This window comes from Mercurialis annua, linkage group LG3 (assembly GCF_937616625.2).
Source record: "Mercurialis annua linkage group LG3, ddMerAnnu1.2, whole genome shotgun sequence".
Classification (NCBI taxonomy): Eukaryota; Viridiplantae; Streptophyta; class Magnoliopsida; order Malpighiales; family Euphorbiaceae; genus Mercurialis; species Mercurialis annua.
The window spans coordinates 53,234,900-53,306,988 of NC_065572.1; the positions used below are offsets into that span (position 1 = coordinate 53,234,900).

A 72,089-nucleotide genomic window follows, 5' to 3' on the forward strand; every position below is an offset into this window, starting at 1 on the left:
GTTGTGAAAATGGAAAAGAGGTCCCGTGAAACGGTTGACCGAATGTTAATGTTTCGGAATTGAAAATGTATGATTTTATTCCGCGAAAAATTTATAGTGAATTTCGAAACAAATTAATATGAGATAACTTTTTCAAGAAAAGTTAAATTGTTTTTAATGGGAAAAAATGGATTTTATTTTAAGGCTTGCTGTCACGACCCAAATTATTGAGCCGAGACCGGCGCTAGGGAATGGGAGTGGTTGCTCCGAAACCCGTAGCAAGCCTAAAACCGTTATAAATTTTTCGCGATTAAAACATATTACTATATACAATACGTTTTCAGAAATCTTCTTTAAATAATATAATTCAATTATTAAAACATCGTATTTCTTTTCTGAAAACATTCGCGAACAAATTCTTAGAAACCAGGGTCTTACCGAGCGATATCTCATATCCAGCACCGCCCTGTTTCTGATCACAAACATAACCAATTCCTCTTAAGGCAATTGGTACACAATTCAAACGGATAAAACGCCATCTTTATAAACAACTTACTTATATAATTATATCAGAGTTTACTTTTCAAATACCGTTTGAAATTAAATCATAAATCTTATTTTGACACCTACTGACTACTGCAGCTCTATAAAACTCGTACTTTGTGTAAGCCAAAAGGCTGCCGACACAAAGGAGATGGTCTGTCTGATCCGACTCCGGTCACCTGAAAGGAAACACTGTGAGGGGGTTAGTATTTTAGGAAATACTGAGTGAGCTTGCAAGTTACTAACGATATTAATATAAAAATATAACATCGCATCTCAAGAAAACAATAATATAAAACATATAAACAGGTATTTGATCCGTACGAAACTAATATCCTAGCATGCGAAACATCTCTCGAATAATCATATATCATTTAACCCAATCGTAAATATCAATTGCGAGTCCAACTCGCCGGTGGCCCAGCCACTAGATACGGGGACTCCAGACTACACCGTAGCCGAGTGCTCACTCGTATCAAAATCATATACCCAATCGTAAATTTCATAATCATCATCAGCTCCCAGCTGTGTCACATCATTTCTCAAATGCAAACACACTAGACTGACTCAATACTGGTGATCACACAGCCTATTGACACCCAATAGGTAGCTAGTTTCTTCGGATCGCATACTAGTTCTCGTATATAGAAACTAATAAAACATATGATATTTCAATCAATTGTATATAATGCGATGCGTGTAAACAGTATATATATTTATATAAAATAATTTTAATATATAATACGCGAAAGTAAAGTGCAACTCACAGTGACCGCTATCCCAAAACCGCATTATTATAATCCCGTAAACGTAAGCTCCATGCGTCGTTCTCGTAGCTATTCCAGCTCGGTAGCCTGGTAGCTCGTCGGTACGTCACTCACCTATTCACGTTACTCGTACGTTTAATTCATAAACGTAAACTGAATACTAAAATCCTAAGTTATAAACTTAGGTTAACACGATCCTATTCTATATATGTCTTTTAACTTTGATCGTGTTCTAATACTTAGTCGAGATACTTGTTATATCTCTTATCCATCGATTTCTAATCATAGGTTTCTTATATCTCGAAACCCTAATCGAATACGTCGTGTTCGATATCCAAATTTCTCGTTTTCGGGGTCCGTGTTTTCTTTTTGATGTCCGACACTCTTAAAGTCGGAAAACGGGGTCATAGCGGGGTGAAAATACCGTATAGGTGCTTCACATAAACTATGCGCCCGCATAGTCTTGTTGCGCGCCCGCGCAAAGTACTTGCGCGCCCGCGCAAGTTTGTTACGCGCCCGCGTAACATAGTTACGCGCCCGCGTAACATAGTTACGCGCCCGCGTAACATTGTTACGCGCCCGCGTAACATAGTTACGCGCCCGCGTAACTTAGTTACGCGCCCGCGTAGGATTCGTCCGCGGCCATTCCGACGTGCTACTAGCATAAAAACGCTCCAAACACATCCGAAATGCTTAATCTAAGCTCAAAACACTATAATCCAATTCTAATATCGATTAAAACGATATAATCGTTTCGTGGCCTAAAACTTCGAATCGATATAATTTAAAATATATCTGTTTAAACGGTAAAACGACAAGCTTACCGTGATTCGCCTCTGGAATACGATCAATTCGAGCTATTAAACGTCGGAAACGGACAAGAAACGGCGAAGCGGCGACGGATCGTAACGATCGTCATTTTTCTTTTATTTTCTCCTTTTGGAGACTTCATGCGCCTCTGCTCCTTCTTTCCTTATTCATAAGGAAATGTGTATATAAGCTTTGGCCAATTTATCTCTTTAACCCTTCATTTCTTTAACTTAACCCATTTTTCTTTTAAATTTTCTAATTTAACCAAATGGTTAAATTATTCTTTTAACTCGATTGCTTACGTATTATTTATATTCATATAAATAATACTAACTTAATATTATTATTTTCCGTCAAAATCTTTTAATTACTATTCTCGAGACTTAATTGGCTAATTTACACTTTAGCCCTTAAACTTCTCAAAAGTTGCAATTTAGCCCAAAACGCATCCGCGTCCAAATTTTAAAAGGTCTCCGATTGACCCGAAACTTTTACCAAAAATATTATAAAACATTTCGCGGACCTTGGCGAAATAATATCCCTTCGGGTTTTATATGGTTAAATTACCATTTTAGTCCATGTACTTTATTTTGCGACTTTCTTAACATTTTTCTTTTCTAATTCCAATTCCAATTTTAGAATTGGAATATAATATTAAATTCCTCGCAATAATCTTTTTCAAAACCGTCCTGCTAAAATTTTATACTTATCTTAATTTCTCGGAAATCCTTCCGATATCGCTACTCCGGCGATGCAACACTGGACACGTGGTCCAATTAAATACTTAAATATTTTGGGGTATTACATTCTTCCCCACTTATAAAAATTCGTCCTCGAATTTTCATATAACTCCTTGACTTGACTTAAACCTTTAACCTTTTGAACTTCATTCATCACTCCATTTATGTACTCTTTGTAGATTAATGTTAATCGTCATTGATGACCTTTCATATCGTCTCCGTCTTTCATAGTGTTTTTTAGCCATTTTCCCATGTACTATAACTTCTTACCTTTGATTGCTTCTCTTAATTTTACAACACAATCGTTGTGTTTGTCCTTTGTTTGACATTCAATACTATGAGCTTTTATCTTTGTAATTGAATTTTCAGTTTAATACTGATATTCAATACTAATTTGTCCTAATAATGTCTGATTATTACTAACGATAATCTCCACTCTTAAGCTTGATCATTCGTATTCGAATGATGTAGATGATCCATTAGTTCGTACTTTTAGATTCTTTTGCTTTGTTTAATCGTGGTTACGACTTGATCTTGATCTCCAAGTCTTCTTTCTATAACGATTTTAGTCGTACCCTCATGCATTTTCGTTATCGATCCTTTTCTTTTTGTCCAACATATTTAATCCTTTCATCATTCCTTGTTGAGTGATATGGACACTCAAACAACTCGTGCTTCACTACTTACGTAGTCTCTGTTGTCGTCTTCTGATTGTTATTTATTGTCGTGCTAAAAGCTTATTCCACTATCTGTTATCCTCTTTTGTCTCATTACTTCATTTCTCGTAGGAAGATTCTTTCGCTAACATTACTTATCATGGTTATCCATGAGGTAAATCCTCAGGACGTATCCTTATGAGGTCTTCACTTTTCTTGTAGGGCTTACTTAACCTTCTTCTTGCATCTTAATATCTCGTATACCTCTATATTCATTTGTATATCCATTGGTCTATTTCCTCTTCTTAAGCATGACGTACTATTCTTTGAAGCTTCCTATCTCCTCTTATTTCACATCAGTCTGTTTCATCTTTCATCCTTTATAATCTTGGATAACTATCTTTGTTATCCTATCCTTTACTCCCATTTACGATCATTGTTATTGTTAGTCTCACCTTATGTTTCTTTATACCACATTTCGTACTAGAGGGACAACAATTGTTGCCGCGTTGGAGTTTTACTCCCGATTTATTCGATGTACCTTGTTTACTCATTTCAGTGAGGATCCTTGATTCTTTCAACTTTTGTCGTCATATATTGCCTTTAACGGTGTCGTCACTGTTACCTTCGTCACGTATCGCGTATATCTCTCACTAATCTTTTAATTAGTTGATCCTTCCTTCTTTTAGTGAGTATGTCATTATCCGCCTCATGGTAGTCCATCTTTTGAAACTTAAATGTTGACCTTAGTATTAGCCCTTAGGTTATATTTATCCTTAACTTCTTATTTATTTTTAATTTCATTTTACCTAAGTTCTTCTTTCTTTCGTCGTCTTCTTAACGCTGATCGTCTTACGACTCTTAAGGATGCTTTTAGCATTCATCTTCACGATTCACTATTCTATTCCATTCTTCTTTTCTAATATCGTATCTTAGTTTGACTCTTAATTTCCAAACTATTTTTCTTTTCCATAGCGTGGTGTGAGGTTTATTCCTTATTATCTATAGTCTTGTTATTTTCACTTGTTACTTCACTCTTCTACCTATAACGTAGGTATATTCCTTCATGTCTCTTCCTTGACTTCTTGTTCCTAATCAACCAATAGGATTAATAGTCGTAATGTTATAACCCTATGGTACCTTTCTTGTGTTCCGTATTCATGTTCTTATCATACGCCTCGATTGTCTTTTATTGCATTCTTGTTATTCTTCTTCATTATACCTTGTATCTCTTGTATTCTTGTTTTAACATCTTTAACCTCAACTATCAATAGAGGATTGCGATCTATTCCGTTCAACTTATTCGATATGTTACGCTCTCGACCACTCACATATCCACTTATTGTACTCTTACTGACAACTTAACTGTCAGTGGATCCAATCCTATATCTCTGTCCTCTTCATCCTTCTTTGTTTCTATGTGTCTGCGACTACATAGAATTCCATTTCTCTAATCTCCTTGTCAACTCTCCACGTAACTTTTCTCTTTTCTTTTCCTCGATCACTCTTATCGAGTTCCTTGTGACATACGTTGGTTATCCGTACTTTCTTAATACTTATTACCTTAACTGGTCTCTTATTATCCATGACATGCGTTTAAATCCTCATATCTTATTATACATACCTCATCCTTCCTTCATTATTCGAGTTTGAAGCTTAAGACTCTACACTTCACATACGTTCGTTACGTTTATACCTTTCTTGATTTACTAATCCGCTTCATAATTGCAATCTTGTGATGAAAGTTCCAACTCCTAATTCACTTATTGCAGCACTTATCGTTTATCTCTCGATCTTTCTTATCATGCTTTTCAAATCACTACATTCTATGCGGACTTGATGTTAGCTATACTTTATTGATCCAATTCCATGCTCCGTACTTCATATTCTTGTCACTCGTCTACTTGGCTCGTCACTTTATCGACATATATCCATTATCGATATTCTTATGAAATCTACTTCACGTTCTCGGTTTGCCGATCGTAATGGTTAACACTTAGGTCACCGTCTTAGGGACATCGTGTTCCAGTGACAACTTGATCCAACGGTTCAATAAAGAGTTGTCACAGTTTTACTAACCTTTATGATTCGCTAATCATATCTATAGCTTATCACGTCGATGCATAGTAAACTATGCATGTTCCTTGCACTTTAATATGCACACGTCAATCTTTCAATTATATCTTCTTATATACTTCTTCTCTTATATCGCTGTTTAACATCTTTGACATCTCGTCAAAGAGATACTAACTTTCCAGCCTACCACTAATCAGGTATGCATCATTTTCCAACACATTCACGATTTTAGCTATACTCTAGCGCGTTAACTCGAAACTAAGTTCATATTCTAAAGGCATAACCTCTATGCTCTCGCAATTACACGTATTCATTTGCCTCATGGCCTTGATCGCAACTTGCTCGCGAGCATTTCACTTCTGTCACAGAGTTCTGGTCTAAGTATACTTACATAAAAACAAAACTCTTTCAAATAAAGCGTCTCGTTTCAAAATTTAAATCAAAATTACATTTAAATCTTAGCAAAATTGTGCACTAGGGTGATGACGTCTCTCATCCCCAAAGAGTTGCCACAGCTCACCTTTTTGTCTGAGCATAATGCATATGATGCATGTACTATTAATGCATGTATTCGTTTATTGTTCTTTTCATTAGCAATGTATGTAGTGATGCACTTCTATCAATGTCGTGGCATTTATCAATGACTATTACGGGTCTAGGCACAATTATGCTTTCAAAATCGTTTAAACAAAACAACTTTAGAAAGTTATAAAGTTTGAGTTTTGTAAGCCCTCTAGACCTTTAAACTCTGTATCCGGAAAGTTCTCTCACCTCTGAAGCTTTATACTTCTTCGTTATCCGCCTTCTGGCGTTTCAATCGATCCTCTCGATAGTATCCAGCCTAAATGTACCAAAACATGAACTGCCTCATCGTAGAATTTCATCTCCTCGAGGTTCCATCTAGATATGCATATCACGTATGCATATCTTATCGAAAACGAAATACGCGCGTGTATCTCATATACGTAAGTCACAACAACAAACAAGCACTTCACAAACCAATCAATTATAGTTATCATAATACATCAACGCAAACTACTTGGATCAGACAGAACTCAACTCGATAGCTGCAGTAGTTCCTAGGTCACTTAACTGACAAAATACATATTAGCAGAGGTAACTGGACCAACTGCTCTGATACCACAATTGTCACGACCCAAATTATTGAGCCGAGACCGGCGCTAGGGAATGGGAGTGGTTGCTCCGAAACCCGTAGCAAGCCTAAAACCGTTATAAATTTTTCGCGATTAAAACATATTACTATATACAATACGTTTTCAGAAATCTTCTTTAAATAATATAATTCAATTATTAAAACATCGTATTTCTTTTCTGAAAACATTCGCGAACAAATTCTTAGAAACCAGGGTCTTACCGAGCGATATCTCATATCCAGCACCGCCCTGTTTCTGATCACAAACATAACCAATTCCTCTTAAGGCAATTGGTACACAATTCAAACGGATAAAACGCCATCTTTATAAACAACTTACTTATATAATTATATCAGAGTTTACTTTTCAAATACCGTTTGAAATTAAATCATAAATCTTATTTTGACACCTACTGACTACTGCAGCTCTATAAAACTCGTACTTTGTGTAAGCCAAAAGGCTGCCGACACAAAGGAGATGGTCTGTCTGATCCGACTCCGGTCACCTGAAAGGAAACACTGTGAGGGGGTTAGTATTTTAGGAAATACTGAGTGAGCTTGCAAGTTACTAACGATATTAATATAAAAATATAACATCGCATCTCAAGAAAACAATAATATAAAACATATAAACAGGTATTTGATCCGTACGAAACTAATATCCTAGCATGCGAAACATCTCTCGAATAATCATATATCATTTAACCCAATCGTAAATATCAATTGCGAGTCCAACTCGCCGGTGGCCCAGCCACTAGATACGGGGACTCCAGACTACACCGTAGCCGAGTGCTCACTCGTATCAAAATCATATACCCAATCGTAAATTTCATAATCATCATCAGCTCCCAGCTGTGTCACATCATTTCTCAAATGCAAACACACTAGACTGACTCAATACTGGTGATCACACAGCCTATTGACACCCAATAGGTAGCTAGTTTCTTCGGATCGCATACTAGTTCTCGTATATAGAAACTAATAAAACATATGATATTTCAATCAATTGTATATAATGCGATGCGTGTAAACAGTATATATATTTATATAAAATAATTTTAATATATAATACGCGAAAGTAAAGTGCAACTCACAGTGACCGCTATCCCAAAACCGCATTATTATAATCCCGTAAACGTAAGCTCCATGCGTCGTTCTCGTAGCTATTCCAGCTCGGTAGCCTGGTAGCTCGTCGGTACGTCACTCACCTATTCACGTTACTCGTACGTTTAATTCATAAACGTAAACTGAATACTAAAATCCTAAGTTATAAACTTAGGTTAACACGATCCTATTCTATATATGTCTTTTAACTTTGATCGTGTTCTAATACTTAGTCGAGATACTTGTTATATCTCTTATCCATCAATTTCTAATCATAGGTTTCTTATATCTCGAAACCCTAATCGAATACGTCGTGTTCGATATCCAAATTTCTCGTTTTCGGGGTCCGTGTTTTCTTTTTGATGTCCGACACTCTTAAAGTCGGAAAACGGGGTCATAGCGGGGTGAAAATACCGTATAGGTGCTTCACATAAACTATGCGCCCGCATAGTCTTGTTGCGCGCCCGCGCAAAGTACTTGCGCGCCCGCGCAAGTTTGTTACGCGCCCGCGCAAGTTTGTTACGCGCCCGCGTAACATAGTTACGCGCCCGCGTAACATAGTTACGCGCCCGCGTAACATAGTTACGCGCCCGCGTAACATTGTTACGCGCCCGCGTAACATAGTTACGCGCCCGCGTAACATAGTTACGCGCCCGCGTAACTTAGTTACGCGCCCGCGTAGGATTCGTCCGCGGCCATTCCGACGTGCTACTAGCATAAAAACGCTCCAAACACATCCGAAATGCTTAATCTAAGCTCAAAACACTATAATCCAATTCTAATATCGATTAAAACGATATAATCGTTTCGTGGCCTAAAACTTCGAATCGATATAATTTAAAATATATCTGTTTAAACGGTAAAACGACAAGCTTACCGTGATTCGCCTCTGGAATACGATCAATTCGAGCTATTAAACGTCGGAAACGGACGAGAAACGGCGAAGCGGCGACGGATCGTAACGATCGTCATTTTTCTTTTATTTTCTCCTTTTGGAGACTTCATGCGCCTCTGCTCCTTCTTTCCTTATTCATAAGGAAATGTGTATATAAGCTTTGGCCAATTTATCTCTTTAACCCTTCATTTCTTTAACTTAACCCATTTCTCTTTTAAATTTTCTAATTTAACCAAATGGTTAAATTATTCTTTTAACTCGATTGCTTACGTATTATTTATATTCATATAAATAATACTAACTTAATATTATTATTTTCCGTCAAAATCTTTTAATTACTATTCTCGAGACTTAATTGGCTAATTTACACTTTAGCCCTTAAACTTCTCAAAAGTTGCAATTTAGCCCAAAACGCATCCGCGTCCAAATTTTAAAAGGTCTCCGATTGACCCGAAACTTTTACCAAAAATACTATAAAACATTTCGCGGACCTTGGCGAAATAATATCCCTTCGGGTTTTATATGGTTAAATTACCATTTTAGTCCATGTACTTTATTTTGCGACTTTCTTAACATTTTTCTTTTCTAATTCCAATTCCAATTTTAGAATTGGAATATAATATTAAATTCCTCGCAATAATCTTTTTCAAAACCGTCCTGCTAAAATTTTATACTTATCTTAATTTCTCGGAAATCCTTCCGATATCGCTACTCCGGCGATGCAACACTGGACACGTGGTCCAATTAAATACTTAAATATTTTGGGGTATTACACTTGCTACGGGTTTCGGAGCAACCACTCCCATTCCCTAGCGCCGGTCTCGATCCGGGAATCGGGCCGTGACAAAGGTGGTATCAGAGCAATGGTCGATTAATTGGGCCATTGCGTGAAAAAGTGATTTTTATTTTCGAAAAGAGAATCGAAAACTTTTGCAAAATGAAAAAAAATGTGATTTTATTTCGATGTGCGAATCGAAATTTTTAATGATGTGGCGTGATGTGAAAAGTTGAGTTGTTTATCGAGTTCCTATGAAGAAATGAATATCCCTAGGAAATCTACTGCAGCAAAATAGGAAATCGATGTCATGTCTTGACTAAGTTATCGTTTTTCAAAATTCCATTCCGTAGCATTCCCTAGGAATTGAATTTGTGATGTTGTGATTAAACGATAATGTGATTTTGTGATTGATTGCAATTATCTGAATTAATACTTGAGAATGTGATTTGGTGATTAATTGCAATTGTATGATGTGTTAATTGGGAATGTGATTTTGTGAATATTTGCAATTACGTGATTGATAATTGAGATTTGATTGGGTTATTGAAACCGAAAATTAATGGTGTAATTGCTATGTGAAAAATGTGCAAAGTGAGTATGTGATTTGATTTTTGCGCGGTGTATTGGTTGAACCGAGATGTGTTCGGTGATGGTGTGCAAATTGTGATTATGTGTGTTTAATGTGCACGGGATTTACATGGGTTTTATTTTGTGACAGTATGTCTAGATTTTCGGATAACATGTCACAAGGGAATCGGTATGTTGCGGATGCCGGATCGGTCAACGTGAATGTAGAGCAATTTTTAAGAAGCGTGACCCCGAAAACCGCAAATGCTGAAGTTGGTAGCAATGCTAATGGAAATGGCTTTCAATCGGAATCGGTTGGGTTGCAACCACCGAACCCTAGCTTTAGAGCCGATTGGTTCACCAAGGGAGTGGACAAATTTAAAGAGGCTAAGATGAATGCTATTGAGGCTAAGGAAAGGGTTGCCGAAGCTTTAGATGAGGTGGCTAGAACCGAGAGCCGTGAGAGGTATAGGTTTGTGTTGTTGGGAGGTTATCTCGATACTTTGACTAGGGGAAGCAAATCGGTTCAAGAGTACATGGAGGAATTCATGAGGTTTAATTCGGCGGTACCGGATTTGATGATGAATACGGATGATGTTCATTCCCGTTTTATCTATGGTTTAGGTGATGAGTTTTACGGATTGTTGAATGAGAGGGCAAGGACACTTCCGTACCTATACGGACGTGCGTTAGCATTAGAGGAGTATATGTTAGCCCGAGGAACACCACCGCAAGCGTATTTTTATCCCTATACCGAGAATCCTATTTTTGGAGCAATGATACCCGATGATGAGGAGCAAGAGGAGGATTCGGAAGAAGACCCGGAGGAGGATCCCGAGGAGTATGTTCCGTTGGATTAGGAGTGAGATTTAGATCTCGGGAGTAGCGACAGGTATTCTTTAAGATTAAGTTTCGTTTTAAGTTTAAAAGTTAGATAATTGGTAAATGAAAAATGATAGTATGATAAAATGAGTAGAAAATAGAAAAAAAAAATGAAGCATGAATGAAAAGATAAAATGAAAGTAGTAAAATATATTTACTCAACAAATTAGTAGTTGGAGTAATATAATATATATAAAAAAATATGGAGTATAAATCGGTGGTAGAGTGGAATGTGAAATTTTGTGGTAAATAAATAAAATAATGGAATAAGATATAGAGAAAAGGGCACTAGAAATCATAAGAGAAATTTGGGATTAAGAAAATCTTAATTATTCTCGGAGTACAAATCCAAAAGTAACTTACGAAAATTTTTCTATGAAATTTTAAAGTTTGTTTTAAAAACGGTATAGCAAGCTCGGACCCAACATAAAAGTATTTGGCATGCATGAAAAATTTTGAAAATGCATAAAGGTAATATTTACATTCATCATAAAAATAAATTTAAAAGAAAAAAAAAATGCAACTCCTTGATAGTGAGAGCCGTCATTATCCCGAGCTACGGTTATATTAGAAGTTATGAACGAAAATTTTATGTTTTCAAGAAAATGTTGTGTCGGCCAAAATTTTATAAAAATTGTAAAATTTTTAAGTGAGTAAAAACGGGCAAGTACTCCCGGAAATAATGAAAATTTTGTATAGATAAAATTTTATTTTGATTAAGTATGTCAAATTCTAAAAAAAATTAGAATAATGAGAATGGGTTATCCTAAAGAAAAATATATATATGATTTGGAAAGTCTATAAATAAAATAAAATAAAATAAAAGGTAATAAAAGATAGATTAATATAGACATTATGTGGTTATCCTAAGTGAATATAGGATAAATTGGTAGTTAAGAGATAACTAAAAGTTAGTTACACTTAACTATAGAAATCCCATGAAAATGTTAAGTTATGGAGTAGACTTCATTTTGTTGGTATGCTTAAGTTAAGACTAAGTATAGCCTTAGCAAGTGTGTTTTGATATGTGAGAATTCCGTAAAGGAAATGTTGTGGTATAAAAGGTAGGGTTACCTTTGAGTCAGAAAAAGTTCCGAGTTACGGAAATAGTAAAGAAAAGTATAAGGTATTTGAAAGTTGAAAAGAAAAAGGATTATGAAAATTCGAGGACGAATTTTTATAAGGGGGAGTGAATGTAATACCCCTAATTTTCAAAATATGGAATTTTTGAAAATGCGGTGAATCGGAAATTAGCGGCGGTAGAGTACCGGCTTAGAAATTAATTTTCGGTGTTTAAATGCGTGTGATTGATTTATTTGTGATGTTTGATTAATTATTTAAATGTTTACGTGTGCATGGCTACGAAAATTGATTTATTGTGCATGGTTGGCATTTTTGTAATTTTCGGCCATTAAATGATAAAAATCGATTTAAATAATTAAAACGTTAAAAAAATTAAACTATAAATATATTTGCTCGAGATTTGATCCTATAAGAGATTAATTTAGTCCGGAAACGTTTTTCGAGAAAGATTTTACGGAACTTCGAAAACCATAAAAATAAATTAATTAAGTTAGACTAGCTTAACTTGGAGAGAAAGAAATTGGATGGGAGATGACACATGTAGGACACTTGGCATCATGCATGTAGTGAGAGTTATGACTAAGAGTGGTTCTAATGATTGAGAGTAAAAAAGGTAATTTAGACCCCACAATTTTTCAACCTAAAATGCTATAAGTGGAAATCTTTTCTTCTCCATTTTCTTAGGAGTAAAAAAATATTGTTAGAGAAAAACCAAAAGTCCCTTTCTTCCTCTACTCTTATTGCCGAACCAAACTCTAAGAAAAAAACAAACTCCATTAAATTTTTATAACTCAAGCTTTTAAAAGGTAAGAATAAAAGCTTCTTTAAATTAATTCTTTGTGAATTTCTTGATGGGATATTCTATTTCTTCTTCTTTTTCTTTTTTAAAGCTTTGTGCTTGAGTGGGAGGTTTTATTCAAAGTTTTTAAAATATGATCTTTCTTTTAAAATGTGGATTTTTAAGAGGATCAAATATTTGGGTGTTGTTCATTTTTGAAAAATTTAGGTTTTAACAAAATTTTGGTTCAAGAGTTTAAAACTTGCATGCAATCATGGATTGTAGTTTTAAAGGGTGAATAAAACTTGGGTAAAGATTGGCTTTTAAAGATTTAAATTTTTTAAAGTAGTTATGTTTTAAATTTTGTTCCAACTTGAACAAGTTTTGTAAGCTAAGTTTAAAAAGCTGGAAATTTATATTTTGAGTGTTAAAAGGTTGATTCTTGAGAAAATTAAGGGTTTTAAAAAGAAGAATTTAAAGGGTTAAATTTGTGGTGTTATGAGCCGAATATTTTCATAAATATTCATGAAGTAGGGTTTTAAAATTTCATGTTTTAAATGTAGTATATTGTTTAAGAAAAATTTGGTGGTTTTAAAGTTCAAAGTGTGGAAATTTAATATTTTTCTTTGAAACCGAAAACAAAGAAATTAAAGAATAATTATGAGATAAATTATTTTGGGGTTAAAATTTGTTAAATGGGTGAGCATATGTGGAATGTAGTTGAGATTTTAAAATATAGATTTTTGGGTAATTTATTTGAAATTGCCGAATTATATGATGATTGTTTTTTCCATTTTTATTTTGATATGCTTATTAGAATTTTTGCATGATTATCTAGGTTGTGTTAGATGATAAATTGAAATGTGATTCATGGTAGAAATTTATGAAATGTGTTAGTGAAATTTTGACTTGGCCGAATATGTTTCCAATATTGTATGTTTAATTTGTGAAAATTATTTGGTGGGTATTTGGTGAAATTGTATGTATGTGATTTACATGTAAACTTGAATGTTATTGGTATGAAAAATGCTAGATAAATGGTGTAGATAGTAAATTGCATGAAATGGTGTAAAAATATGCCTAGCATGCAAATATTTAAAAATGTGTTTGAATAATAAATTGTTGTTGGCCGAATAAATGAAAAATGAAAATAAATAATTTTTATTGTTTAAATGGCATGATTTATTTGATGATTAAATGTTAATTGAGATTATGTTTACATGTTATGTGGGTTAAATGTTTGAAATGCTAAATTTTGACTAGAAGCCGAATTAGTCCATGACTTAAAAGAAATTATACTTTTAAATTTCTTGATTAATTGTTGAGTTAATAAGCATGCCATAGAAATGTTTATTTGTTAAAAATTATGATATATGGTGATTTGGTGTGGTGGCCGAATAGTTGGCTATTTGGTGTTTGATTGTTTAAATTGTTAATAATGTGAGTTAGTATTGGGATATTTAATCAAGTGTGGATTAAATATTTTTGGTAGAGTTAAATTTCATTTATTTGAAATTGATTGGCTAAATTTTGGTATAGGTGGTAGAGAGGGGTGGTGGTCGGCGAACCACTACCGGCCGGTAAACGGAGCACGGTGTCTCTGTTTAACCGAGCCAAGATTTGGTCGGGTTGAAACCGAACCAATATGGACCGGGGCCAAGTGGGGCCAAAACCGTAAATTAGATCCCGGATTTAGAACTTTGGACTTTTATTTAGACTTAACTAAATAATTTGGACCCAAAGTTAAAAACTAAAAGGTAAGTAATAAAAAAAAAATGGATTAAAAGGACTAAAATGTAAGATTTGAAAGTATAAGGACTAGTATGTCCTAAATGGAATTTTGGTGGGTTTGAAAGGCATTTGAGGCCTTGATTTGTTTTAAATGGAAGATTTTAAGTTTTAAAAATTTTAATTTGGGCTTAGACCCAAAAGATTTGTATTTTTAAATGGGTAAGAATTAATTAGTTAGATATAAACTAATTAATGTTTTATTTAATTAAAATTGGAAAATTTTAATTAAAGGATGTATATATGTATATATTATTTTTATAAAAGAGGATTTGAAATAAGGGTATTTTGGAGTATGGAAATTAATAAGGTCCGAATATTATTTTCAAAATATGGGAATTTTTCCTAAAGGGTAAAATGGTAAAATTTACCTAAGGATTTAGAATGGACCAAATTATGAAATTTAATTGAATTCCTAAGATTGAACCCGATACGTAGTGTATGTACGGGCCACGATGGCGATCGTGATAATTAGTGGGAAACGTTTTGATTATCAAACGTTTATAGAATTGACGAAAGGTCAATCTCGGAATGTGATGCATTCACGGGGCGTTGAATGAATAATCGCCGAGGAGCTAAGTGTGGATTAGCATGCGTAAATAATTGTGGAACGACAGTCTGTGAGTTTGCATTATTACATGCATACATTAAAGTAATAAAATTACTATTATTACTTTAATGTGAAAATTAATGTCATAAAGCATTTTAAATATATCATATATTATTTTGAGTAAATAAAATTATTATGGAATGAGTTTACGAAACGTGCCATCCTATTGGGCTATAATAGGACTATGTGATCACTAGTTATTGCATGCATATTTATTTTTATGTAAAGTGGAATGGGCTGTGTGAATCTAGACGACGGTCTAGAAGTCTGAGACGACGGTCCAGACGTTGCGGGAGAGATTCTAAGACGACGGTCTAGAACCCCGAACAAGTTAACGGCGACAGAACGATAGAGTTCGGCCGATTGATTTAAGGACTAACGGCGTCATGGAACTTTAAATGTTATCGGTCGTTGAGTTCATGAGAAAAGTTGGAAACAATCTAAAGAAAGGTTTAGAACTGTAAAGGATAGTGGAAAATAAACTAGAGTCGAGTGAATCTACGGGTTCAGCCGACTAGTTTATTAAACTAAGTCTGAAAGGAGACTTAGAGGAAAATGGATTAAAAATGGCATTTCATTTAAAAGTTTTACGTTTCTGTGATTGAACCGGTAGTAAATATTTAAATATATCTATTTTATAACGTGTTAAATTATTTAATGTGTGTTTGTAAGATGTCAACTCACCAGTTAATCTGACCCCGTTGTTGTACCAATTTTTCAGGTACGTAGACTGTCATTTTGGCGAGACTTCATATTCTTGATCCGTGAAGTCTCTATTTTGGCGTTGTGGTATTTTGTAAATATTCCTATATTAGCACTGCAGTAGAAATGTCTAGATAGACGGAACTCTTTAGCATGCTTTTATTTGCGATGAACTGCCACGTTATTACTCTGTTTAATTATCATCGCTTTATTGTTATATATATATATATATATATATATATATATATATATATATATATATATATGCATGCTTGTTATGGTTATTTTGCGATGCCTCTCGGGTATTTGAGATACCGAGATAAATGTGGAAAACAGTAATGAAACTGTTGGCATCGAGACGAAATGTCTATGTGGGCCCGACGTGGCATAAATGTGATTTGCATGTCTTACCCTAAAACGTTTTGGAAAAGGGTTACGATAATTGACATGTTGTGAAAATGGAAAAGAGGTTCCGTGAAACGGTTGACCGAATGTTAATGTTTCGGAATTGAAAATGTATGATTTTATTCCGCGAAAAATTTATAGTGAATTTCGAAACAAATTAATATGAGATAACTTTTTCAAGAAAAGTTAAATTGTTTTTAATGGGAAAAATGGATTTTATTTACTACGGGTTTCGGAGCAACCACTCTCATTCCCTAGCGCCGGTCTCGATCCGGGAATCGGGTCGTGACACAATAACACCTTTGTTAGAGTACCTACGAGCATTGGTTCAAGAATGGACATATACAAATAGGTTCTCAGCCATGTCAACCTTCACAAGCGTTTCAAAAAGAGCTGAAAACATGCTACATGAAAACTACATTGATTCGCTGAAAATGAAGGTCAGATTTACTTGTTATATATCCTAATAAAATGTGTGTGCATTTTGGTGTATGCCCTTATTTTATATTTGTTTCTTTTGTGTTCATTAACATGTGTCGGCTTTAATTAATTCTTGCTGTTTATGATATAATGAGTGTCCAGTTTGGATTTTTGTAGCTTAACAGTAGCTTAGCAGTGACTTTTAAATAGATTTTTTTGTAATTTTAAACATTAATCGTAACTGATCTTAAATTGCAGGTATCAAAATCAACTGATCAACTAAGTACGGTTTATGAACATAACCTGATATTCACAGTAGATTTGAAAGAAAAAATTTGTACTTGTAGAAGATTTCAAATGGACAAACTTCCGTGTCCACATGCCATGGCATTACTAAAAGAGCTACACCAAGAGCCTTACAGGTACTGTTCAGAATACTTTGGAAAAGAAATGATGTTAAAAACTTATGAAGGGATAGTATATCCAGTTGACAATCAAAACTTGCCTAGCATACTAACAAATGTTACAGAGAAAATAGTCCTGCCGCCACATGGAAAAACCAAGTCAGGAAGACCAAAGAAGAGGAGAATTAAAGGGCCATGCGAATCTACAAATCAGAACAAATGCAGCAGGTGCGGAGTTTACGGACACAACAGGAAAACGTGCCAAAATGCCCCAAAAAAAATTGATTTTAATCCTTTAGTTATTTGATTTTTTTTAAATACATTATGATTTTATGATTCAAATTCAAACAAGAATATGAAATTATTATTCAATAAATACACAATTCAAAAATATCTTATGTTTTTTTATTTTTATTTAAAGATAGCAATTAATGAATTACAAGTAAAACCATATGAAAAACACATATGACTATGGTTTTCACTATAAGTATTATTTAAGTAGCTTTTGGTCAGCTCATTAGTAGCTCATTAGTATCAGGTCTTGGAAAAGGTTTAAATTTACCTTATGATAAGTCTTTATGTTAAAAAAATGTTAAAATAATGGACTTCTTTTCATAAGTAAGCAACTATATTAAATATTTATTAGATACATTTTGATTAGATCATCAAATTCAAATTAAAAAATAAATTTATTGTACAATTATAAAAAAAATCTAAACAGCTTTATGGTAGCTCATGAGCACCTACAAATTCAAGCAGCTTTATGGTAGCTCATGAGCAGCTTTTTGGTAGCTCAATAAACTAGAATCATAAATATTTCATAAGATGTGAAAATATATAAAAATTTAAAATTAGAGTATAAAGATCTGAACATAACATAATAGAAAGAAAAAATCCAACAAATTTCATATTTTTAGACAAAGTATCATAATTCATATTAAAAAATCACTTATTCTCTATTTTGATAATCTTCCTTTTCCCCCTGCCTTGTTCAACCTTTGATTCAGCTCCAATGTCTTTAATCTCTGCTTTGATCTTCTTCCTTTTCCCTCATCCTTCTTCTACAATTGGTGCAGCTTGAGTATTGGTTACCTCCATTGGTGGTTGTTTTGACAGTGCATGAGCATACAACAAAGCACAATATCTAGACCTCATATTTTCAATCGAGATACGCAAAGGCACCTTCCTCCCTTCGATGATGTACTCAGCAAATGTAGCCACGAATACACCACAATCACTACATATAAAGAAGAAACATAATATAATCACCAAGTTGTATCACAAAAAGAAAAAAATCAAATTACAATATCATAAACACAACCATAACATAAACAGCGCATAATAACATGTAACCAGAACATTTAATCAAATTTAGGAGAAAACGCTACTCATTCATATGCATTAAAAGAGAAATAAATGAATGAATGAAAAACACAAACATAAATATTTACCTGTCAGATTGTGTTGGTAAGCCATCAACTTGAGACAAAGCAAAAGGTTCAAATTTGGTTTTGCCAACATAAGCAGGAGAAGACAAATCAATAGCTTTGATAGACGATAGTAAATTGCCCATGACTAACACCCTTGGAATCAGGACACAATACCCCATAACCACTTCAGCCGCCGTTCGGTTGAGAATAGGTGACTTTTTAGAGTTGTATATATAAATGCACCTATCCTTGAATGATAAACGCGCCAATATCCAATGCCAACTATTTCCCACATGAATAGGAAATAAAACGTCGCCAACTTCACTCCAAGGAGTACCAATAAGAATCTTCTTACCCCGCATATAATCAAAAATCAAAGAGTCCCCTTTCAAAAACTTTTCAGCATTAGAAGTCGACAAATATGAAGCATACAACTTTGCATGCGTCTATCAAAAATATTGTCAGCAGTGGTGCACCTCACATTAGGCCTCGACTTTTGCTTCTCCCTCAAAAAATAAAACAGCACGTCTATATGCTGAAAATATAAATTAAAATTTGCAAATAACTTATCAGTAAATTACAAGTAAATTAGTTTTATTTACTAAAAGTAAGAGTAGTAAAAAAACTCACAGAACATGATAAAGGCAGACCACTGTAGTTCAGAAAGAGAACCATGTTTTTTTGCTTATTTGATCAACATACATCTCAAAGGGAGGTGCAATCTCATTGTCCTCAGGAGAATAGTGCTTGTACATAAAAAATAAAAAATAACATTATTAAAATAAGTCACAAATATATTTTACAAAAAAAAAATTATAGATAAAAATATATTTACCTGTTTTTCTCTTTAAATCCTTTCCCAAGCCATAAATCAAACTCAATTTGCTTGCAAAAATCAAATGATGCATCAATATCATTTAAAACTGGAGCAGCATCATGTACTACAGCAGTCAGATTTGCATGAACGAGGTTGGCATTCTAAAGAGGCAAAAACAAACAATTTAAAGAATCAATAAATAAAAAACAACAAACTGACAAGCAACAAAATAAATAAAATTAACAAAATTAAAATAAAAAAATACCAATTTTGAGGGTAATGACTCTGAAACAGTCTCAGCCAATACATGACTCGGATGTTCACGAGCAGACGTGCACTGAGTATTCTAAAAGAGAAAAAAAAATACATGTAATAATTAATAATTAAGTAACCAACAAAGGAAAAAAATATATTAAATTTATCAAAAAAATACCGAGGCAGAGGATAAAGTCTTTGAAACAACACCAACAGTTTCAAGGCTTCGATTTGAACAAGCACCCTTGTTCTCAAAATTCTTAAAAAAGGATAAAAATTTAACAAAAATAGATATTAAACAACTACTAAGAAAAACATAATAAACTGCTAAGCAACCAATAATAAACTGTTTTAGTAAAAAAACAACACATGATGAAAAAACTATATTAAATTTATCAACAAATACCGAGGCAGTGGATAAAGTCTTTGAAACAACACCAACAGCTTCAAGGCTTCAATTTGAACAAACACCCTTATTTTCAAAATTCAAAAAAAGCACAAAATTTTAACAAAAACAGATATTAAACAACTATTAAGGAGAACATAATAAACTGCTAAGCAACCAATAATAAACTGTTTTAGTAAAAAAACAACACATGATGAAAAAACTATATTAAATTTATCAAAAAATACCGAGGCAGAGGATAAAGTCTTTGAAACAACACCAACAGCTTCAAGGCTTCGATTTGAACAAGCACCCTTGTTCTTAAAATTCTAAAAACGAGACAAAAATTTAACAAAAACAAATATTAAACAACTACTAAGAAAAATAGAAAAAATTGCTAAGCAGCCAATAATAAACTGTTTTAGTAAAAAAAACACATGATAAAAAAATATACTAAATTTATAAACAAATATCGAGGCAGATGATAAATTATTTGAAACATTAACAGCTTCAAGGTTTGGATTTGAACAACCACCCTTGTTCTCAGCAATCTAAAACGAGAAAAAATTTGATAAAAACATATATTAAACAACTACTAAAAAAAACTTAATAAACTGCTAAGCAACCAATAATAACCTATTTAGTAAAAAAACAACACATGATAAAAAAAATAAAAGTAAAGTACCTCAAAAGCATCTAAACACATAGTTGCAGCGATAATTTCAGGATGATTTCTATTGTCACTAGATAAACATGCCATATCTTTCTGCAAGGATTGAAATGTACACAAATATAAAGAAATAACAAAAAAAAAATAACTAACAAGGTACCAGATGTATACTAAAAAAATTATATAAATTGCATATAAGGTACCTTTTGTGATTTTATTTTCTCAACTGCAATTGTAGCAGAAGAAATAATTTCGTCAAAAGTGGCAGCATCCATTTCATCGATATTGCATTCTACATCCTTTAAAATCGTATCGTTGTTGCATTGTGCATCCTTTAACGTCTTATCGATGTTGCATTCTGCAGCCTTTTCGATTTCAGGCTCAACTTCATCACTAGAAACTTTATCAAACTCATTTTCTGCTTCATTAACTTGAGATAAATTAGTTTGATCTTCTTGCTCAACCTCCTTTTTATTCTCTACTGCTGTATCATCCTCCGTCAAATTATTCCTTTTTCCACAATAGGCTGCACAATATTGCGATTGATCACCTATATAATAATATAAGTTTGTCGTTTCATATTAGTACATCACTATGTTGCTTAAAAAATTGATACAAATACATATTAGCTTAATTATTTTACCTTAAACGATATATCCTCCTCCTTGTCATCAGACCCATTATCACTAATTGAAGCTCCATTATGCTGTTAAAATAAACAAAAAGGAGAAAAAATCAGTAAATAAATACTAGTTAAATTAAGCATATCATAAGTAGTTTGGATGTGAAATGTAAGTAGTTTAAAGGTATATCAGTAGTAGTTCAAAAGTAGATTGCAAATTTTAACAAAAAAATTACTTACAAAGTTTGTCTGCTCTTCAATTACATTTGAGCTCTTCTTGATTGAATCAAGAACTTTAAAAAGATTAGTAAACTGAAGAGTCACATAATTTTTAAAGCAGCTCAAATCTTCCACAATTTTATTTTGAGAAGAAACCACCGTCTGCAGCTCTTTCTCAAAATGATCAAGATGCGATCTTTTCTTTGGTAAAGCTGAAGATGATGCCTTACCACCTTGATACTCAGCTTTATCATCTTCTGAATCAGATAAATTCTCGCTCATCTCCTTCTTCTTATCCTTTCCCTTGATAAAAAAATGAGATAAGTCCAACTTATTCATCTCCTCAACAGAAGGAGTGATTTTCCTCAACTTCATCTGTACAATGAAAAAGAATAAAAATAAAAAATAAGAAAATATAGATTGTATAATTTTTATTTTTAAAAAAAGACAACACTAACCTGTTTTCCACTCAAAGAGAAGAAAGGCTTCTCCAATTCCGCAACGCCAGGATTATTGTCAACTTTCCATCTCAAAATCCTTGGGATAGCATCGCCATTCTCCAAAATTGCAAGGTTATTGACCGCGACAGGGCAACATTCATAGAACCAACATTGCAAGGCATAAATGAAAACAGCCAGCCAATAAAACGGGATTTTACCTTCTTCTTCTTCAAATTGCTTACTTTTCCCTTTCAACTTATCCTTTAAATCATCTATCCCACAATTAGAACAATCTAGTCCCCATGGAAATTCATTGCACTCACTTGACTCAATTATGTTAAGGTTGACTATGGAAACACGTTTTACGTTTTGAGACGAAAACAGAAACACATCAAGAAAATACAAAATTGCTATTTTAACTCCATCTTCCGGACTAGACCATCTCCTAGTGACAAAAAAAATCCTCTAAGGCTTGCTTATTAAAACAGCTAAGGTCCTTAAAATATTTGTCAAAGATCCCATCATATGTGTTTCTAAACCTAAGTTTACTAATATCTCCATGACATTTCAAACCTGTAACTAAGGCAAACTCATCAATCCCAAATTTCAGTCTCACTCCCCCAATATTAAACCACAATTCATTTGCATTCGGTTGGTTAAGCAACCTCAATAAAAGGAAATGCAAAACTTGTGTTTGAACCTTAAAAACTGGCATATCAAGAAAATAACCAAAAGGATTCTTTCTAAACAAATCTAACTCAACATCATTCAATTTGGTTTTTAATTTTAAAATGGGATCATGATTTAAAGTAGTTTGCACTTTTGCTACAAACCATTCATCAACAGGTATAGCATATTGCCAAATCTGGAAAAGAAACCAACATAAAAACATATACAAATAATCAATCACACAATGCTCAATTATTTGTAAACTAAACATACAAAGTCATATTTGTAGCATATTTTATTACAAAAAAACACTGACCTTAGGCTGATTATCAACATCAGTAAGTGTTTTCTTCGAATTACTTCTTAAACCAGCACGATTTCCATCTTTTCTTGTCTCACTGACTTCATCTTTCCTTGGTGTGACTTTTTTTTATGTTTAGACACTGACTTTAATACCATTTTCCTGAAATATATTGCCAATAATCTAAAAAGTCAATAACTTCTGTCATACTAATTGTGAAATTTGGATCATAAAGCAAGTAAAGAGATCACCAAAAACAAAGGCATCAAAAAACAGTTTACTTTAAAAACATTATATTAATAAGTCAAAAAACTAACACATTCCATGTAAAATATGTTAAATATATTCACTTATAATATACATAAGGAAAAATATGAAAAAAACATACTTATATACTGTCAATTTAATCTTAACCTAATGTCAAACAGCTGTCAATATACAGTCAAACAACTGTTAAGCCACAGACATAAAGTACCCTTTTCGAAATCACTATAGTAAAAAATGTAATGTAAGGAAGAATGTACAAATTACTTAACAAATGAAAACTGAACATAAAAACATAAAATTACAAATAAACAATGAAATTAGATTAAGAATATAACATCTGGCGTACAAAAATTCTGAAAATACTTTTAATAAAATGAGAAAATAATGAAGAAAAACACATTTTAAAGTTTGAAATTAATGAAGCAGGATTAAAAAACAGCATCAAAAACAAAATATACTACTAATCATTTAAATAACAGAAACGCTAATTAAACATAAAAGACAATCTGTTCAAGCACAACCTTTAGTGATCAAATGAACAACTTACTTAGACTCCAAAAACCGTCAATTCCTTGTTCCACAAAAGCACAAAAAAAACTTCTGCTGATAGCGAACGGTTGCGTCACGTCAACAAAGCCAATTTACAAATTTTCCTAAAAACGTTATAAATAAAAAACACAAATGAGAAAAACAAACAAAGGTATAAAAAATTGCAGCAAATAAAAATGTACTCTGATAAAATAAATATAACATGTAATAAAAATAAAAAAGAAAAGCAACAATGTTCATACTAAGATAACATTCAATCATATCTGTAAATGATTCAATCAATCTACCAATCATTAAAAACTAAATAAAAAATTCTGGAAAATCTATAATTACATACATATCATCAAAAAATTGACAGTTGCATGAAGAGATACACAATCCTAGAATCAAATAAGCTTGAAACATTAAATATCTAGGTTTTACAGAAGTAAAAATAAACACAGATTCCACCAAATTCTTTAACAGGCAAACCTAAATCTGAACCTAAATCACCACCATAATCACACACTACAAAATTGAATAGAAAATATTGAAAAAAATGAAGAAAAAACAATAAAACTAAATTACAAATGACAAAAATCCAGAAACACAAAAAAAGTATAATCATGGCATTCAATAAGCTTATGTACTGATTTTACAAATTAATTTAAAAGCACAAAGAAAATTCATAAATAAAAATAAGTAAATATAAAAATCGGGAAACAATAATTTGAAAAAACAAATTCAAATACCTAAATCATGTATTTTACCTTTAGATTAGGGCTTGGCGCAAGTATGAGTGATCAGACTAAAGAAGGTATGGAGGAGAGGATGATTCGGCCGGAAAATCAAATACAGGCAAAGATAACGGTGGGATCAAACGGAGAAAAAAGAAACGAGACGGCTAAAAAAAGTCAGAAGAAAAAGGCGTATAAGTGGAAACAGAAAATTAAAAAAAGCGTACGCTTGGAACCCTAAAAAAGAGAGGGCAGATATGGAAAAACTTGAAAAAAAGAGGTACAGCGCGTCATTTCCTCTACTTTTTACTGTTGAACGAGTTATCCCTTTCATCCAACGGTGAAAATTATAAAATCAGCTAAAAAAGATTCTAAAAGATAGAACTTATCTCGATTAAAATCTAACTTTTAATCCAAACAAAAAAGAACAAAGGAGAAAAGCCAAAGCAACATAGATTAGGTTCCTAGCGTTAATACAAAATACTACATAATGGTTTTCGCAATGGAGGAATTGAACCTTCTCACTTATGCTTGGATATAGTGGAAATGGAACTACTTATTCCCAAAAAAAAAAGGCTTGTTAACTTCACACAAATTACATTGTATTGTATATAGCACAAATAAGAATTACACCTTTATGATACATGTACGCCCACAAATATTAAATAAAATATAAGGACTTAAAAGAAGAAAAAATATAAGGCCTAAAACGAGGAATTAGGGGAAAAATTAAACTAATGAAGGATAATATAAGAAGAAGAAAAAAACAACTCATTTGACGACTTATACCCCCCCGCATGTGGCTCAATATACAAACACGGGTGTTCCTCAACTGAATCATTTAGCAAATGAACCTAACTGCTGCTTCTCCAACTTGTATTTTTTTCATCTGCATCTTCAATCAAAGAATCAGAAAGCCTTCAAACTTCTACAAGCAACAACACAACGCAGAATTCCTGGATACGGCACCATGCTCTATACAGGCACCCAAGCTGGCAGCATAAGCCCAAAAATAGATCTACTCATGTACTCGGAAACTTCCACTATATCCAAGCAAGAGATCCCCGATCATTTGTTACTTGAGGGCGTCCCCTAGTTGGTGTTGGAGGTCTGTTGGCATTCAACTCCTGCACTCATCGTAAATCAATTTAAATCACAATGAAACAAAATCAAGCCATGCACACGAAATTTCGTAAAGGCAGGCTACCTGCATCCATGTATCTTCAATGTGCCGTTCAGGTGAAGCTTCCGGTGATGACATAGCTGGTGGTAAAGGATGAATTAGTTTTGGAACCACCACAAGATCTCTTCCCAAAACTAATATTGCCCCAGCATTATTGGCAGTACCTGTGGAAAACAAAAATAAATTTGATAACCTAAACTTCATGTGAAGGACCAACTGAACAGACAGATCATTGGCAAAAACGTATACCGCAATAATTAGTAGCTGAGAAAAGTGTGATTAGATGTCCCTGGGCAAAACGCTCAAATCCGTCCATAACACATTCATGGGCACGTACAATCAATTGAAGATCATTGTTATTGCAGAATTCCATTACTCGATCAGGCTGTAACAGTAAACGCCTCAGCAGTCAGCAAAATTGAATAAATACACATTCCATCAGCATATGGAAAAATATAAGCATGATAACAATGCCAACTCAATATTGCAAATAGAACCACCAAACTGATAAATACAAAAATGACTTGTTAAACAAACAATGAAGATCCAACAACTCCCATTGGCCATCAGCTAAATTATAATGCCTGCAAAAAAACTTTATATATGGAAAGCTAACTGAGAGAAAATAGAAAAATATTGGCTGTAAGATCCTTCAAATTCGATCGACTGTCATCCATTACCACCACCAACAAAAAAACCTGAGGAAGTAGCACAATTGATCCTAAACAAAGAATGGAGGTAGTTCAAACTGTAATAAACATACATATCAATGTAGACGTATATGTCTTAGGACAATGGGAAAAGGCCAACGAAAACCACCTATGTCCCTCAAATAAGCATATTAAACAAATGGAAGGGTTGCAGTGTCAAAAGAACCAAACAAAATCCACAAGATGGTTCTTGAAGGTTGAAACTTTAACAGATGTCTGAATGTTAAACTGCTGATATAACCTTACTATTAGACCAGAAATTTACGACCAAAAGGACTCTAATATTTGGTTTGGTGGAACAGTATCAACTAAAAAAGACCAGCTTCGACAAGTATGTTAAGTCCTCAACTTGATGATAAAGAACACATAAACCATTCAGAAAACAGATAATCACCGCCATCCATCATTTTTTTGGACTGCCATTAATAATACAATAAGACATATAAGGGACACCTGCATACAAGGCTGAATAGTATCATAGTTGTTTATAAGCAGCATGGCACCAATGACCAAACCTCTTTCACGAGGCACCAAGTCTCCTGTCTCAACTCAAGTGTGAGTAAATTTTAGCTGTCTTGCGCATCCATTTTAGTCTCAAATCTCCATTGTCCAACCACTGCTTAGTTACAAGATTTATCCATGTTCTACACAAAACTCACCCAATTACACCACGCATGGACTCTACTTCTACAATTTTAAAATGGCAATAGACAGTAATATCTTAAGCCATTTACCTAATTTTAAAAGAGAGCTTCGTATTCTTAAAGCAACAATATTTAAATTTCTTAAACCATAGTCAACCAAACCAATATATAAGAAGTCAGCCAAACTAGCCTGATCTAGTCAGAGTCAGGCTCATCATTCATTAAGTTAAGAGCAGCATTAAGAGATCCATAGAGGGTTGGTCAGTTACCCCTCGATTTCAGTGTTAACTCTAAGCCAACATCAAATATCTAGACTTAATGATGTGCACCAAACATATTATTCCAATATGCCACAACCAGCCCTCTCCGTGTAGCTTTCTGCTCAACTGATAGATAGTATCACAAAAATGACAATGAACTATGACAATAAAATTGGCCATATTTCCACAGAAGTAGTGATAGGACTAATGAAGTGGTAAAAACAAAAACTGAAAAATTTTACATCCTCAAAAGGAAGGGAGACATCAATGGTTGTTGAATTGTGTTTCAGGTAAGGAAGGAAGATGTTTCTAATGCTGTTTGGTTGCTTCTAGATGTTTCTTCTCCCAATTTCACGTAGAGACTATTTATATAGATTATAAGTGTTTATTGCCTTGAAGCCTAGTGTCAGTGGCATTAAACATCTTAGTTTATCTATATCAGATTTTCTACTCAAGTTCCAGGTGAAAGAAACAGGTCTTCACTTGCATAGGACATATCAGGCCCAACTTAAGAACGTTAGTAGTTCAACATTAAGTGTAATATGCCGATAGCATTCTAAAGATCAACATGTTTTCAGAATTTATGGAGCTTAAACTAGTATGTTGCTACTTCCAAACAATAGATGTCTAAGAAACACTTTAAATGTGTTTAGATGATAAAACTATAGTTAGAACCTCATTCAAAAGTTCAATATGTTGGTTGAATTGGTAATTTGACATGATATTAGATCCTCTGATCAAAAGATCTACAGTTCAATCCTTGATAACCCCATTTAGTTAATAAAAATATTGAGCACAAGGTGAGGTGGGCATGTGTGCTTATTTGTTCACGCTTCTAGCCCAATGAGCAATTGCGTGCGGAGATGTATTTAGATAATAAAACTATTGTTGGAGCCTTTGAATTGATTATTTGACAGTATGGAAGCATCTCTATCATATGCACAACATTTGAGTAGAAAGGTGGTATCAATCAATATAAATATTTCTAAGACCATATCATCATTTGCATTCTCTTTGCCCACAATCATTCTAGAGTCAGAGAAAGGTTCTCTGTCTTCTTCAATAAATTAACAGGATACTAAGGAAAAGATTCGTCAATGATGCTGAACAACCAACCAAAATTAACCAATTTGCATGACATTGTACACAATTTATTTCCATAATAAGCTTAAACTAAATACAAAAAGAAATTTGATCTAAAGCTACCTTTCAAATAGTCTCAAGCAATTATATGAATTTAATTCATGAACCAAGCTAATTATCAAAAAAAAATTCATGAACCAAGCTCCCAAAACTTTTTTTTTTTTTTTCAATTGTGAAAATATCTTAATCTATCAATATGGACACTGGAATATTTTACACAGTATATAGTAAACAAAATTTCCTCTAAATATCGACGCACTAACTAGGGAAACCAAAAACAAACAAACCACTCCACATTTGGCTATTAATAAAAAAAAGCAGAAAAGGACAATTACCCCAAAAGTCACCAGCCCTGGACCTCTAGCATTTGGCCGCAATCCTTCTACACTATCATTTTCTGTTGGATCAGACCTAAGGGAGAACAACAAATTCATTTAAAACACGTTGAAAATCAATAAATGAATCAGAAAAACAGAAACATTCACTCACCATAATAAATCCATAAGCACAATTGAGCCTGCTTCCATGGTAATAGGACGCTGAAGATTCTCAATCTGTTCCACATGATTTATTGAACGGCCAATACCACCATGCATGCAAATGATTTTCTTCTCAATTAGTGCTGCCAACGGTAGCCAATTGAACAAACGATTTATCCGATGCCACACCCAAATTCCATCTCTTTCTCCCTACATAATCATTATTTAGTTAGTAATTAACAAAATTAATAAGAATGGGAAATACATTGTGTGGGTATCTAAAATTCAATACCATGCGCTCAATGCACTCAATCCGGAAACCAAAAAGTGCATTGATATCTGCAGCTTCATGGTTTCCACGAATTAAATGAACATTATGGGAATACTCCACCTGAAACAAAGAAACAATTATAAGGAACAATTAACTCATAAAGTGTCAAAAAGATTGCTTGCATTTGAAGGGCGGACTGGAAGGAAAAGAGAAACAAGAAAAGCCCACAAATACATACCTTCAAAGCAAGCAGAAGAGAAATGGTTTCTAGGCTGTGCTGGCCCCGATCAACATAATCTCCTAGAAATAGATAATCAATATATCTGATAGATACAAAACAAAATCAGCATCATGTCAAATACATTAAAAAAAAGCTACAATAGAATACATTCCTGTTTTACATAGACATGACTATAGCCGCAGAGAGAATAAACATTAAAGGAGTCCTATGCAGAAAAATGTATAGACTAACACAGCCAGGAAATATAGTAAATGGTTAGTCAAAGGACATTTTTATTAATTCTCCCCCAACCAAACCACCATCATGTTTAATAAAACAAAATCAGTAACAGATTGCTACCCTCGTTGATTAGTACAAGTCACAATTTGGAACCTTCCTTTAAAACATACTGCTTCAATCCTCAATTATGTGAAACTCAATGCCTAGCTCAAAACAGGCTAAACTTGGCTCACAATGATGCAATGCTAGCACAACCCACACTGTTATCCTCTTCATTTAAAAAGATAAACTTATGCACTCAATTACTACTATGAAATGCAATATTTTTGTACACATTAAAATGAATTACAACTATGTAGTTTTGAGTCAATAATAATTCTTTAAGAAAGACACCTGAAATTTATATAGGATCTTAAGTAATTTCATTTTTAATAACATGCTGATGTGGTTCTCAGCGGCGACCCAGCTCTCTTCACAAGAATGGAAAACAAGTGTTCTCAGCAGGCATGCTTTCAGAAAATAATCCAACTTAATATTGTTGAATCATCCTGTATGCACACCTACAACAACGTGATGCATGGAAACCTTGATAAAGCTGGATTCTCCGGCTTTAAAAATGTTTTCATGTACGAACACGCGAAAGATTTTGGAACCGTTTCAATAGATAACTAACATTAGAACATCCGTTTCCTAGTAGAAAAAACCATTTCATATGGAAAATAAAAAAACTTAAATAATTGTTACTTATATTTTACAAATCTTCTTATTCCCGTTACCCACAAATAAAAACTATTTATCTTCCTAAAACAACTATCCTGTATTCCCTTCTTAATTTCTTCACTTCTTTAAATTGAAGAAACAATTAAATCTTAAACTAAACATGTGATTTCTTACAAATTTTTTCTAATCTAATCAAAACAGTTAAGAAAAAATATATAAAATCGTGTTTTCTTATTTTTGTTGGAGGGTAATTTGTTTTTATTATGAATGTGAAACATTTAAAATAATATATAATTCAATTTTAATTTTTATATTCATAGATAAGTTATTATTTATTACAAAATTAAATATTGAGTAGATTCAAATGACATAGTTTAACAGTTATCATATATGTATAGTATTTTATCTACATGAAAATATATACTTTTTATAAATAGAACATAAAATTATATGATTTTTCGTATTTATAAACATATCTCTATATTGTTTTTATCTTGCCCCCATAGTTGTCAAATCGAGATTCGAAATTCTAATTTTCTGAATCGAGAATCGAATCGTAAGATTCGGTTTAAAATGGTAATATGTTTATTAATTTATTTTGAGGAACTATAAAATAGATATTATAAGTTTACTAATTTTTAATATGTTAAGTATAAATATTAATGAATATAAAAATATGAGCTTTTTATGTCCTTTATTTGAAGGTTACTTTTTTATCTCAGGTTTAGAACATGTACTTTCTTAACAAAATTCTCTAACATATCAAAAAGTTGAAGACTTGTCACATCAGTCATGTTCTACCCATCCTCCACTCTCCTTGATCTGTGTTTCTTTTTTAACTTTATCTATTCTATTTATCTTCATCTTCAACCTCTTCATCTTCAACCTTTTTTCTATGTCTGAAATTCTTCTTTTTCTTCTTTTGTGTTATCTTTTCTTTTTTTATTCCACCTCTAAACCTTGTCTCATCTGCTTTTTTTTTTATACCGAGTCTCTTGTGAACAAAGCTAACATATTCAGAACAAGATTTTTTTATATTTTTTCATGCTTTTACAAGAATCATTTGAATCGACCGAGTCGACCCGATTCTAAACAATTCAGGTCCGATTCGGGACCGATACTACCCCAATTTTGATTCCCCTAGTAGATTCGACTCGTTTTGCTGCTGACTCGACCCGACTCGGACGAGTCGACTCCTGACTCGTACGAGTCTAACAACAGTGCTTGCCCCTATTTGTATTACATACAAGTTCTCCTCACATTTTTGTTTTCATTACTTTAACAGAATTTCATTTGGCAATACCCGTTTCATTTCCGTTTCTGTGGAACCTGGACAACAATAAACCACCTATTAACTGTTAAATTCATAGGTCACCACCAGAAGTAGTCCCTGTTCGTTTTCCTTTAGTTATTATACAGCTACTTCAATGGGACTTTCACATTGTAATAGCCACAAGTACAAAGTATCTATTCTCTTGTAGATAGTCTAAAGAGGTAGGCACTATTGCTAAAGCCCGATATACACACTGCAAAGTCATTCCACACTTCTTAGTTTAATGTCTTTTCATTGTAACCCATCACCCTTTAAATTGTTCCCACAGTTATTTGCTGCTTTAAGGCTAAAGTTTCCTAAAATTTATTGTATTAACTATTAAGTTTAAAATTTTCTTCCAATTCCCCCAGAATAAACACTTTTGATAGACGAGGCAACAAATGGCAACAAAGTCATACAAACTCACCAAAGCAGACAAACAAATAATGCTAATGTTAAAAATACAGAAAAGAAAATGCTTACGCTATATCACCAGCTGTTGAAGGTGCACCATACTCATCAAAAAGGCGCATTAGATCCCCAAACTGCCCATGCAAATCACCAAATATTTTGATAGGAGCCCTCAGCTGTAAAACACTTGGCTCACTTGAAAATATTCTTTCAGCACTGTCACAAAGGTCGGCTATTTCATTGCAATCCAAGAAAAACTGCCGACGTACTGGAGGCTTCCAACCACGAGGTTTTAAAAGATGAGCAATCACCTGCCATCATAGAGGGATAATTCATTATTACAATGATAAATATGAAATTAAAAGGCCAATTTTAAACATGCATATGTCCTTATTAGTTTGTTCTTGGTCAGTTAAAATGTTTGAAATAACTATTACTTCCTAGACTTGTTCATCATATTCTCAGATCCCCTTTTCAATTTTTTTGTTGGGGTGGGGGTGGGGACTGGGGAGGTGTTGGTTAAGCAATAAGGTGTGAATTATTATTAGCTGTTTTATTATCCATATATTCAACCTTGCGAAAGGTGCTACAAGCAGCCTTTCAGAATAAAACACACAACTTCAATTAAAATCTGCAAACCTTTTTGGGCACACTATTGATGGACATCTGTCGATCTAGTAGTTTCCTAGCAGCAGTTGCACTCTCTGGAGTACCATAGCTGACCCGCCTGCCTTCATTTTCAAACTGATCAATTGAAAGCTGTCTGACCATCCCACCTAAGGCTCCACCAGTCTCTGCAGCTACAACCACCTGCAATGACAGGTAAGAAAAGAAACATTTCCATGTCTGAATTGACTTCAAATAAAATTACTCTCAAAAATCTTAATAAAAATGAAAACTCACAGCTCTATGATGCAGTCGAACTCCAGCTGGAACAATATTATTTAATCCAGCAGAATCAGGCTTAATCAAAGTAGATATCTGTTTGCCGCTAGGGGTAGCTTCAGCACCCCGATCCCTGTCTGGCAGTTCAACTTCTCCATTAACTTGCCGTGCCTTAGCAGCAGCCAGAGTGGCACTTATAGCCTCAGCTTCTGCAGCCGATGCTTCAACCAAATATTCCACTCCTTTGCTCATTCTCCTATAACAATATTTTATTCAGAACCTCATGATTTCCAGAACACTATTCAAATCCAATACGAACCAAAACACAAATATGGTATTTAGCTTACCGAGGTCCCGGAAGCATGGCATTTTCAGTGCTTATGTCTGTGTACATATCACCATTAATTGGGGGAGCAACTGGATTACCCAGGACAACAGAACCATCAGGTGCTGCTTCAGACATTGTTTGCTTAGATCTTTCATCACCAAAATACCTTCCACCACTTCCAGGTATCCTTCCCACAAGGACATTAGATGCAGCAGCTGCAGCTGCAGCATGAGAAGCTGCAGTTGTTGTTTCAGCAGCAGCTAGATCTTCAGCAACAAGTAAATCATCAAGCAGGACTCCTGTAATGCAAAAGTCTATTAGATTATGCAAATATAAGAGGAACCCTGAAATAGTTATGAAACCATAATTAAAAATATCCTAGTAGAACCTCCATAAAAAAACTTTAATAAACTTTCACAGTTGATGCTGTTGAATAACCTATGCAAGGGACAGAACTAGCATTTAGCATTTTCTTCTATTCCCCATAATCATTAATTCAATGACAAAGAAGATATATTACTTAATCATAAGGAGAGTATGCCAAGGACAGTGTCTTTACAGTGACATCTTATTCTAGGATTAAGCACAACTCCACAAACTAATATAGACATTCTCACATGTTCTCTGCAACACAGTCAGTCCTCCAGCATTATCACTAGAATCGATCTTTATCTAGTATGCTTTTGGTCTTTCTGACCTGACATGCCTTTTGCCAATAATTCAAGAGCTTAACAAAATGTAACATCATAAAGTTCTTATTAATCAGATAATAACCCCAGTAAAAGCAACATCTACATGCGTTTTTCAAATCACTTGAGCTTTACAAGATATAAAAGATCTTGTAAGATCTACTCCAAGCATCCCCTTCAAGTGGGTGCTGCTATTAATTCCCACACCATACATTCATTCATTCACATCACTTATTTGTACAACTGAAAAATCAAAAAAGTTTGCAGACATTTGGGAGTGATTATTTGTCTTGGAAAAAGTGAACTGGAAACAAATTCGGCAAATTAAAATTAGGGTTTAATAATCTTATCAGTTATCACTTACCGCCACGTAAACCACCATAAATAAATATTAAGTCACCAACTGCAGCAGCCGCATGCCTACATCGTCTTGTCAACTCCACTGCTGCATCTCCACCAGCAGCATCAGCACTGTACCTGCCAGTCCTTGGACTAGTAACAACAGATTTTGTATCACACCAAACTCCCGCTGCAGTATCCAGCACTACACAGGCGAAACAAGAAATAAATTAAGAATGTTGTGGTCGGGCATTCATATGATTACATACTATACTAATACTTTGACAATAAGACAACAAAAACTCCAATTATCAATCTGAACTCGACTCATTTACAGAAAAAGAGAAACATAGAACCTTTAGAGTAATATTCGGAAGAACTAAAAAAATTAAAGGTAAAAGTCTCAAATAGATGACATTGGATTTGAAGTAATAAGATCAAAGTATAAGGAGAAAGGGGAAAAAAGAACAAGGGCAATATCTAACAAAACCAAATAATAATTATTGATCATCAAGGGCCATTTTTGACTGAACTCAACTCATTTATTAAAAAGGAGAAACAAAGAACTTTTAGAATAATTATTAGGAAGAACTGAAAAAAATTTAGGTAAAAGTCTCAAATAGACAATATAGGATCTGAAGTTATAAGATCAAAGAATGATGGGGGGGGGGGGGGGGGGGGAAGAACAAGGGTAACATCTAACAGTACTATGTTATAATCATTGATCATCGAGGGCCCTTTCAATCATCTATTACATTTCAGATTTTCTTCAGATATCTATCTAAACAATAATAGGATCCCCTTTCCCTCTAACTTACAGACAAATGATACACATTTCTAAGTACTTTATTTATATACACACGCCATAGTGAGAGCAAACAGAACAGAAGCATAATTGCACAGCAACATATCAATAGGCGAAATGGTCAAATATCTATAGCAAAAGCACCTGCAACACTTGAAGAGTCTTCTACCATACGACCACCACCAAGTGCACCTCCAGACACATGCAGCCTAGCATTAACAAAAACCTAAAAGCAGAATTGCAAAAATGTGATTAATCATCCTCAACAGAGAGCAGTTATCAATATCAACACACTGTCTCTGTGTGTATTTATTGTACATAAAAACATATTTAAACATGTTTAAACCCACTGCTGCATGTTGGTATCTTGGCGATGGAGAGACACCAGGAGCAATTGCCCATTCCCAACGACCATCCCTATGTTTGGCAAGTCCATAGGCACTTGCTAGCGGCTGCAAAATTTACACAATGCGCAAACAAAAACATACTTTCAGGAAGGATTGGCAATAAAACAGTTAAGAAACTACAACCTAAAAGATAATAAAAATTCGAAATTAACCTCAACATAGGTGGCAGAGCGAAGATCAACAAAGCGTAAAACATCTTAAAAGCATATACTACTAAAGAACTCTTTCTATGTATAGTCATTCAATTTCATTCCATAATTTCAATCTCATAAAAACTCTAGAACAATTAGCTATTGGCAACTACTTATTTGCAGCTGATGAAGTTATAACATATGCTTGTCAAGTCAAATCAAAAGGACGTAATGCCAAATCCATATCTTACAATACTAAAAAAGAAGAACTAAAATCCATTGAGAACTTAACTAATTTATCATCTACTGTAAGAAACTATTATACAGGTCATAACACTATATCTCACCACGCTATTGGCATCCCTCCCTCCACAAAGCAGAAGAAGACCATCTGAACGCGCACTTGCAGTGGCATACCTAGACAAAGTAAATAATCAAAATACAATCAGCTTCACACCAGAATGCAATAAGGTCAAAGCTAATCAACACATCCAATTAAACAAAAATCTAACAAACCGACTCCAATACAAATTTCAAACAGGCATCTAATAATGCCAAATGTGTAGATGTAAATATGACCAAAAAACAAGCAATAATCTTTCACGAACATGAAGAGTAAAAATGCATACATGCACACATTTAACAGAAATACAAAATATGTATGCATGCATGCATTCTAGCTTTTCCTGTTTATGAAAGATGAGTGCATGTTTATGTTGGCATGAGAATTATTTCAATCCATTTGTAACACATTTGGCATAATTTAGCTTCACTTTTATAATTAAAATTGAAATGTTATCCAGTATTAATATCTCGGTGCAGTGCAAGGCCAGTAGGGAATTATAGGCTTAAAGGAGTATGTAATAGTCCAAAGAAAGAACATTACATTTGATCAGTTTTAACTGTTTAATGAATTTCTAGATGAAGTCAGTGAGGAGGAAGATTGATCTCTCTCAATACTAGAATACAAATAGTTAGATATTAGATACTAAACTTTTTTTCAGTAAGTAGACAACTTAAGGGCACACAAACTGTTCTATCACTATTTTTTTGTTAATGCATACAAAATACCTACTGCATATGGCTTAGCAGCCTCTAAGAACTGCTTAATATAATTCTTTATTATTGCTTAACCTGAAGATCATTGCAGAGATAGCATCAACTAGAGAAAAGAAGAAGAAAAGAAGTCCAAGACAATATAAACAAGATAGAATACAGAAAAGGAGGCTTATAGACCAGGCACGCCACTGCTTGCGGCACGGGAAAAGCCCATAAAGAATATCAAAGACTAGCAGAAACATAAGGTACATAAAAGACTTCCTAGTATTCACAAGAGGAGAAAGGAATTATACATGCATGGTGGTGGACCTTCCCCTTCAGGTTCTAATTTACGCCACTCATAAGGCTTGGCTGCAGTGTCAAGGGCCCATACATCTGACAAAGGACGCTTCCCTGAATAAAGAAACGAACATATGTTTTTGTGTGTAGTCAAGGATATAAAGTTGTGGAATATGCATACCCAAAATCATATGATAAATTTTCGTACTTATACACAGGATTAAGATGCTTTGGTTCAACATGACTTACCATCATTCCCTCCAATTGCCATGAGATACCTTTGGCCCACCAAAGCCATCACATGCCCATATCGTGACCCAGGTCCAGGGCCTTGAACAACAACTCTATAAGAAAAATAATAGTTAAATGATAAACATATAATAAATATGAATGCATTAGCACCTTGTTAAAAGTCAAACCTATGCCATCTTGGCCTTTGCTGTGTGAGGTCAAGAACATGAAGATCTTCAGCAGACAAACCAGCGGGACCAATTCCACCCTGTGTTGAGATTTGAAATTCTAGTTATATCTCAGTAAACATAGCAACAAGAAAATAACATAGCCATGCAAACAGAAGACTGCTAAGGTACATTGCAGTATGCTAACCTGGATAACGACCATAGTTCCCACTGCAGTTGCCACATGAGCAGCCCTTGGAGTGGGTGGCTCTCCGAACGGTGTAATGCTGCAAAATAAGTTGATTATAAGCACTATGATGTTATGCAACAGTAAAATAATTGTTATGTTCCAGATAAGAAACAAGATATAAAAATTAGAACCGTCAGCTTACCGAGACCATTTATTTGTTAGCACATCATAACAGTGAACATCTGCAGTGGCGCCTGCTAGTCCTGCAATTCAAGAAAATTATAAAGTTAAAAAGATCATTATAAGTATAATTTACCACTATAAGAATCCTAGAGAAACAAAAGCCATCATATAATCACCTCTCTAACATGCGAACAGAGCTCAATCAATTCTTCCCACTAAACCAAAAACCATTCAATTGAACATAATTTGGGTGCAATGCTGTCATAATTATCGGCATATAAGAAGGACCAAATGACAAAAACATGCAGGCTGACCTACCGAGACCGCAATAAAGTTAAGGTATTAAAAAACATGTGAGATGTCACCCAAAAATCACTTTAAGAGTTCAAAAAAAATTAACATCAATATGATTATAATAACCTGGGAGTTAAACTAAATCGACATATTTTAAAACCATATTACAAGATCGCATCAATATGCTATTTTGGCTGAGCTGCAATTCAGTAGTTAGGGTTCAAGTGGCACTCAATCAACTTAGTATAGAGCACAGCATAAAGAGCACAGCATAAGAGCACTTTAAGCATCAGCACATACATTAATAAAAGAATCAAAAGTGTACAAATTGATTTGACTAGCGTTCACAAAATAGAAAGAAAGGTTGCTTTAGCTTCAATGTCTAAATGGAAAACAGGACTAATGTCACTCGTAATTGTGTAGGTTATAATTGCAAAACCAAGGAAGTTGTAACCATTTCAGTGGCACAACAATAAAAATCCAATCACAAAAAATTGTAAAAAGGAAAAACCTAACAGGCCTTCTTATAGACACACACATAAATAAACAATGATTATGCCTTCTAGCACAAGTTTACTACTTCTACGTCTAAAGAACAACAGGAAACGAGAAAATCGAAGCTAAAACAACTTCACATTTGAATAATTTATCTGACGAAACAAATAACTAATGAATTGAAAAGATCAGATGAAACCCACTATTTTAGATAAATTCTGCTTTGATCCAACCACGAATCACTCAAGTGTACTTATCTTTCTAGCTAAAATTTACTAACTTATCAAGCAATGCAACAAAACAAAGCAGCAAAAATGAAAGAAACTTAATGAAATGGAAGACATACGGATGCCGGCATTTCCAGCTGAGGAGGGAGCCCCTGATGCTGCAGAATTGCCTTCAAGAGCGGTGGCGCCACCAAACAAAATCAACCTAGGTCCAATGTATCCAGGCGTACCCTCCTCGCCAACGGCAGCCACTGCAGTTAACGTATGTCCACACCTAGGCCCCGGACCATCTTCCTTCTTCTCAATAATCGCATTCACCACCGAATAAGTAGGTGCATGCCTCGGCCCCACCACGGGGCTTTGCTGCGTTTGCGCAGGCTGCTGCGCCTGCTGCGGCTGCAGCATAGGAGGATTCACCGCAACAGAAGTAGGAGACGCCGGAGATCCCGCAGGCTGCGGCTGATCCCTTAGCTGCTGCTCTCTATCCATTGACGGCGATGTAGAGTTTTGAACCGCCGAATCTTGATCGGTTTCCGGCACCATCGTGGAATCAACATCCATTGCTACAATTACTCTCTAATCCAAACCCTAATTTCAAGATCGGAGCTACAAATCCAATAAATTAAACTCTCTAATCAACATTTTTCGAAAACAAAATCGGTAAGAGCGTGGTTTTACAAATCCAAACCCTAATTCGTATCAAATAAAAATAAAATTGAAATTTCTCATTTCCTCGAATTGAAAGAAGAAAGAAAAAACAATCTAGAAAAAAGGCTTTTTAAAAGAAACAAAGTGGAAAATGAAAAAAACGGAAAAAGAAAAAATCAAACAAACAAATAAACAAACCCTCTCGATTTTGTTTTTTTTTTTGTTTTTAGTATTATTTAAATGATGTGTTAAATTCTGTTTGGCTATGGTTAATTAACCTGTTTAACTCTTTTTGACATCATTTTTGTTATGGATTTTCTTGTTCTGTTTTTGTTTACCGGTACCAACCGGTTTTGGAGAAGTGGACCGCCGTCAGATGAGATCATTCACAGCGGAGAAAGCAAAATGAATCACCGATTTAACCGGGAACTGCATTTCCTATTAACGGTGATAACCGGTTTCCTATTTGTAAAGATTTTTGCCCTTTTTTTTGTTCGAGATAACAATATAAATAAAAAAAATGACCATCTTATGTAGAAAATAAATCATTTTTTGAAATAAATAAAGCAATATGGACTTTGTTAGGCCTGTGCATCGGTCGGTTCGGTGAGCCGAACCGAAAAAACCGAAACCAAAAATAGGCCAAAATTCAAAACCGAATCGGTTCCGAATTAGACCAAAAATTGAAATTGATAATCGGTTCCGAATTCAAAACCAATTTTTTTAATTATTTTTTTTCAGTTTTTTAATATAAAAAATTAAAAAAATATTGATTAATAATAATTTTACATATGTTATTTGTATATTTTATCTACAATAATAAATTTATTAACTTATATATTGCATATAATTATAAAGAATAAATACTAAAAAGCATAAATAAACATATAAATTTTAATTTTTTCAAAAAAAATAAATAATTTGTTATTCGGTTTTTAGGTCGTTTCGGTCGTTTCGGTTTGCAAAAACCTAAAACCAAATTGAAAACCGAATATCAAATTTTTAGGTTGACAAATACCAAATCAAACCGTTTTAACCAAAAAACTGAACTAATATTAAAATTTCGGTTTGGTTCAATTCGGTTTTGCACACCCCTAGACTTTGTGGCTACTATAAGAGCCATCCAAATTTAAATACATATTCGTTTAATAAATTAACTTATTCAAAACTTGAATAATTTGCTAAACGAACGATAGCACAAAAATAAAATATAATATTAAGAAAAAAACTTACTAGTAGTAACCATTGGCATAACAAAAGTTGTACCTTATAAGTGGAAATATAACATGTAGTAAACATAGATAAAGGGGCTATCCAGAATGAATTTTCTCAACATGTTATGCTTGTTCATATATCTTGAAAAAAAAAACAGTTTAAAGTAAGCATGCCTGATACTAGAGCAGTTTTTCCAAATTATTTACTGAGAATTGAAATTAAGCGGCCCCTCTTTTATAGAAGAGTTTCTGTTATAAATATGACATTTGTATTGATTTAAATACACACATAAAGGAGAATTGAGAATGAAAGACATATTCAATAAAATATATAATAAATAGTAGAACAGTGGTAAAATAGTTTAAATTTATAATGTATGCAAGATAGAATACAAATATATATATTAAGAATAAAAGCTCAATTCAAAAAAAATCATAAAATCCACATTTTTCTTTTTAGTTTCTGCTTCATGCACTAAAAATATATAAAAAATAAAAATCTAAAAACAAAAATTCAAAATATACTAATTTGAAATCTAAGAGCAAAAATCCAAAAAGTTTTGATTTGAAGTTCGGACATAAGAAACATCATAAAACTCAAATTTAATTTTGAATCCGCAAAAAATCCAGAATTCTGGTTTCAATCCTGATATTTATTTGAAACCCAAAATAAAAATTCAAAAATTTGATATAAATTTCGTGAATTCAACTTAAAACAAAAACAAAAATCCAAAAATTTGATAAACATTAAAATAAGTGGCTTAAAAGTTTGACATGAAGAAATTAATTTTTAGTGGAAAAGAAAATACAAATTAATTATAGTATACAACTGTTATCTTCAAACAATCATCCTTGAAAAAAATTTAATACAGTTTTTGTTTTTGAATTGTAAATTTAAAATTAACTCTAAGTGCAAAATAACTGTCAAATGCTATACTAACTGATAAAGGAAAAGTGTAATTTTTTGAAAAAATTAATCTCTAACTTCTAGATAATTCAAAGAAAAAGAAAAAGCTGCTTCATCAAAGAATAATTGATCAATGATGCATGCTGATTGCATTAATAGTATGCAAATATCGAACAAACCGAAAATTCAAAAATCCAATTATATCAGATTAGTTTATATTGTAAAAAATGCATTTTATATAAACAACTGAGTACGCAAACAAATATGTCAATCAGGCTCTAATATTAATGATTATTTCAAGTTTTTGGTATGTAGGTTTGAGCGGAGCGGGGTTCGGAGGCCACTCGCCTAAGGTTTATGGCTGACTTCTCGATCTGGAAATGTTTTGAAAAATGGACTCGCCGCCTATTTCAACTAGAAAATGATTTTTAACCGACTAGATAACCTTACTCGCCTCTGGTAAGTTTATCGTGCATCGGAATAAAAATTAGGGTTCGTGGACCTCCCCGAGACTCTTGTGCTTGGCTTATCTGTTACCGGCTTTATTTACTGGACATGTTCGTTTTTATCTCATCTTAACAGTATATGCAGTTTACAGGATATAAAAGTTGTAAATAAACAGGGATGAAAGCAGTAAACAGGTTTGACCCGCATATGACTCGATCTGGACTAGCATTTGAGGCAAGTAGCAGGTACTTCTAAACATACATCTAACATTAGAGGTTTCTAACAAATAGTAAAAGTCTGGCTGGTCTGGATATTTTACATGCACAAAGCCTAAACCAGATGTATAAATGTGATTGATTGATTTTATTAGGTGAGTCTTGAAAATTTTATACAACCGTTACTACTTTTTCATATTAGTTCTATGATGTTTAGTTGATTAGTTCTTTAACCGATTATTATTTGATTTGTAATGCTTTTGGAAAGCGATAAACAGTGTCGGCATGCTCAGGAATAATATCTAGACTTGATTACATGGAAAAGGAATAAAATCTAGAAGACTCGATATACAAAATCACTTTCCTATTTAGAGATAAACTCCTGTCTAGGAAGATAAGTCTATTTATAAAGACATTCTTGAATATGACTCTCTTTGAATAAGGAATCATTTTTCTATTCAATCACATTCTACTAAATAGGAATCACTTTACTATTCAAAAACTACAAGGTATTCCTTCACTAATACTATATAAGGAATTTGAGATATGCTTAAACACGCAACTACATTAAATACGCAAATACTCTGCTCAAAATTTAATACTGACTTTAGCATCGAAGGGTGAGTCAGACAACCACCGTTCAATTGATCTTCTACCATATTTTGCAGGTTTAATCAAGGATCAAGAAGTCAGATTCCATTAATTCAATAGTATGATTTGGACTTTAAGATAGGGCTTTTGCAAACAAACTTACTTATAAGAAATAATCATTCATATAAAAGAAAGTACAATTTGACATAAATAGATACATGATAATTTATACACAAAAACACGAATGTACTTGTATTGTTGTGTTCTTGTCCCTTTCCCTCTAAATATAAATTTTCCGCTTTTAAATTTTATTCAAATATATAAAAATTTCCTTCACAAATATACCAAAAAATATTTCTCAAAAAATAAATTGTTCATTCATATTTGCAAAAAAAAAAAACAGTTTCTAAATGAATCATTTGATTAATATTATCAATTGTTAAAAATATATCCACTTGACAACAGTAGAATTGGAGAGTAAAAAGAGATTGTGGAAGATTAAATGCAGAATATAAATACTTCAACTTTGAGTTGAATTGAAACTTGAAAGTATCAAACACGTAAAATATTGTAAAATTAACTTACAATTGCAAAACAAAAAGAAATTGGTAGAAGAAGAGGGATCAACATATGTGTTTAGCTTGTCATTTGTAAGGTGAATATATGATATAGTGGTTCTAAAAGATGTCAATTCTTCATATCAGAAAAATGAAGGCCTTACATAATCTAATAGTAGTGAAAGCTTCATCATAACCCAAAAAACTGGTTTAAACCAGTTTGAAAACAGTTATAAAAAAAGTATTTTCAAAATTAAATTACAAATATGAAAATAATTTGAAAACAAGAAATAGTTTTAAAATAGAATTTGAATAAAGAAGCTGAATTGAGAAGTTTCAAAACAGTTTGAAAAAATTTCAATTCACGCATTTGAATAACAGCACAAGTAGTAAAAGTTAGAAATTCGTACTATTTAGATAAAGTCAACAAATTAGCAGTAAATTTTGCTTATTCCACCATATTAGTTCAGTTTTAGTTCAAAAGGGACAGGGACAGTAAATGTTGCGCCCGCGATGTATCCTTGTCATAGGGGCGAAAAGGCCACTATAAGTCTAAAAAATTTAAAACTCAATTTTCGCTAATAAGGCTTTGAATTGACCTCCAAGTGTTTTAATATGTTCCTACACACTAATAAACAACATTAGAACCTTTTAATTGATTGCAAAAATAAAAATTAAAGAAATCGAAAGGACTTGGTCCAACAATTTCTTTTTATAACAATATCATAACACATTATTTCTTCTTCTAACAATATTATAACAATATCATTAATTTTACATGATATTATTACAAGAGTATTGTAAATTTTTCATGACAGTTTATAAATAATCTAATTATATAATATTCCTAACCATTTTTATAATTTTATCATACTATTTTTATATTATTTTAAAAACTTTTAAAAAAGATTAATATACTTAAGTTTATTAATTGTTTTACTTTGTTAAACAAAGAGATATCTATATAATTAGTATAAAACTGGACCTAAACATTGTACATGGAACACTGTTTTCGCTCCGTTTTACCTTAAAACTAAAAAATATAACAATTATTCCAAAAAATCCAGTATTGTCAAACTAATATAGAAACCCTTTTAAGCAAATTCAACTTTCATCTAATATAAATCGATATGTTTTTTCATTAAATTACATTTAAGCCAAAATTGCAAGTGGAGTTTTTTACACTGTTTACACAATCGATTCATTGTTTTATAAGGACCATAGTTTTATAATTAATTACAAAATTAACAATGATTAAAAGATGTCGTTTTCTTATGTTTTATGTACAGGGAGAATTATTCAAAATTTCCAATCTTTAATATACGCCTCATAAACTTTGTTTTATAGTCATATGTCATGTAACTCTTGAGGCTCTCAGGTTTATTATCACCCGGCCGCCATTTGCCTTCATTCAATAATCTGCATGAAGTGAATTAACATAAATTTAAGAATTAACCTCATAAATTCACAGCCATACGCTAAGTAATTCTTCAGGTTTCCATATTTATTGCACATGTCCGCCATTCTGTGTATAGTAACTTGCATGAAATAGAAATAGACAAATTTAACAAGTAATTTCATTTAACTTTAAATATAAATACATATCAGTAGGCATGGAAATATTATTTTACTACTTTCTTTATTTGGAAATTACTTTATACAGGGTTATACAAGTTATAACTGCTCTTTATTTATTGTTTTTTTTACAAAATTTAATTGTTGACATACGTTGTATTTTTATCTCTGGTAAATGACATTCGAGGATGTTATAGAGCTAAAACCTAAGGTATATAGATTTTTTTTTAAAGGTTTACCTTCATTTGTTTCTTTATTGTTTAATTAAATAATTTTTTTTTTCAAATGAGACTTGCCGAATCATTACTAAAAGACTATCGAAACGTCGGTACCCGATAATTAGCAAGCAACGATGGCCTTTTCTTACAATCAAAATTTGAAATAAACAATATAAATTGATATAAACGGTGAGAACTTGGACGAAGCTAAAGAATTTGCTGCTCAATCCGCTTTTCAATCTCTAAAACAACATTACTGTCTTGAAATATGTGATTTCAACATGCCAATGTTGGTTGAGCTGAGGGCTCAGTTCGAAAGGATGATTGAAGCATACAAAGTTAGTAAAATTAATTATGGGGAGCATCTCATCAATTTGACAAAAAACACCTCATCAAGTACAAAAACCTTAAGAAGCGGGTTAAGACACTTGGAAAATCTCTACTAGAAATTAATAGTATTGCAGGAAAAGTAATGTTTAAGAAAAAGCATCTTTAATTGTGGTCTATTTGTTTTTGGGTACACGAGTCTGTTTTTTTTACACAATAGCATATATCTACCTTATCTTTATGGATATTGGTGGTGGTTGTAAATATTTAGTTTATTAAGTGTAGGAATGTTGTGAAATGTGTATATAAACTTTTGATGTAATATACGATTTCTACTTAAGTTGTATTGTAAATATTTTAATGAAGAAAATTTTAATATCATTACTATTTCAGTTGCCGAGTTTATTATTATGTGTTATATTCATTTATTTTATATCTATTACATTTATATCGTTGAATATTATGTTAATCATTTATGAAAAAAATATTGAACTAATTTTCACTTCCTTCATACAACCCTTTATTTGTCTAACAACAACCTTTTCTTAATGTTTAGATTAAGCCTATTGAATTCAAAGATTTTATTGTGTATGTTGTGTAAATTGCAACTTTTTTCTTCTAGCTCACCTATACTTCTTTGAACTGGACATGTAATGGTATTATTTATGGAATAATTATAAAGATAACAACTGATATAAAATTTGTTATTAACTTGGTATAAAAATACAAATGACAATGAACATGTTTCCAGATAGTTTTCTTTGTCTCATGACCTAATTGCTTTTATGTTTCATCCTGAATTGTTAAATTCACATTATTATTATTCACTTCATGAGCATTATTATAGTGTTAATATGTGTATGAAGTTAAATTGTAATCTAGATGATACCTTTTAAATAATATGTCTCAAAAGAGAATATGTTATTATTAATTTGGTCATGAACGTATAAAAAAATGTGTTTTCAGCTAATTTTATAAGTTTTATAAATTAATTAAGGTTTTTATTTTGATGTCAAATTATTAAGTTCCATATCATTATTTGTAAAATAATTTTTTATTGAACTAAATACAATTTTGCTATTTGCTAATTATTGATGGAGTCTGCCTTCTAATCTGGTGTGTAAACCTGTAAAACAGGATAGAAGCCAACCGGACGGTGGTTGTTCAATTAACTCTGATACTAAAGTCAATTTAGGCTTTGAGTAGCGATTAACTCTCCGGTATAAAACAGTGGTTGTTCGATTAACCCCATACTTCAAAATCATGTATCGGCAATGTTTTTAAATTCTCGAGTCCGAGAATCATTACTCTGATAACAACTTTGTCACGACCCGATTTCCACCCGGAACCGAGCCGAGACAGGCGCTAGGGAATGGGAGTGGTTGCTCCAAAACCCGTAGCAAGCCTAAAAACCTTTATAAATTTTTCGCGTTTTAAAACATAAAAAGGATTGCAACCTTATTGCATAAATACTTTTAACACTTTTATTAAAAACGCGGTCGCAATTTAAGATCATATATTACCTATAATCTGTTTTCATTAAACATCATTAAAACCTTTCTCTCGTTTGACGAAAACACGTTTCATAAAACGGGTTCTTAAAGCCCTGATTGTATTTTAAGAAACCAGAGCGCAAACATCATCTCTTATGACATACTTGCTCTATTTCCAACACAATCCTAAAATGCTCAAATCATGAAACCAGTGTATCTTTCAAATAATTGGTCAAAGCATTTTATATAACACGCAACTTTCAATCATATACATATACAGTAGTTCAAATCAGAGTATATCAAAATAAGTTTGAACTGCTGTAAGTAGAAAGACAGACTTCCCAGTACCCAATTACTTGCAGCTCTAGAGGTATGGTTGACATTGACTTTCGAAATTATTATAGAAGTCCGACCTCGTACTTGATTACATGAAAGGTAAACATTGAGGAGGGTTAGAAATATAAATATTTCTGAGTGAGTCTACAATTTTACAATTGAATATTCAAATAGCAAATACATAAAACATTTATATATGTAAAATATTATCAATCAATTGATCCAGATGAAACCCTACATGGCAGACTATTGTATGGGTATCAACCTACACAACATGGGCCTTATACCGTGAACTGAATCACTGCCGTCTAAGCCGGGTGTCTAGACCGTAACCGTGAAACCGCCATCACAGTATTGCCTGTGACCATAACCGTTACTGCCGTCTCAGACTGTTAAGTCAGGGTCACTAGCTGATAGGAGTAAAATACTCTTATTTACTTGAGTTGTTCTATGTACTTTTATGCCATATTCCATGTGTTTTGAGATGATTTGAGTACCTTATTACGTGCTTCACGTTTTCAGGGCATTCGAGTGTTTTTAGAGCAGTTTTGGCTAAGGGAAGCGGAAGAATCGTTAAGGAAGCAAAGAAGCGGAATCTTCGAGAAGCTAGAAGCTTGTCTCGATCGAGACAGACACTAGAGGAAGTGTCTCGATCGAGACAAGGCCAAGAATCCAGGCAGTAGCTTTTGGAGAAGCTTGTCTCGATCGAGACACACTTCTTTAATGAATTTCTCGATCGAGACAAGGGTAAATGATGGGCTAAGATTTTGAATTTTGAAGAATCAAGATTTAGGCCCAATTCCTTACGAAGAGTTGTAGTTCTATCATCCAAAGCAACTTACCAACAAAGCTAAAGGACCCAGGGAGTTTCACTATCCCTTGCACAATTGGAAATATGAATGCTATAAATTGCTTGTATGATCTTTGTGCAAGTATTAATTTGATGCCCTTGTTTCTTTTTAGGTCCTTGTTTGGTGAGCAACCGGTGAAGCATACCTCGATGGTTTTACAACTAGCCGATCACTCTCTCAAGAAGACGTATGGGATAGTAGAAGATGTGCTTGTTAAAGTGGATAAATTCTTTCTGGTGGATTTTGTGATCTTGGACTATGCGGTGGATAAAGAGTGTCCTATAATCCTTGGTCGCCCATTCATGAATACCGGGCGTGCTCTTATTGACGTGCATGCCGGAAAGCTTATCTTGAGAATTGATGAGGAAAAAGTGGTGTTTGACATGAAGACAGTGATGCGGAATACCATCGAGGAGGAAGAGTGTATGAGAGTTGATTTGGTGGATGATCTTGTGGAGGATCAATTGGAGGAGAATGTGGAAGCCATCAACCGGGGAATGCTACAAAATTTGGAGGATTTTGACCGTTGTAAGGGGTGTCTCGATCGAGACAGACGAGTGTCTCGATCGAGACACATGTAGCAGAAAAGCTACTACCTCAAAAAATGGCATAGTCTCGGTCGAGCTAGAGGTGTCTCGATCGAGACAAGACAAAATCAAACCTTGTCTCGATTTGGACCCCTCTGTCTCAAAAGAGACAAGCTCTAATGGGGAAATTGCTTAGTTTTCTCAAGTTTCAAGGGTTGTCTTCCATTTTGATGACCTTGATGATGAGTACTCCGAGGAAGATGAGCCAAAGCCGGAAATCTTGATAAAAGAAAGGAGAGTTACACCTCCATCTTCCGAGGTGCCACCAATTGTTGAAATGAAACCGTTACCACCTCATCTCCGATATGCATTTGTAGGGGAAAACAAAACGCTTCCTATCATCATCTCCAACAGGCTATCGGAGGCTCAAGAGAAGAGGGTTGTACAAGTGGTACAAAGTCATATATTAGCCATGGGATGGCAAATTTCTGACATCCGAGGGATAAGCCCTCAAGTTGTGATGCACAAGTTTCATCTCGAAGATGAGTCAAAGAAGTCAACTCAAAAGCAAAGGAGATTGAATCCGAATATGAAAGAAGTGGTGCACAAGGAGATAGTCAAGCTATTAGACGCCGGGATCATCTATCCTATCTCGGATAGCGGATGGGTGAGCCCGATTCAATGTGTGCCCAAGAAGGGAGGAATGACGGTTGTGGAAAATGACAAGGGGGAACAAATCTCTACAAAAACGGTGACCGAATGGCGAGTATGTATCGACTACCGCAAGCTAAAGGCGGAAACTAGAAAAGATCACTTTCCACTACCGTTCATCGATTAAATGCTAGAAAGAGTGGCAGGTCACAAGTACTATTGTTTCCTCGACGGTTACTCCGGTTACAACCAAATTTTGATCTTTCCGGATGACCAAGAGAAGACGACCTTCACATGCCCCTACGGTATCTTTGCCTAACGGCGGATGCCCTTCGGTTTATGCAATGCACCCGCTACCTTTCAACGGTACATGACCTTGATCCTCAATGACATGGTGGAAGATATAATCCTGGTATTTATGGATGACTTTTTTGTTTTTGGTGATTCTTTTGACAGGTGTTTGGCGAATCTCGAGCGTGTGTTAAAGCGATGTGAGGACACCAACTTGGTGCTTAATTAGGAGAAGTGTCACTTCATGGTCGAAGAAGGTATTATGCTTGGGCACAATATTTCAGAAGCGGGTATTGAGGTAGATAGAGCGAAGACGAAGGTAATCTAGAAGTTGGTTGCTCCGGTCACGGTGAAGGGAGTCCGGGCATTCTTGCGCCATGTGGGCTTCTATCGCCGATTCATTAAAGATTTCTCATCTATCGCAAGGCCATTGACGAATCTCTTAGTGAAAGATGCCCCATTTGAGTTCACAAAGGAGTGTTGTGAGGCATTCGGGAAATTGAAGGAAACACTTGTGACCGCTCCCATTATTTCATCTCCGGATTGGAGTTTGCCATTTGAGCTCATGTGCGACGCTAGTGACAAAGCTCTAGGGTGTGTGTTGGGGAAACGTAAGGAGAAACGAGTCCATGTGATTTATTACGCTAGTAGAACTTTGGCGGGGGCTCAATTGAACTACACCATCACGGAAAAGGAGATGCTCGCCGTGATTTTTGCTCTTGACAAGTTTCGATCTTATCTTCTTGGGGCCAAGACTATTGTTTTTACTGACCACGCGGCATTGAGGCATCTCTTTGCCAAGCAAGATGTCAAGCCTTGCCTAATCCGGTGGATCCTTTTGATGCAAGAGTTTGACATCGAGATGCGGGACAAGAAGGGAGCGGAGAATGTGGTTACGGACCACCTATCAAGGCTTGAGAACCTGGAAGCAATCCTAACCGGAAAGGAAATTAATGAGCCATTCCCGGATGAAATGTTGATGGTGATCTCGAAAGTTGAAACACCTTGGTATGCAGACATAGCAAATTACCTATCTTCGAATGTCATGCCTCCAGATTTATCCCATCATCAAAAGAAGAAATTTTTGAGTGATGTGAAACGGTTTTTGTGGGATCAGCCCTACTTATTCAAGATATGTGGAGATGGGATGATTCAGAGTTGCGTACCATTGAAAGAAATGATGCCAATTTTGAGCCATTGTCATGAAGCGGATTATGCCGGGCATTATGGGGCATCAAGAACCGCCACGAGAGTGCTTGAGAGCGGTTTCTTTTGGCCAACACTATTTCGTGATGCCAAGGACTTTGTGGGGGCATTGTGATCATTGTCAAAGGGTTGGTAACATTTCAAAACGGGATGAGATGCCATTGACCTCCATTCAAGAAGTGGGGATATTTGATGTTTGGGGCATTGACTTTATGGGTCCATTCCTGGTTTCTTTCAGGAACATGTATATTTTGGTGGGAGTTGACTATGTTTCTAAGTGGGTAGAAGCGGAGGTGTTACCCTCTAATGACGCCAAGGTGGTTTTGAAGTTCCTCAAGCGTTTAATGAACCAATTTGGGACTCCTAAAATCATCATTAGTGATGGGGGGATCACATTTTTGCAACCGGCAATTTGAAGCGTTTATGAAGAAATATAATGTGTATCACCGAGTTGCCACTCCCTATCACCCTCAAACAAGTGGCCAAGTGGAGGTATCCAATCGGGAATTGAAGCGGATTTTGGAAAAAACGGTGAATGGGACACGCAAGGATTGATCTCTCAAGTTGGATGACGCCTTGTGGGGATATCGCACGGCGTTCAAGACGCCACTTGGTATGTCTCCTTATCGAATTGTGTACGGGAAAGGGTGCACCTACCGGTGGAACTAGAGCGCAAGGCCTATTAGGCCATCAAAAAGTTGAATTATGATTTCAAGGCGGCGGGTGAGAAACGCATGTTACAACTTAATGAATTGGATGGATTCTGATTCAATACTTATGAGAATGCCAAGCTCTATAAGGAGAAAACAAAAAGATGACATGATGCTCACATCTCACCCAAGACTTTTGAGGTAGGAGCCTTTGTGTTGCTTTATAATTCAAGGTTGAGATTGTTCCCGGGAAAATTGAAATCCCGATGGAGTGGACCTTTCAAGATCCGGCATGTAGCGGATCATAGAGCTTTGGAATTGGAGAACCAAAAGGGGAAAACGTTTAGGTCAACGGACACTGTTACAAGCCCTACCTGGGACCTTTGACGGATCAAATAGGCAAAAAGGTCTACCTCGCCCCCCTCTTAAGTTTCATGAGAAAGAACGGTCGAGCTTTCGACTTGAAACAAGCGCACTCGGGTGGCAATCCCGAGAGGTTCGATTTTTAATCCTTGTGTTTTGACTTGTTTTTAGTTAGTTAATTTCAGTATTTTAGTTGTTATTTTTGAAGTTTTGTTGTTCGATCTTATGCCGGATGTGTTATTTGTGTTGTGTAGGAAAAAGCAAGAAAAAATTCGTTTTCCCCTTTTTAAGCTTGTCTCGATCGAGACATTCATTACAAGAAATGTCTCGATTGAGACAAGAGGAGAAAAGTTAGGTGTCTTGATCAAGACAATCATTAAAGAGGGAGATTGAATTTGGTTCAAATACAAGCACATGGATAGATGAGGTGGCACGATCTTGGCCATTCTTGAGAAACACAAAAGACATGGATTGATGAAGTGGCAACATCTTGGGCTTCTATTTTGAAATTAGAATTTTTCCATAAAAGCTCACCCACCACTTCATCTTCTCCATCTATCTTAGCCATATTTAGCAAAATCAAAGCTTCTTCATCTCTCCTCCAAGAAAATTCAGCCACCCTATTGCCACCACCAAACCACCACCAAACTCCAAACGAAGTATGTTTTCATATATCCTCTTCGCCGCTCTCACCATGGCCCAAACCATTAAGACCGTTAAGGAAACTTCCACCTCCACCACCAATGCCGCCACAAGCTCAAACCCTCCCACTCAAGAACAACCAAGGCCCAAGAGAGCTACCCGAAAGCAAGCCGCCTCCGGTGCAAGAGTGTTCGGACCGAATACTCCGAGGGCTCTAACAAGACGTTTTGAGACTTCATTTGAATGCTGCTCGGCAAAGGAGGGGGAAAGGTACAAAAAAACTCCATGCTAGGGGCATTGCCGAGCCATTTAAGATTGATTGGAAGGCTATGAGGGATTTGGGGATTGAAGATGATGTGAAAAGGCACTTGGATGTGTTGGCTTTGCGTCACATGGCGGAGCTTCCGCATGATTGTGTTGAGGAATTGACATATGAGGTTTTCTCCACAATCAAGGTGGCGGGCGAACTGGGTGATATTATGTTTCAGATTAGAGGAGCAGAGTATTATTGCGATGCTCATACTTTGAAAACGGTGTTCAAAATGAGGGAGATGGGGTTGACTAGTATGCCAGATGATTTTGATGCGGATGTCGTTTGGAAGGAATTGTCGGATGAGGACTTCTATGATCCTCACACATTAAAGGGTGAACGAGGTTAAGGACACCGCTACTGTGGTGGTCCTAAAGTGGTATGGACATTCGTTCATGGGCCGAAACGAGTATTCAAAAGTTGCGAAAGAGGATTTTCTTGCTTTGAACTCCATCTTGCACCCAGAAAATGAAGACATTTGGCTCAACACCACTTTCCGTTTGAAGCATATGTTATTGGAGGTTCCGACTAACAAGACAAAGAAAGTGGGGTTTGGATGGATGGTTTTACACCTTTTGAGGACTTGGGATCGCGGCCTCACGGATGAAGACTTGAGTCTTTTGGTGATTCACGCTCCGAGGCGCCTTGAGATGGATCATTTGAAATCGGCTTCTTATGTGCACGAGGGTGAAGTGGTCCCCTATTACAAGCGTGCAAGTTTGATTAGTAGACATGGGGCCGATGCGGCGTTTAGAGGAATTCCCAAATGCGGGTGAAGAGGAGGATAAACCGATTTCTAGGCCGGTAAAGGAGCGTGTGAGGAGGAAGGGAAAAGAGAAAGTGGGTACTACATCTCAACCCGAGCAAGCTCCCGAGGGGCCCGAACCCGAGCTAGGGGGGCCCAATGGTCGACCTTTGACCATCGCTTCAATGAATTGGCGGAGCAAAACCGCCGGGCTTGGGAGGAGCAACGATTGATGCTAGAGTGAATGGAAGCGGCGCAAAGGCGTGGAATGGCGCGTATTGAATACAAGCAAGGGCGCTTGAAAGTGAAAGTGGACCACCAAGATGAAAATTTCCGCAACTATGTGAATGGCCAAATTTGCGAATGGATCGACACTCCACCTCGATCTCCCGCCACCCCGGACTTCAACTAGCGAGATTTGCCTTTTCTAACTCTCTCATTACAATTTCATGCTTTATTTTATATTTCTATGCTTTAGAGACTAAGCTAGAAATAGTGTGAGGAGGTTTGTGAAATTGTATCTCGTTCTATCTTTATCGCTTTGTGTTTCTGTGTTTACTTTATGTTTGTGTCGTAGGAGTCTAGTTGTGTTAAGATGTTTGAGTCGCCTCCACTAAACTCTTGTACCAAGCTTGTGAATGCTCTTAATGAAAGATTAGTGAATTTGGCAATGACTTGAATGTATCAACTTTTATTATCTCTCGTGCTTGAATGTCATAATGCATGTTTCTAGCCTAAACAATTATTCTCGATGCTTGCTTAATGAAATGCGAATTGGTATGACATGTTGCGAAGGGATAGCGGTGAAATTGACCTTTAGTTGTTGACTCTTGAATATGACGGTTTTAGCTTAATGCAGATGCATGATTTGCGGTAACTTTGAAAAATTTGTGTTATCTTAATTTTGGGCATGATTGGCATGAGAACATAGGAATTGAGCATGAGGTATAACACCACATTCATTTTTGAGCATTTTGAGCCTGATTGATTATTGTGAGTGTCGTTTTGTCCGATATTCCTAGAATTTGCTCGGTGTCCATTCAAGATTGCATTGTTGAGTGATTGATGATTAAATGAGTATGACATTAGGTGTAACCATTTTCAGAGACCACTTTAAAACTTACCCTTTTTACCTCTAGAAAACACAAGTTTGGGCCTAGACCTTTATTGATATTACCATATTCACTCATTAATTCCGTTCTTCCATTTCCACTTTAAACACCCGAACTTGACTTGAGAACTAGTGTGAGGAGGATGAGGTAGTTGCTTGATGAAACAAAAGAGTTTGAACTTGAGCTTAAAAGACAAATTCTATGTCGAAGAAAGAAGGAAAAGAAAGAAAAATAAAAAAATAATAATAAGAAAGAAGAAGAAAATTTCAAAAATAGAGAGCAAGAAAAGAAAATGAAATAAAGGCATTAGAATGTAATAAGAGTTCAAAAAGAGTTCAATGGTGCTAAAATTCCAAGCTAGCCCAAAATGACGAGTAATGTTACTAACTAGTTTCAAGTCAAGTTTTAGCCTAAAATATCAACTTTGACCTACCCCGACCCTTGGCCACATTACAACCCGTACAAGTCCATATGATAATTGTTCGATCACCGAGTTAAGTAGTGGAGTTTAGGACTATGAGCAAACATATGGAAATTTCATGTTTTGTGTGCTTCAATTCTTTGCTTTAAACACTTGTGTGATAGAGTGATACCTTGTGAGGATTTTGTTGCCTTTGTTCAATGCTTATGTTTGATTTGCCATAACTTGCCCAATACTTTGCTTGACCAAATATTCACATGTCTAGTAGATGATGGTGATAGCTTGATTATTCGAGATTGATCTTAGGCCAATGCAATTGTATTCTCTTTCTCTTCGGAATATGTCATTACAATTGCATTGCTCATTTGTTTGCATCGCCTTTAGTTGTTGATGTTAGACATTTGCATTTGTACATTCTTGACTCGGGAGTTTGATTGTTGATGCTTGTTCATTATTGCCAAGTTTGCTAGTTGTGAGTTGTGGATTGATGCATTTCTTGCTTGAGGTCAAGCAAAGGTTTAGTGTGAGGAGGTTTGATAGGAGTAAATACTCCTATTTACTTGAGTTGTTCTATGTACTTTTATGCCATATTCCATGTGTTTTGAGATGATTTGAGTATCTTATTACGTGCTTCACCTTTTCAGGGCATTTGAGTGTTTTTAGAGCAGTTTTGGCTAAGGGAAGCGGAAGAATTGTTAAGGAAGCAAAGAAGCGGAATCTTCGAGAAGCTAGAAGCTTGTCTCGATCGAGACAGACACTGAAGGAAGTGTCTCGATCGAGACAAGGCCAAAAATCCAGGAAATAGCTTTTGGAGAAGCTTGTCTCGATCGAGACACATTTCTTTAATGAATGTCTCGATCAAGACAAGGGTAAATGATGGGCTGAGATTTCGAATTTTGAAGAATCAAGACTTAGGCCCACTTCCTTATTTGGCCAAACACTCATGTAATAGGATATTTTTTATTTCCTTTTAGGGAGTACTATATAAACCCTTTTATCTCTATTTTAGGTCATTAATTTATCATTGTAAGAATCAAGTAGAAAGTAGGTAAAAATTCCTTTTGCTCTAGAGAATATTTCTAGTTTGAGTGTTCTTGATACAATTTCCAGATTTTGGGATTTACACCCACCTTAATACAAGCTTTTAGGATCGAATCTTCTTTATCTTATTTATGTTAGTGCTCTACTCTCTAATTAAGGTAATCTATCTTACTTTCATTATGCTTATTAGTTATTACCTTGTTATTAATGTTAGATTGGCTGGCTAAACTCCTTGTTTGGGGGTTGTTAATGTAGGTTGTTAGTTGATTGGGGATTGGGTTTGTGTTTGGCTTGTGTTTGTTGTGGTTATGTGCTCTTAATGCCTAGGTTAGTGTGATCAATTAACCTAGGATTTTGGTCTAATTAAATAGGCGAGGGTCATTTAATTAGACGAATTTGGCTAATCACGAACCTAGGACCTAAACACGCGGGGCGGTTTATGTCACGACCCGATTCTCGGCGTCGATACCGGCGCTAGGGAATAGGAGTGGTTGCTCTGAAACCCGTAGCAAGCCTCAAAAACACAATAAATTTTTCGCTTTGAAAATAGAAATGTCTGAAACATATAATAAATAAATGATGGGACAAAACATCAGAGTTTAAATGCGCTTTAAAACATTTGAACACAATAAGACTATACTAATCTACTGCGGACAACTAGAACTTAAAACCTTCTTTACAGTCTTTTACGAAAATAGACTTCCGAGAAATAATCATTCGAAAGCCTTCTTCAAAATCGGACCAGTTTTCCCTGAAAGTGTTGAGAGGAGTGGGTCAGTGTAAAACTGAGTGAGTTCATACTGTTACAAATAAATATTACATAAAGTGAAAACCGTTTTATATTTAAAATAGCTTATTTTCGAAATCCTTTGAAAATGTTTAAAAAAAAAACCATTGAAGCTTGAACTCGCACATAACATATTTCGACAAGACTTCAATATCATTGGAAGTCAACCATACACGTTGACCTTTAAATTAAACCACATTTCTTAAATTTGCCCATCTACATTGATTGCAAAACTAACCAATATAACATACATGTACAATCTTATGGGACCGATAGCACAACCAACCGATCAACCATAATCACCTGACATCGATAGCACAGCCAACCGATGTAACACACAATCCTGACATCGATAGCACAACCAACCGATGTAACACATAATCCTGACATCGATAGCACAGTCAACCGATGTAACACACACACATAAACTGACATCGATAGCACAGCCAACCGATGTAACACACACACATAAACGGACATCGATAGCACAACCAACCGATGTAACACACAATCCTGACATCGATAGCACAACCAACCGACGTAACACACAATTCTAACATCGATAGCACAGCCAACCGATGTAACACACACACACATAAACTGACATCGATAGCACAGCCAACCGATGTAACACACATAAACTGACATCGATAGCACAACCAACTGATGTAACACACAATCCTGACATCGATAGCACAACCAAGATGTAACACACTATCCTGACATCGATAGCACAGCCAACCGATGTAACAAACACATAAACTGACATCGATAGCACAGCCAACCGGTGTAACACACAATACTGACATCGATAGCACAGCCAACCGATGTAACACACACACACATAAACTGACATCGATAGCACAGCCAACCGATGTAACACACACACATAAACTGACATCGATAACACAGCCAACCGATGTAATACACATTCAAGCATAAGCAAATAATAATTCTCAAAACTATGTGTGTACCTTTGTATATCAAAATAATATATACATATAGTATATACATAAAACATACATTCATTCAAGGGATGTAAACATATAACACCGCAACACATATATCACACAGTATATAAAAATATGAGACTTTACGAATACCGAAATGTAAAAACATGTACTCACAGAAACCGTTTAACTACGGTATTAATCCGTTAATGCTCCTTAAGACAAACTCCGTTAATCCTTCGTCCTCCGACCCGGTAGCTCGACAACTTGTCGAATCTAGTTAGGATCAAAATATTAATTCTCTTAATTAATAAAATCCTTCTCTGGAATTAACTCTATACCCTTTAATTAATTAATTTTTAACCCCCCAAATAGTTTCTTATTTAATAAGTTCATAACTTATTTTATTCATTTAAAAGTTTCTTTACTTAACTCTTTTTACACATAAAACCATTTTTTATAAATATTCCTTTTTTATAAATATACTTTAATATATAAAATACATTTTTTTATATCAAATAATACTTTCCATTTCAAAGTTATTCATTTAAATTTATTAAGACAGCCCCGTATTATCTTAAATTCCACTTTTGGTTAAAATACCAAAATACCCTCAAATTTTTCAAAATTAACCGTTTAGGTCGTTTCATAAATCAATAAATTTCAAAATTGATAAAATCATTTTATCTCAGATTATTAACTTACATAATCTGGAATTTTTGGCTAATATACCATGTAATCTCTCAATTTTGGAAAAAGGACAATTTAACTCAAAAACTCTAGTTTTCGGCAAACATATCCAATTCTTTCCAAAAATCATCAAGATTATCTAAAATTCTAAAAATCATTTCACGTCAGATTATATACATCAATAATCTGGAAATATAGTTAAATTACAGTTTGGTCCTTTATTTTTACAAAACTTACATTTTAACCCCTAAACTTTAAATTTTAACAATCAAGTCCAAATCCAACCAAATTTAATAAATCATCTCTCAAACTTATAATCTCATCTATGTTTTGATCACTCCGGTCACCAAGTTCCGGTCACCGGATTCCGGTCAAGTTCCGATGAGCTTTAAAACCGTTAAAACGTTCAAAAATCATTTTTACACAATTTTAATCACCCAAAAATCAACCAATACATATTTTAATTTAATATTTTAAAAATAGCAGCCCCTAAATCAAAATAAATTATTTTTCATGGTTTTAATAATTTAAAACCGATTAAACAATTAATAATCGTAACCGATTATTAAACCACCAAACTCATCACTTTAACACTTTAATCTCATGAAAATTTAACCAATAAATATATTTAATTTATCAAAATTATAAATCAGCACAGAAATTAAATTTAACTTAAATATCCATATTTTAATAATTTTTGAGTTTTAAAACTATCAAAAGCCGAAACCCATCTCTTTAAACTAATTACCCACCATTTTTAACACTTTTAATCCATGAAAATCACATTTTAAAACATATATAAAAATAATATTTAACATCAGCCCATAAATTAAAATTATTTTAATTTTCCATATATAAAAATTAATTAAAACCGAATATATCAAAACTATACACAAAAACCGAATGAAACACAATTAAACCACAAATTTCAACAACTAAAACACATACTTTAAGCTTAATAGAAATCAGAAAATAAACACAAAGTTTTGAGCTAGCAATTATACCTTGATCCTACATGCAATTGTAGATTAATAATTAGCGGGTGATTTCCAACGTTTTTCGTTAAGAAAGTTTTTCGAAAAAAGTTGAGAATAATAGACCTATATTTTGTTTAAAAGCTTGGCACCCACTCTAATGGTGGAAGGAATGAATTTGCTATCTTAACAAAGGAAGAAGAATAAGAGGTAAATAATATCTAGATATTTTGTTAAGTTCCACTTAATTACAAGTTTGCCATAGGGGCAAACTCGTAAATAAAATTAAGAAATTAAACTTTCTCAATTATTTCCGGATACTATTTCATGAATAATAACCTCCAAATTATTATTTCGGGACGTCTATTTTATTTTATAATGAATTTTCTATATTAATTCTGCAGTCTAATTGCAGTCCGGCTAAAATATACTTTTCGTCTAAAAAATTTCAAATTTATTCCTTGCACTCCAAATATTTTTATAAGCTTTCTCGAGTATTTAAATTCTCAATTTGAGCTTAAATAATACGTTTCCTTATCCTGATTACCTAAATCTTGACGAACCCAACGATTCGATTTGAACTGCATTGTTTTTTAAATTTCTGCACTGTTTCTCATACAGATTTTATAAAATAAAATTGATAAGATTGAAGAGGACGTTGATATCTTCAATTTGACATATAGATCATCAAATTCCGATGTTGGAATAGAAAGATACGAATTTTGGAAGTTCGTCGTTCCAAAATTGTCATATTATTATACTTATCCAAAAATCTTCAAAATAATTTCTTATGATTCCAATATTTTTATGGGCTTCCCTAAATATTTAAATTCTCCATTTGAATATAAATATCACTTCTTATAATTCTGATTGTCCAAATTACGACATATAGCTTACTTTAATAACTCAAAAAAATTCGAGTTATTACAGTTTTGGGAGTATGTGGTCCTTAAAGTTTGCTTGATTAATTGTAATTTGCTAACTTAGTCGATATTGAATTACGCTAGGGCGATTTAGATATCGGTTAATTAGTTCATTGCAATTTTCCTAGTTTTAGACTCGAGAGAGCGGAACTTAGGGCCTTCGAATAGCTTGACCCACAACTGGCGCCATTTAACAATCCCGACTCCTAGGATCCTTCCGGCCTAAGTTAGCAACCCTTAAACTTGCCTTTATTATTGTTTTAATGTCTTAATTATAATTGATTGTTTAGTTGTTTCTTGATAATTTAAGTATTGTTTATTTTAGTGTAATTCCGTAGTTGTTAATTAAAAGAAACCAACTGCCTTTCTATCACTAGACGAATTAGGAATCGAACGAAAAATCATTCTCGCTCAACCACTATCTCTGTGTATACGATCACTCGGACTTAACTCCACTTTATTACAAGTTGTTAAGTAAAATTATCAACACTAGCACTTCCAACGTCCAATGACATTAACTGACCTCTATGTCAGACACAGTCTCGTATCTAGTGTACTACTAGTGATCACACAGTCTTATTGAAAACCAATTGGAAGTTTGTTCCAATGGATCTTTCATGGTTTATTTATACTAGTGCGATTTGTTATTTAAAAACGGTTTAAATATAAATATTCAAAATTAAAAACCACAAAGTAAAACTCACAGAACCGATGTCCCCATTTTAAAAACGTAAGCTCCCATCAAGCTCGTCAGTCAAACACGTTGGTGTTTGGCTTGCTATATCGACCTTTCGTCGGGTCTAATTAAAATTCAAATGTTAAAACACAACAGACATTGAATTTCTAACTCTAGTCCTATCGTATAAACGATAGACTCAAACAATTAATGTTTATAGACGACTTTATTAACAAACGTCTAAATTAATCTTAATATTGAACTTCTCGTTCAATATATAATGCCACTCCTGGTATTAACTTATAATAATTTATAATTAATCACTTTGATTAATGTAGGGTTTTATTAAAACCTAACATTGTTTTAATAAACCAACTATCTTTTACTTTATACAAATGTTTTTAACTTTTAACACGTTCTAATTTACTTTTCGGAGTCCGATTGGGTTGTAATACAAAGCCGTCTGCGTATCAAACATCGAAATCCAGTTAGGGTAAAAGCCCATTTGATTTCCCCCTCCGAAGACCGGCTGCACGCTCGTGCAGCGTGCTGCACGATCGTGCAGTTTCAGTACTGCACGTTCGTGCAGCCTGCTGGCTGCCGACGTGCAGCCCCAGGGTTCACTCTCCGGGCCATTTCCGACGTGCTATAATCAAATTTTCCGCTCCGAATGCTAAAACTCAATAAAAAAACATCGAATTCTATAGTTTAAACGTCGATTCGATACATATACAATCGATTCGATACGGTAACCGTTTAAAACTCGAATATAATCCATTTTATTAATAACCGAATTCAAATGAACGGTTGTTACCTCGAATACGTTTGGATTATCGAAGAAATCGGAGTCGGAACGCGAGAATCGAACGAGAATCGGCAAACCCTAGTTTGCCGTTCTCTGAAACCCTTAAGTAGCTCATTATTTCATTTGATAATGAAAGAATGCGTTTCTGGGTTACTCATTTCAAATGAAATGAGTATAAATAGTTTATAGTCAAAGTACACTTTGGTACTAGCCTATTCATGCACTTTAAAACAACTTTTTAATTAGTCGTCCGTAACTCAAACGGAAACTAATTCTAAATTTCGCGAAACTTTAACCAAAAATCTAATAAAATATAAAACGAATAAAAATATTGTTTTTATTTGAATCTGACTTATATTTTATTTTTAATAAATCCCGGAAGATTTATTAGGTCTGAATCAGTTTCGCTGAATATAAAAGCTATGTCCAAATTTCATAAAAATTTGAAGATAGCTTCTTAATATTATTTCGGAAATATTGACATCACAATTATTCGCTCGGGACTTATAAATTATTTTATTTTATTTTATAAGCTCTTCTTTAGTACTGATAAATCTTATTTATTAAAATTTAAATTCCCAATTTAAATTTTAAACTTCTATAATTACAATAAACCTTTAGGGACACTCATAAACTAAGTTTACGCTTATATTTAATTTACGTATTCCCGGTTCATTAAATCACTTCCTGTGATTTAAATTAGTAATTTTAAATTATCCAACCTAACTATTATCGATTAATTATTAAACTTAATCTTTTCGAATATTGTTCTTAATATTCGAACCCTCAAAATATTATTTTTAATATTTTGATTACTCCAATTTGACCTTGTTGCATATTCTAATCACTTAAAATTACGGTTTACATTCCCCCCTCGTTATAAAAATTCGTCCTCGAATTTAAAATCTAATGCCACTTATTAAATAACTCTTTCATACTTCGATACTTATGCCTTATGTAGCATAAACTTATTTCTACTACAGGTAGGTCCTAAGCTTTATCTTATAGTATTCGTGTACGATACACGAAATACTTGTCACAACGCCAGCTTGTCGGTTGCATCTTCATGCAATTTCTTTATATTTCACGATTCATCGTGATTTGGAAACAATTATATAATGTTCCTCCCTTTCTAATTTGTACCATATTTCTTATGGTAATCTCCTAACTTCAATCCTTAGCTTTACGTAGCATAAGTTTGACCTAAGGCGAGGGTTTCAAGTTAAACCCTAACAACCTTCATTTCGTGGTTATACACTAATGCTCGCTACAAATCTAGCTCATCAGTGGCATCTTAATGCAGCCTTCCGTATATCACGATTCATCATGAATCAAAACTAACGTTCCATATTCCTTTATCACTCATGTTATACTTTGTATCACATTTCTCTTATTCTCTATTATCCTTTCTCTTTGGATCAGTGTCTTTCGCTAAGTGTTCTTCGTCTATTAACGAAGTGTAAGTCCTGACACTATTCAATCGTACAAGCTTACACGATCTCTATCTCTTTTCACTTTCTTTTTCCCTTTGGATTTATGTATTTCATCCATCGACAAAGTGTATCTTTTCACACTATTCCATCGTATAAGGTTACACAATTTATGTATTTTATAACCTCTCTTTCATTCATTTCTCTTAACACAAAAGAGATCAACTGTTTTGATCTCATAATGCCTTCTCATAGCATTATTCTATGATCTTTTATTATCGGTTAGGTTAACCTAACTCCGTAGTCTTTTATACACTTGGGATGTGTATATTCTTACTACTGGATTTACCTCTTTAAGTCGTTTGTTACTTATGGGCAACAAACGGTACTACTATATATTCACTGATCTAAAACTGCTTACAAGTTTTAGTCGTCTACAGACTTTATCTCTATCGTTTGGACTTTTGTAAACTTGCTATTATTTGCAAAGTCTCGAGAGTATGGAACATATGATCTTCATCATGTTGTTCATAATCACTTATATTGAGTCAAAACTTTCCCAATACCTAGGTAGTTTGACTACAACTATTTTCATTTCCATTCGAGTTCTAGCAATAGTTGCTGAAATCTGTATAGTCACTAGCATTCCAGTTTGACTTACTAGTCCTTTAGACACTTACTATTATCCTTGTCATATCTTTACTCATATTGTTCCAACGATACACTTCTATGACTTCATAGTACTTCTTCGTGGTACTTTGACAAAACATTTTATAGTGACACTCAGACTATACATGTTTAGTTCACACAATCTACCGTCCTATTTCAATATTTTTATCAATGATACTGAAATCGCAAACTTTTCTTTGCTTCTCTACATCTAGCACATACTCCAGTTGAGTATTTCTATGTTATACTCTCTTTGAGTTAATCACCTCATATTGGTCTTATACTTAGTTGAGCCAATAGATTTCTAAGGTTTGAGACCTTACGTCTAATACCTGACAATACCTTGCATGATCGCTAGCACAGTAGTGTAGTATGCATGTAATTTATGCAAACCTCCACACTTTCATTGTGCTACTCTGATTCACAATCCACTAACTGCTATCTTTACAGTTAAATTATGTGATCCTTATATGATATTTTTCTTATATCAAAAATCTAATTTTCATTTACTTTTGATCTGTAGGCAACTTATTCCTTGTATACTACAAGTAGTGCCTTTTGACTTCTATCACAATATCTCCTATTGTTTTAATAGTTTGCACGTCGTATTACACTACTAGTATCTTTCGACTTTCGGTGCAACTATAACTATTGTCAATTCATAATCATGCATTGACAATTTACCTCGTGCTTTCTTAGCCATCGAGGAATATTTTCTATATCTCAATCATGTTATATCATAACACATCTATACTTGATCCTTTCAACATCTTATGAATAATGCTAATACTTACACTATATACAGTTAATCATTTCTTCTAAATCTCCACATCATATCTCAAGTCGATTTGCCTAATCAACTTTCGTACTTTCTTTATCGAATTTCATTGCTAATGCAAAGATTATTGAAAATCTTGCAAGCAATGTTCACAGAATACTGCAAAACTCAAGAAATTACTAATTTCTTTAACCATATTGGTTACTTCCACTCGTTAACCACTTGAATCTTTCTCAGATCAACTAGATATCATCTAAGATTTCTAGTGTTTCCAAATTTTCACATACATTTGGAAATCTTAACTTAATTCTGACATTCTCTCAGAATTTATAACACTGATTGCACACTCTGTGCATCCCTTCCTCTATTAATCACACAGACTCGTTGTCCATTAACACCACTTCCAAAAATAATCCAGAAGTAGCTTGACTCCTTATTCTTATACATTTCATAAGAACAATAAAAATGTTCACTCAGTGCATATTCATACATCAGAAATAGTAGTACTCATACTACGATCTGCAAATCCACTTATCGGATCTGATTTACGCTATTCTCACGAAGGGTTGTATCATAACTTCTTTCTCGTCTACATTTTATGTGTGAGATGTATTTCTATTATACTTTTCTATCCCCTTTTCGTGCGATACTCGTTTGCACACTTATAATTATATCGACTACTGACACCTTCACTGTCAGTGCACCTTATCTCAATATCAATTGAGCTTAAATTAGTGACTTTACTTACATCATATCTAGGTAAAGTCGAACTCACTATTGCACGTATCGATAAAACATTTCCATGTTACTCTTAATATCGATACACACCAATCGCAACTTATGTTCTCTCTTCTTATTCTGCATTTATAGCTTATATAATTCTTTAATATAAGCTCTTAGACTCAATACTTCCTTTCCAATACTTTTTCTTTCAATGTAATAAGCGATTTACCTTTCACTCATATGCCTATTTCATCGTAACTCGTTGCATACGACGTTACTTTCTATATCTCCTCTTTATCTTCTTACATACCTTTACTATCTGCTGTGTCCCTTCATGGGTCTACAGTCTTTTTCCTTTCATTATCGCAGAGCTCTTATCTAGATATCTATACTCTTAACATGTTATTTATATCAAACTATGGCTTACTCAGAATCTTTCATTCATTCTGATGCATAACCTTCATACCATACATTTTTGGTCTGATAATGGCTAAGTATTACCTCTTAGCTTTCTATCTATAGCCTTCTCGCTCACATCTAAGAGTCATTCTCAATGCTCTATAGCCATTACTATATTTAATTAACTGACTATCAACTTCTCGCTCCGTTTTCAAAACATTCATATTAAAAATAAAACATATGTTTCACATTTTCCACTTTTGGTAGGCCATACTTTACACATTTATGGCCCGACTTTCAAATACATGTACTCTACATGTATATTCCGTACCAGCCACCCAAGACTTCATAGTCACAAGGCTCGGTTATCGAAAGTTTCACATTTTGAAACTACTGTTTCTCAACAGTTTTCAATTTCATTTACATATATATGTAGCTTACATTGATAATCCTAAGTTAATTAAACTCGATACTTCATAATTTTCTCACTTGCACTTTTGGCTTACAGACAAAAATTCACGCAAGTTTCTCCTCGTTACTTTCATAAACAAGCATCATCAAATTCTCCGTTCGACGATCGTAACGGTTAATCTCTAGATAACCGTCTTAGGAATATCATATTCCAAAATTAAACCAATCGTTCAATTAAAAGTTATCAGGGTTTTACTACACCATGTCGATTTTCAGACATCATCTGAAACTCGCTTCATCAATACACTATCTCTATTTACTACACCTTGATTCGTGTGTCTTCCACTTATATTGAGTCTTTCTAAACTCAAGTTATACTAATTGCCAGTGAGAAATCGCGTACCTGTAACGTCTTAATCACTGCTTGATCAATAGATTTTATCCATCCTTTCTTACTCCTAGTGTCTCAGGGTACCATGCCTTAAACACCTTGCTTAAGGATTTTTCTCTATCCTTAATTCTTCATAACTCGGATATGTATTGCTATCCGGATACAAGTTGTAGTTCGTTTAACTACAACTAGCTGTGTACTTCCTAGTCACAACTGTATTCTCCAACTTTCACTCTTGTATGCTTCTGTTGCCCCCTCGAGAATCGCTTACTACTTGTTCTCGAGTATTTACTTTTGTTACAGAGTTCGAGTCTAGGTATACTTACAAGAAAAAAAACAAATCTGGTTGAAATGGTTCAATCATCTTGGGTACCCTTTTTCAAAACAATTTGTTTAAAACTCACTTTTAAAACATCTACATAATTGTGCACTAGGGTGATGACCTCTCTCATCCCCAAAGAGTTGCCACAACTTAATTTTCTATGAGTGATGCATGTTCTACTAATGCATGTATTCATATATGTAGTGATGCATTTCTATATATGTCGTGACAATTATACACATTTATCTCATGTCTAGGCACAATTATGTTTTTAAAATTATTTAAATGAATAACCATAACAGGTTATATCATTTGGTTTTTGTAAGTTTCCTCTGGACCCTAAACTCTGTAACCAGTAAGATTTCCTCCACAACTACTTCACTTCTCTCAGTTTGTACTTCCTCTGTCAATCGTCTCCTTTTACTACTATCGAATGACTTCAACAGTGTCTTCACGTTATTTCCATGCTTGATATTCAAGCATCGATATCGAGTCGTCTAGTTCACAGAATATCTGCATAATACATGACTCGAATCCTATGTGCTACACAAGTTCCTATGAGTACCAATGACACCTACCCCATACTTCAAAATCATGTATCGGCAATGTTTTTAAATTCTCAAGTCCGAGAACCATTGCTCTGATACCAACTTTGTCACGACCCAATTTCCACCCGGAACTCGAGCCGAGACCAGCGCTAGGGAATGGGAGTGGTTGCTCCAAAACCCGTAGCAAGTCTAAAATCCTTTATAAATTTTTCGCGTTTTAAAATATAAAAAAGTTTGCAACCTCGTTGCAGAAATACTTTTAACACTTTTATTAAAAACGCGATCGCAATTCAAGATCATATATTACCTATGATCTGTTTTCAAAAAACATCGTTAAAACCTTTCTCTCGTTTAACGAAAACACATTTCTGAAAACGGGTTCTTAAAACCCCGATTGTATTTAAAGAAACCAGAGTGCAAACATCATCTCTTATGACGTACTTGCTCTGTTTCCAACACAATCCTAAAATGCTCAAATCATGAAACCAGTGTATCTTTCAAACAATTGATGAAAGCATTTTAGATAACACGCATCTTTCAATCATATACATATACATATACAGTACTTCAAATCAGAGTATATCAAAATAAGTTTGAACTGCTGTAAATAGAAAGACAGACTTTCCAGTATCCAACTACTTGCAGCTCTAATGGTATGGTTGACATTGACTTTTGGAATTATTATAGAAGTCCGACCTCGTACTTAATTACCTGAAAGGTAAACATTGAGGAGGGTTATAAATATAAATAATTATGAGTGAGTCTACAATTTTACAATTGAATATTCAAATTGCAAATACATAAAACATTTGTATATGTAAAATATTACCAATCAATTGATCCAGATTAAACCCTACATGGCAGACTATTGTATGGGTATCAACCTACACAACATGGGCCTTATACCGTGAACTGAATCACTACCGTCTAAGCTGGGTGTTTGGACCGTAATCGTGAAACTGCCATCAATATATTGCCGTGATCGTAACCGTTACTGTCGTCTCAGACTGTTAAGTCAGGGTCGCTAGCTGATAGGAGTAAAATACTCCTATTTACTTGAGTTGTTCTATGTACTTTTATGCCATATTCCATGTGTTTTGAAATGATTTGAGTACCTTAATACGTGCTTCACGTTTTCAGGGCATTTGAGTGTTTTTAGAGCGGCTTTGGCTAAGGGAAGCGGAAGAATCGTTAAGGAAGCAAAGAAGCGGAATCTTCGAGAAGTTAGAAGCTTGTCTCGATCGAGGCAGTAGCTTTTGGAGAAGCTTGTCTTGATCGAGACACACTTCTTTAATGAATGTCTCGATCGAGACAAGGGTAAATGATGGGCTCAGATTTTTAATTTTGAAGAATCAAGACTTAGGCCCAATTCTTTATTTAGCCAAACACTTATGTAATAGGATGTTTTTTATTTCCTTTTAGGGAGTACTATATAAACCCTTTTATCTCTATTTTAGGTCATTACCTTATCATTGTAAGAATCAAGTAGAAAGTAGGTAGAAATTCCTTTTGCTCTAGTGAATATTTCTAGTTTGAGTGTTCTTGATACAATTTCCAGATTTTGGGATTTACACCCACTTTAATACAAGCTTTTAGGATCGAATCTTCTTTATCTTATTTATGTTAGTGCTCTACTCTCTAATTAAGGTAATCTATCTTACTTTCATTATGCTTATTAGTTATTACCTTGTTATTAATGTTAGATTGGCTGGCTAAACTCCTTGTTTGGGGGTTGTTAATGTAGGTTGTTAGTTGATTGGGATTGGGTTTGTGTTTGGCTTGTGTTTGTTGTGGTTATGTTCTCTTAATGTCTAGATTAGTGTGATCTATTAACCTAGGATTTTGGTCAAATAAATTAGGCAAGGGTCATTAATTAGACGTATTTGACTAATCACGAACCTAGGACCTAATCACGCGAGGGCGGTTTAGAGAGTAGGTGGTCCTTAAAGTTTGCTTGATTAATTGTAATTTGCTAGCTTAGTCAATATCTAATTATGCTAGGGCTATTTAGATATCGCTTAATTAGTTCATTGCAATTTTCCTAGTTTTAGACTCGAGAGAGCTGAACTTAGGGCCTTCGAATAGCTTGACCAAAACCGGCGCCATTCAACAATCCCGACTCCTAGGATACTTCCAGCCTTAGTTAGCAACCCTTAAACTTACCTCTATTATTGTTTTAATATCTTAATTATAGTTGATTGTTTAGTTGTTGCTTGATAATTTAAGTATTGTTTATTTTAGTGTAATTCTGTAGTTGTTAATTAAAAGAAACCAATTGCCTTTCTATCGCTAGACAAATTAGGAATCGAACGAAAAATTATTCTCGCTCAACCACTATCTCTGTGGGTACGATCACTCGGACTTAAGTCCACTTTATTACAAGTTGTTAAGTAAAATTATCAACAAGTTTTTGGCGTCGTTGCCGGGGATAGTGTTGTATTGAGAAGATTGAGAGTACTTTGATTCTTGGTCGAACTAGCTTTTATTTTTGTTTCACAATTGTTCTATTTTCTTTTTTTCTTGGTTTACGCGTGGTTTGTGTGTTTTCGGTTTGTGTAGGAGATCAACTATAGTATATTCTCAATACACGAAGGGCTGATCTTCCGCTAGAACCATTTCAAGACTACCTCGGGGGCTTTGAAAGAAGTGCGAGGCGGGAAAATCGTAGACCCGCTATCATGGATAATGTTGATGAAGATTATGAGGAAGAGCGGTACCATCCTCAAGTCGATGGAGTGAGACGACATCCTCCTCCTCCACTTGATGAGGGAATCCGACAAGAGCACTAAGGGCAAGATCGCAAGTGAGGATTCAAATGACCACATAGCAAAGTGAGGATTCGAATGACCACATAGCAAAGTTCTTGGGGGGTGTTGAATACGTTCAAGCTTCATAATATCACCGCCGATCAAATTAAGCTCCGAATGTTTCCATTCTCACTAAGGGACAAGGCAAGTTTATGGCTTCATTCGCTCCCTAATTCTTCAGTTCATAATTGGAGGGATCTAGCTCAAGCCTTTCTCAATAAGTATTTTCAGGTGTGGAGAATCGCAAAGTTGACGAACGACATCATCGACTTTTACCGATATGAGGGAGAGTCACTTTATGAGGCTTGGGAGAGGTACAAAGACCTCCAAAGACATGTCCCTCATAATCGCTTCAAGAGAGAGCATGTGATCCAAAAATTCTATGACGGTTTGAGTGAGACTACACGAGCTACAATCGATCGGCATCGGGGGGCTCCTTAATGCAAAAGAGCTATGATGAGGCGAATGAATTGATTGAGAAATTGGCTATGGTTAGTAGCAATTGGTCATCGGAGAGAAGAAGGCCACCGGCTCACAAAGCAATTATGACACTTGACCAATCCCAAGAGTTTGAAGCTATGAAGGCTAAGAATGCTTCCTTGCAAAGCCAATTAGATGCCTTGAAAAAGCAAGTGGCTCCCCGGAATGCTCCGATGGCGTATGTCCAAGTAGGGTGTGAACATTGTGAGGATTTCAATCATAGTAGTGGTGAGTGTTATGCTACGAGGAAAAGAATGAGAAGGGAGAAGGAGCAGGAGTCATCCTCAAAGGCCCGCACAAGGTACGAATCGAGTACGCGGTCCACTTGAGCTTCATAGCAATGATTAATGTGGTAGAGTATGAAGCGCTCATAGCCGGATTAGCACTAGGGGTCGAGGTAAGGACTGAGAACTTATAGATCCACTATGATTCGCAGTTGGTGGTTGGACAAATTGAGGGTATATTCGCTAGGAAGGAAGAAAGCCTAATAAAATATCATAAAAGAGCAAAGGACCTGTTGCAAGAAATTAAAAAGAGAGGAGGATAATGGAAAATAAAGAAAATCGGGAGATAAGAAAATGAAGAAGTGGATCTAATAGCAAAAGCAGCCTCGGAGAAAAACGAAAAATTCCAACATATGAAGCTCAAAGAGGAAATATCGTCGCCCACAATCAACGCACCAATTAGTTACCCTATACAAGAGATGGACCTGTGGATGGAGCCAATATGAAAATACCTCGAGATGAGAGAAACCCCGGGAGATAAAAAAGAGGGGGAGAAGGTGAGAAGAGCGGCCAGTCGGAATGCAATCTACCAAGGAACGATGTACCGATCGACAGCAAGCCACCCATGGTCCAGGTGCATTTCACGAAGAGAAGGACAATACATCCTGAGTGAAGTGCACGATGGAATTTGTGGAGCTCATGAGGGGCCAACCGCCATGGTAAGAAAAGCTTACCTACAAGGATACTACTGGCCAACTATAGAAGTATATGCGAAAGAACTAGTCAGGAAATGCGACAAATGCCAAAAGCATGGAGAACAAATCGCACATACCCGCCCAAGAGACTAAGCCAGCACACAGCCCTTGGCCATTTTTAAAATGGGGAATAGACATTCTGGGACCACTCCCAACGGCGAAGAACCAAAAGAAATTCATCTTTGTGGCAGTTGACCATTTTACCAAATGGGTGGAGGTGGAAGCAG

The 72,089-nt window shown here is 34.5% G+C and overlaps 5 protein-coding genes across 5 annotated transcripts; 2 read left to right on the forward strand and 3 right to left on the reverse strand.

Moving 5' to 3' along the window:
- The first annotated feature begins 16,678 nt into the window (after positions 1 to 16,678).
- On the forward strand, positions 16,679 to 17,945 carry LOC126672631 (uncharacterized). Its single transcript, XM_050366584.1, has 3 exons — positions 16,679 to 16,756; positions 16,995 to 17,368; positions 17,900 to 17,945. The coding sequence occupies exons 1-3, from the start codon at positions 16,679 to 16,681 to the stop codon at positions 17,943 to 17,945; spliced, it is 498 nt and encodes a 165-aa protein (XP_050222541.1).
- A 130-nt stretch (positions 17,946 to 18,075) lies between these two features.
- Positions 18,076 to 19,099, reverse strand: LOC126671241 (uncharacterized). The gene is made up of 2 exons (XM_050364995.2): positions 18,592 to 19,099; positions 18,076 to 18,377 (listed from the first exon to the last, which is right to left on the reverse strand). The coding sequence occupies exons 1-2, from the start codon at positions 18,930 to 18,932 to the stop codon at positions 18,191 to 18,193; spliced, it is 528 nt and encodes a 175-aa protein (XP_050220952.1). The 5' UTR covers positions 18,933 to 19,099; the 3' UTR covers positions 18,076 to 18,190.
- A 2,115-nt stretch (positions 19,100 to 21,214) lies between these two features.
- On the reverse strand, positions 21,215 to 22,928 carry LOC126672634 (uncharacterized). The gene is made up of 5 exons (XM_056105045.1): positions 22,917 to 22,928; positions 22,518 to 22,843; positions 21,997 to 22,423; positions 21,560 to 21,913; positions 21,215 to 21,403 (listed from the first exon to the last, which is right to left on the reverse strand). Exons 1-5 carry the CDS (start codon positions 22,926 to 22,928, stop codon positions 21,332 to 21,334), a joined length of 1,191 nt encoding a protein of 396 aa, XP_055961020.1. The 3' UTR covers positions 21,215 to 21,331.
- Positions 22,929 to 25,065: 2,137 nt separating this feature from the next.
- Positions 25,066 to 39,602, reverse strand: LOC126671746 (serine/threonine-protein phosphatase BSL3). Its single transcript, XM_050365542.2, has 21 exons — positions 38,902 to 39,602; positions 37,786 to 37,846; positions 37,602 to 37,680; positions 37,415 to 37,494; positions 37,245 to 37,339; positions 37,010 to 37,109; positions 36,005 to 36,074; positions 35,470 to 35,571; positions 35,264 to 35,345; positions 34,340 to 34,519; positions 33,306 to 33,585; positions 32,977 to 33,214; positions 32,713 to 32,883; positions 32,146 to 32,384; positions 29,409 to 29,493; positions 29,192 to 29,290; positions 28,910 to 29,109; positions 28,756 to 28,831; positions 25,913 to 26,048; positions 25,688 to 25,827; positions 25,066 to 25,607 (listed from the first exon to the last, which is right to left on the reverse strand). The coding sequence occupies exons 1-21, from the start codon at positions 39,341 to 39,343 to the stop codon at positions 25,524 to 25,526; spliced, it is 3,039 nt and encodes a 1,012-aa protein (XP_050221499.1). The 5' UTR covers positions 39,344 to 39,602; the 3' UTR covers positions 25,066 to 25,523.
- A 5,833-nt stretch (positions 39,603 to 45,435) lies between these two features.
- On the forward strand, positions 45,436 to 50,951 carry LOC126672635 (uncharacterized). Its single transcript, XM_050366587.1, has 6 exons — positions 45,436 to 45,550; positions 47,833 to 47,986; positions 48,274 to 48,689; positions 48,895 to 49,450; positions 49,796 to 49,847; positions 49,986 to 50,951. Exons 1-6 carry the CDS (start codon positions 45,436 to 45,438, stop codon positions 50,949 to 50,951), a joined length of 2,259 nt encoding a protein of 752 aa, XP_050222544.1.
- Positions 50,952 to 72,089: the final 21,138 nt, after the last annotated feature.

What these genes read in the sequence shown, in the direction of transcription:
- LOC126672635 (XM_050366587.1), top strand. Translation starts at nt 45,436, where the DNA reads ATGCCAATGTTGGTTGAGCTGAGGGCTCAGTTCGAAAGGATGATTGAA. An exon ending in AGACAAGGCCAAGAATCCAG is followed by an intron (nt 47,987 to 48,273) that starts GCAGTAGCTTTT and finishes GTTTCTTTTTAG; the next exon opens with GTCCTTGTTTGGTGAGCAAC. An exon ending in GATGTGAGGACACCAACTTG is followed by an intron (nt 49,848 to 49,985) that starts GTGCTTAATTAG and finishes GTCACGGTGAAG; the next exon opens with GGAGTCCGGGCATTCTTGCG.
- LOC126672634 (XM_056105045.1), bottom strand. An exon ending in TCTCTTTGAGTGGAAAACAG is followed by an intron (nt 21,914 to 21,996) that starts GTTAGTGTTGTC and finishes TTCATTGTACAG; the next exon opens with ATGAAGTTGAGGAAAATCAC. An exon ending in TTGAAGAGCAGACAAACTTT is followed by an intron (nt 21,404 to 21,559) that starts GTAAGTAATTTT and finishes TTATTTTAACAG; the next exon opens with CATAATGGAGCTTCAATTAG.
- LOC126671746 (XM_050365542.2), bottom strand. Translation starts at nt 39,343, where the DNA reads ATGGATGTTGATTCCACGATGGTGCCGGAAACCGATCAAGATTCGGCG. An exon ending in CAAAGGCCAAGATGGCATAG is followed by an intron (nt 37,340 to 37,414) that starts GTTTGACTTTTA and finishes TTTTTCTTATAG; the next exon opens with AGTTGTTGTTCAAGGCCCTG. An exon ending in GTGCTTATGGATTTATTATG is followed by an intron (nt 28,832 to 28,909) that starts GTGAGTGAATGT and finishes GTTCTCCCTTAG; the next exon opens with GTCTGATCCAACAGAAAATG.
- LOC126671241 (XM_050364995.2), bottom strand. Translation starts at nt 18,932, where the DNA reads ATGCGGGGTAAGAAGATTCTTATTGGTACTCCTTGGAGTGAAGTTGGC. An exon ending in TTACCAACACAATCTGACAG is followed by an intron (nt 18,378 to 18,591) that starts GTAAATATTTAT and finishes CTTTATATGTAG; the next exon opens with TGATTGTGGTGTATTCGTGG.
- LOC126672631 (XM_050366584.1), top strand. Translation starts at nt 16,679, where the DNA reads ATGTCAACCTTCACAAGCGTTTCAAAAAGAGCTGAAAACATGCTACAT. An exon ending in TTGATTCGCTGAAAATGAAG is followed by an intron (nt 16,757 to 16,994) that starts GTCAGATTTACT and finishes CTTAAATTGCAG; the next exon opens with GTATCAAAATCAACTGATCA. An exon ending in AATCAGAACAAATGCAGCAG is followed by an intron (nt 17,369 to 17,899) that starts GTGCGGAGTTTA and finishes AAATTCAAGCAG; the next exon opens with CTTTATGGTAGCTCATGAGC.